This window comes from Tachysurus vachellii, chromosome 15 (genome assembly GCF_030014155.1).
Source record: "Tachysurus vachellii isolate PV-2020 chromosome 15, HZAU_Pvac_v1, whole genome shotgun sequence".
NCBI classification, from domain to species: domain Eukaryota; kingdom Metazoa; phylum Chordata; class Actinopteri; order Siluriformes; family Bagridae; genus Tachysurus; species Tachysurus vachellii.
Window position 1 is genome coordinate 24,220,530 of NC_083474.1, and position 72,089 is coordinate 24,292,618.

At 40.6% G+C, this 72,089-nt stretch overlaps 4 protein-coding genes across 7 annotated transcripts; 2 read left to right on the forward strand and 2 right to left on the reverse strand.

Annotated features, from left to right (window-relative positions):
• Positions 1-1,013: 1,013 nt before the first annotated feature.
• Positions 1,014-20,546, reverse strand: asph (aspartate beta-hydroxylase). 4 transcript variants are annotated; one of them, XM_060887864.1, is made up of 10 exons: positions 20,096-20,546; positions 14,087-14,239; positions 13,493-13,561; positions 6,488-6,541; positions 5,205-5,273; positions 3,633-4,718; positions 3,444-3,479; positions 3,242-3,280; positions 2,950-2,988; positions 1,014-2,700 (listed from the first exon to the last, which is right to left on the reverse strand). In XM_060887864.1, the coding sequence occupies exons 1-10, from the start codon at positions 20,133-20,135 to the stop codon at positions 2,693-2,695; spliced, it is 1,593 nt and encodes a 530-aa protein (XP_060743847.1). In that variant the 5' UTR covers positions 20,136-20,546; the 3' UTR covers positions 1,014-2,692. The 4 variants fall into 4 exon arrangements, with proteins under 4 accessions (XP_060743847.1, XP_060743845.1, XP_060743846.1 ...); XM_060887862.1 differs by lacking the exon at positions 20,096-20,546 and adding an exon at positions 16,748-16,928; XM_060887863.1 differs by lacking the exon at positions 20,096-20,546 and adding an exon at positions 16,748-16,925 and having other exon boundaries at positions 5,205-5,267.
• A 2,291-nt stretch (positions 20,547-22,837) lies between these two features.
• ttpa (tocopherol (alpha) transfer protein) lies at positions 22,838-28,714 on the reverse strand. The gene is made up of 5 exons (XM_060888705.1): positions 28,468-28,714; positions 25,901-26,054; positions 25,528-25,721; positions 25,241-25,351; positions 22,838-23,771 (listed from the first exon to the last, which is right to left on the reverse strand). Exons 1-5 carry the CDS (start codon positions 28,663-28,665, stop codon positions 23,577-23,579), a joined length of 852 nt encoding a protein of 283 aa, XP_060744688.1. The 5' UTR covers positions 28,666-28,714; the 3' UTR covers positions 22,838-23,576.
• Positions 28,715-33,256: 4,542 nt separating this feature from the next.
• On the forward strand, positions 33,257-46,447 carry u2surp (U2 snRNP-associated SURP domain containing). The gene is made up of 25 exons (XM_060887663.1): positions 33,257-33,372; positions 35,175-35,273; positions 35,722-35,833; positions 36,003-36,124; positions 36,212-36,279; positions 36,357-36,445; positions 37,980-38,062; positions 38,545-38,710; positions 39,470-39,681; positions 40,243-40,286; positions 41,880-41,984; positions 42,146-42,212; positions 42,301-42,467; positions 42,590-42,752; positions 42,939-43,018; positions 43,097-43,184; positions 43,280-43,411; positions 43,610-43,832; positions 44,123-44,200; positions 44,290-44,344; positions 44,445-44,601; positions 44,679-44,789; positions 45,159-45,280; positions 45,362-45,532; positions 46,016-46,447. Exons 1-25 carry the CDS (start codon positions 33,328-33,330, stop codon positions 46,152-46,154), a joined length of 2,898 nt encoding a protein of 965 aa, XP_060743646.1. The 5' UTR covers positions 33,257-33,327; the 3' UTR covers positions 46,155-46,447.
• Positions 46,448-47,376: 929 nt separating this feature from the next.
• On the forward strand, positions 47,377-52,606 carry tmem59 (transmembrane protein 59). The gene is made up of 8 exons (XM_060888483.1): positions 47,377-47,588; positions 47,794-47,899; positions 47,978-48,072; positions 48,384-48,536; positions 49,205-49,280; positions 49,510-49,636; positions 51,507-51,624; positions 51,941-52,606. The coding sequence occupies exons 1-8, from the start codon at positions 47,451-47,453 to the stop codon at positions 52,091-52,093; spliced, it is 966 nt and encodes a 321-aa protein (XP_060744466.1). The 5' UTR covers positions 47,377-47,450; the 3' UTR covers positions 52,094-52,606.
• The last annotated feature ends 19,483 nt before the right edge of the window (positions 52,607-72,089 follow it).

Sequence of the window (72,089 nt, forward strand, 5' to 3'; positions counted from 1 at the left end):
CTCACTCTTACATTCTGTCTCAATGTAACTTCCTGTCTCACTGTTACTTCCTATCTCACTCTTTCCTCCTGACTCACTCTTACTTACTGTATCACTGTTACCTCCTGTCTCACTCTTACTTCCTGTCTCACTGTTACCTCCTGCCTCACTCTTACTTCCTGTCTCACTGTTGCCTCTCTCACTGTTACTTCCTGTCTCACTCTTACCCCTGTCTCACTCTTACTTCCTGTCTCACTCTTACCCGTCTCACTTACTTACTGTATCACTGTTACCTCCTGTCTCACTGTTACTTTCTGCCTCACTGTAACTTCCTGTCTCATTCTTACTTCCTGTCTCACTGTTTCTTCCTGTCTCACTCTTACCTTCTGTCTCACTGTAACTTCCTGTCTCACTCTTACTTTCTGCCTCACTGTTTTATATATAATTGTACCTGCGCTGTATAGATGTAAATTATATATATAACAAATTCCGTCCCATTTACTGCTCATTGTTCCTTATTTTTATTTTATTTATTTTTAGTGTATCTACATTTCCTTTAATTATTCTGTAATAATTTCCTTTAATAATTTTTCTAAAATATTTCACTCCATAATTCTGTGTTTTTGTGACAAATAAAATATTAATGTTCCAAAGGATTACAGACTTTAATGTGAAACGGTTCATCATCTAACAAAGAGGATTTTAAAACCCCATTATACACACACACACACACACACACACACACACACGTGTTGAGTGGAGCTGATAAACTGTCCTGTCTGTATAAACAGTGTTTGTGTTAAAACGCCATCTAGTGGACACACGAGTTTTTCTCCTACACGACATTTAGCACTTTATAGTCCATATTTACAGAAGAATAATGATTTATAAACACACTATTTATTTAACTCACCCTGTCAACTCTAAAATTATATATATATATTATATTATATATATATATATTCTTTATAATTTTTATAAAGCGGTCTAACAATTTGTTTGATTTTGTGTGTGAACAATAACCAAAAATCAAACACTTTTGTCCCAAACTTTATTGCAGCAATCAAACCTAAAACTGTCATACAAAATTGTGACCCAAACGTCTCTAAAACTGCAATAAGTTAACGTGTGTTTGACCCATACAGCAGAATATCATGTAAACCTAATCAAAAATAAAAACCTGTTTAAACACAAATAGCAATTAAATTACTTGCAGAAAGATTTATTGCTGGTTTTTGTTTTTTTATCCTCCAAATCCCACGTCCCACTTATGGCTTAGGAACATAGCACAAAAAAGAAAGAAATTAACCCAAACATAACTCTACTTTAAAAGTTCACATTGACTCCAAGTGTTGTGTTTACGTATATATATATATATATATATATATATATATATATATATATATATATATATATATACACACACACACACACACACACACACATTTTAGGTGTGAAATATCAAAGCTAACCTGCAATCTCTTAGTGTGTGTTAAATCAGAATCACATCAATGATTGCATGTGTGTGATGTGAATCATTAGTGTTCTGTCTCTGTACAAACTCTTCACTGAAACTAAATGTGCGCTAAACAATGATTGTGAACACTTTAAATAAACACCATCAGTTTAACACTGAAGTCTCTTCTGTGAAACTTTATAATGCTTTATAGAAGCAGTGTGTCTAATGTCTGAGGCTGAAACCTGAACGGATCAGTGACAGTAAACGTGAAACATGCTGGTAAGAGTGGAACACAATCAGAATTATCTCATCATTAAAAAAAACATTTTGATGAAATGGTGATGTGATTATAAGTATTGGCACACACCTACTGCTAATTAGCTGTGTCACTGAAACTGAACTGATTAGACTGAGGCCAAATCTAAAATAACGATCAGACAGAAGGAGGTACGTGAGATGACATCAGGTGTTGGCTTTAACTGTCTCTGTCACATGTCTCATGAATTAGTGAAAAATATCTGAAAATCAAAGAGGATCACACACACAGAACACACCAAGAGGCTCTCTGTGTACAATTAAACTGATGACTTACAAATGACCGTACAATTAAACTGAAGAGTCATAAAGTGATTTGTGGCTCTGTAATAAAAAAAAAAAAAAACACGGCTCAAGGGACAGATGCAGATACACACACACACACACACACACACACACACACACACACACACACACACACACGTTAGCATTACAAAACATGCCTCTTTCTGTAACACTGAGGTGAAGTGAGGAGTGAAAGCCATTATACACATCAGTGCAGCTTTGTGTCATAACTTCACATTAACATCATGGCATGATTATATATCCACACACACACACACACACACACTCACACACTCACACACTCACACACTCACACACTCACACACACACACACACAGATCTCACACTTACGAAGCAGCTTCAATACACAGGAAGTTTCTGATTCTCAACAAACCCAACAGTGGTTTCACTTCTAATAGAAACTAAAGTGGGAAAAGGACAGAGCTGCTGTTTAGGAGGGAAAAGGAAAGGGAATAAGATAAAACCCAACTCAAACATGTACACGTGTGTGTTATCATTCAAAAATCTGAGTGTAATAAAATAAAAAAGATTAAAGGAGTTGATTTGGATGCTGGGGTTGTTCACTGTTAATCCACTGCAGCTGCCCAGTCATAGTGGGATGATCCTCTGTACCTCCACACAAGGTGCCAAAACTTAGGTTTCTGCAACATAACAATAAACAAAATGGAAAAATTCTGAAGCTTTGTGAAGAAACACAGAATAAATTCTATCCCTCATCCTCATTTAGGGGACAGTAAATGTGAATAATGTCCTTTCTATCACAGTTTGTAGTCCAGTGGATTTGAGGGTGTAAAAACTTTCCTGTCTTCATGAGGATCTTTAATAAAGTCCTGACTTTAACCACAAGAACATTCAGAAAGAGTTAAAGACTTTAAAGATGAAACTTTTACCCGTCTGCTCGTCTTCACTCTGTTCTTCTACAACATCCTCTGTTTAAACATCACAAACACATTAATAATGATGCTGATGAGAGACAGGTTAAAAATACAGGATTTAGTGCTTAATTACTGTTAATATTTTACTCAGATTCTATTCACAATTATTTGTGTAGCATTTTTAACGCAAAGCAGCTTTAGAGTTACAAAATATAAATAAAAACCCCATAAAAATATAAAGATACAGAATAAACATGTTTATTTCTCCCTGGATGTGTTCTGACTTCAGTGTGTTTTAGACACCAACCTGTGGATTCTTCTGGCTCTTCATCTTCACTTGCCTCCTCTAATATATAATGATATAAACACCATGTTAGAGACTCAGAGCTGATGATCTAATATTACAATTCATTTTAAAGACCTGTGTTTATTTTAAATTATGGTGAGAAAATGGATGAAATAAAATGGAGAAAAACTTTAAACTTGTTTCATTACTAAATAAACTTCACCTGTTTCTCCCATTGTTTCTGTTTGCTGTGTGTCTTCTGTTGAAACACACCACAGTTAATATGAACTTAACATCAGGCTTTAACATTATACAACTTTTATATTTACACTCAAACATCTGACACCAGACTAGTGTACAAACTGTGCTTCAGTTACCTGTTCAATACCCTAATGTAGTTTAGAACACTTACCCTGCTTTTCTGTTGCAACCTCAGGCTCTTCTAAGGCCTCGTCTGTCAGTTCCTCTGCAGGAGCCACCTCTTCCAGATCTTCTATTGTTTCTTCAGTAGGTGTTACTTCCTCAGCTCCCTCTTCCACTGTTGGAAGCTCCTCCACTTCTAACTCAACTGAAACTGCCTCCTCTACAGAAGCTTCCTCTTCAGGAACTGCTGCTTCTGAAGGAAATGCCTCTTTTACACCAACTTCAACAGAGGCAGATTCTTCTAGTGTTTCTTCCACTACTTCCTCAACTGAAGTTGCAACTTCTTTCTCTTCTACAGCAGCTGCTTCTTCTACAAGAACTGCTTTTTCAACAGGAATGCTTTCCTCGACTACTTCAACTGGTGCTGCCTCTTCTGTCTGCTCAAGAGAGAGGAACTCTTCTACAGTCTCTCCAACATGGGTAGCTTCTTCAAATACCTCCTCAACCAGAGCAGCTTCTTCCTCAGCTGGGATAATTTCCTCAACTGGCTCTTCAACAGCTTCCTCAGATATGCTACGTTCCTCTACTGGTTCTACAACAGCTTCTACCACTTGTGCAATTTCCTCACTTTCCACTTCAGCTGCTTCTTCAGCAGATGTAGGTTCCTCAAATGCCTCATTGTTAACCTCATTAACAAGCACAGCTTCTTCTATTGCTTCCATTTCCACCTCATTTATTATACTTGGCTCATCCTCAACTACATCAGGAACCTCTTCTTGTTCTTCAATCAGTGATTCTACATCTTCCTCCAAGGCCTCAGGCTCCTCTTCCTCCACGGCCTCCGGTTCCTCTTCCTCCACGGCCTCCAGTTCCTCTTCTTCCACGGCCTCCGGTTCCTCTTCCTCCACGGCCTCATTCTCCTCTTCCTCCACGGCCTCAGGCTCCTCTTCCTCCACGGCCTCAGGCTCCTCTTCCTCCACGGCCTCAGGCTCCTCTTCCTCCACGGCCTCAGGCTCCTCTTCCTCCACGGCCTCAGGCTCCTCTTCCTCCACGGCCTCAGGCTCCTCTTCCTCCACAGCCTCAGGCTCCTCTTCCTCCACGGCCTCAGGCTCCTCTTCCTCCACGGCCTCAGGCTCTGAGGAACACATTTTAATTGTATTAGTGTTGTGTTTATAGTTTTACTGATCATTCTCTCCCTCACACACATACAATATCTTGGCTGAAGTCCAGCATCAATTCTGCATTTGAGGACGGACCTGTTATGAATGGTGTAGAAATGTAAAAGCATGGCTACTATTTATTGCTATACGGATCTATACTAAGGCTAATGTTCAGAGGTACAGCCCCCCCCCCCCACTTAATGATCTAAAATATGATTTCAGTGAATTTACCAGGCAGTTTCTTGGTTGGTGTTTTGGTTATTTGAGTATTTCTCACAACATTCTCTAGAGTTTACACAGAATGGCGTAAAAAGCAAAAAAATAAATGTTTATATTTCTGCCCAAACCTACTGTATAAAATAAGTTAAACAGACACTAAAATTAAACTCTGTTTTCACAGCATCACCAGTGAACATCACACTGCTGTTAAATATCACCATAATATAAGTGATCATTTATACCTGGAGGAAGCTGAGCTGATTCATCACCATTAGCAGCGTGGATCTGTTCCTCTACATCAGGCTCTGGGACTGGAGATCAGACACATGAGCAGCTACAATCTCATCATTTTCACTGGTTAAATTTACTGATACTTTAATTCTCAGAACATTTTGTACTGTTTACTGATCTGAGTGCAGCTTTTGACACCATTGACCATTCTATACTACTTGATAGACTAGAACATGTTGTTGGTGTTAAAGCGACAGCTCTCTTCTGGCTCAGGTCTTATCTGACAGATGGATATCAGTTTGTAAATCTAAATGGTGAACACTCTAAATGGTGAACACTCTTTGGTGTTCCGCAAGGTTCTGTTTTAGGCCCATTGCTTTTCTCCCTATATTTGCTCCCCCTTGGTGCAATTATTCGTAAACATGGTATTGGCTTCCACTGTTACACTGATGACACACAGCTATATGTTTCAGCTCAGTCAGATGTGAGTCACCAGTTTAATAAGACTGAAGATGGTGTGAAGGACATCAGACAGTGGACGCTTACTAACTTCCTCCTGATTAACTCTGACACACAGAAGTTCTTGTACCAGGACCACAGACAGGCAGAAGTAAGCTTTCTGATTACAGAGTAACTCTGGATGGTCCTTCTATTACATCATTATTGTAATGCTTTACTGTCTGGATGTGATCTTATCCTCACTGCATTGGCTTCCAGTCAAGTTTCACATTGATTATAAAACACTATTATTAACCTATAAAGCACTTAATGGTCTCACACCACAGAACCTGAGAGATCTTTAGGTTTTATTATGATCCGTCACACCTACATCGATCAAAAGGTGCAGGATATTTGTTAGTACCTCAAGTACTACAGTCTCCAGCAGGGGGCAGAGCTTTTTCTCACAGAGCCTCACAGTTATGGAACAGACTTCTAATTAGTGTTCAGGACTCAGACACAGTCTCAGTGTTTAAGTCCAGGATAAAAACACATCTGTTTAGTTTAGATTTTTATGAATAGTTTTACATCCCAGGAAGCCCTCATGTCTGTGTCACCTTCTGACTCTAGACTTTTAGTTATGATGTCATAGCTAGTCTTGATGGAGTCCCTGTGTGCACTTTGCACATAATTTACATTGTCCATAACCTGAACACACACACACACACACACACACACACACACACACGTGTGCGCACACACACACTTCAAATGTTTCATCCCATGAACAATTAGAAATATTACACACGTTTTAATTAATAATGAACTCTAAACATTGTTCTTGTATGATTTCTACCTTCAGCAGGAGAAGATGGTCCAGAGGGCAGAACATCAGGCTTCTCCTTCAGTCCTAAGGAATTCACACGTGGATGTACAAACACCAAGCATGACGTCTTATAAACAAACACGACTCTCAATTATAATGCAAAAGAGATTCAGTTCAAATCAAATGACAAATCATATGATCATAATTATATATCAGTACCTCAGTATTCAAACTGAAAATAAAATCTTCTCATGGTCAGTTAATAAATAAAATCTTCTCATGGTCAGTTTGGCTTATTTTTGTTCCACACATTTTATTCATGGATACATGAAAGGAATTCAGATGATGAATTTAACAGGTATTCTACATAATAAAGAACTCCATCTGTCTTACAATAAGATCTTCATTTCATCAGCAGAAGTTATATCTGTTACAGTCTCTTTACTCAGTGAGGGTCAAAACCAGTTTATTAGCTTCATTACAGTTAAAGTCAGAGCTGGAGTCCATGTGCACGCTGTAACACACCCAGGAGAAACGAAACAAACAGACGATACAACTACAGTCTAAAACTCATGAATAAAGTGGATCTGTAGAGCGGCTGAATGACGTAACAAACATTTTGTTTGTAGTTTTTATTACGTATTAACTTTAGTATGTTCACAGATTCAGTTTCATGTTATTTTATGTAAAATTGTTGTTACTCTATAACACTGTTGGAGGACTGAGCGATCCATAACGGAGACAAGGCACACTTTAAATGTCTGTTTTCTCTTTATTTTTATTAAACATTAGACATCTTACTGCTTCTTTTTTGGCTTTTTAGCTTCTTTTCCATCTTTGTCAGGTTCTTGATCCCAGACATTGGCAGATTTATCAAGAGTTTTCTTCAATTTCTTTTCCTCTTGTTCTTGTGTTTTTACCTTCTCTGCCTTTCTCTCTCTCTCCTCTTTCTCTCTCCTGATCCTCTCCATGGCCTTTTCCACATCCTCTCTCTCTATCCGTTCTCCTTCCTCTCGGAGTCGAGCTTCAGCTCTCTCCCAGGCTTTAAGCTCAGATTCCTCTCTGATTCGCTCCAGGACCTTCTCCTCCTCCTCCTTGGCCAGGATGCTCCTCACCTCTGCCAGTGCCATCTTAGCGATCTTTCTGGCCTCCACTCTCTCATGGATGATGGTGAGCTGCTCTTTAAGAGCTTCTCTCAGTTTCAGACCAACATCTTTGGCATGAGGTTGTTCTACAGAGTGAGAGTCTTATGGATGTAATCATTACAGCTGAGTGTTTAACCACCACACAGCAGGCTGTTCATGCACAGAGTTTAGTCCAAATTCACACGAGCAGCTTGTTAATTGTTCAGTTCATTGATTTAAAGGCTTTATGACGAGTTTTTAGAGAAGACCTTTAATATGGAAGGTAACGTTAATGTTGAAAACAGAGACCTGACATTGTATTGGACATTTTTGATATTATAATATTTTTATGGCCTGTGAAATATTAAACAGTGCTTTAGTACGAAACTCCAGCTGCACTAATAAGACTAATGTCTACAACACTCCTGCATCTTCATACAGCACATTTATCCATTCAGAGCTTTTACTTTAGTAGCTTGGGAGCTTTAACCCTAACATCTGTCCTGTGTGTTCATCCTTTACCCAAACTAGATTTCAGTAACACTTCATGTACACTAGTTGTGTGTGAAATCCATGATGAAAGGCTGATTAAACTGGGTGATGATTATGGAGGATTTGTCCATGGTTTCAGACTGGGAATAAACAAAAAGGGGCGGGGCAACCAGAAAGGGGTGGGGTCTCTGTTAATTCGACTAGGAGGAACTTTAAACAGGTTACTTTTGTACATAATCTATGAAAAAAATATTTTGAGGGTTTAAATATAATTCCAGTATTTTTGCACATGTACTGTAGAATATACAGTATGTACACTGGTCAGTGCTGCTTCTGTGTAATGTCTGTGTACTGACTGTGTATAATGTCTTGTATTGTTTGTTTGTCTTTGTCCTGCACTGTCTTTTGTCCTGCACTGTCTTCTTGTCATTTGTCCTGCACTGTCTTTTGTCCTGCACAGTCTTCTTGTCTTTTGTCCTGCATGGTCTTCTTGTCTTGTGTCTCACACTGTCTTCTTGTCTTGTGTCTCACACTGTCTTCTTGTCTTGTGTCTCACACTGTCTTTTGTCCTGCACTGTCTTCTTGTCTTGTGTCTCACACTGTTTTTTGTCCTGCACTGTCTTTTGTCTCACACTGTCTTCTTGTCATTTGTCCTGCACTGTCTTCTTGTCATTTGTCCCGCACTGTCTTCTTGTCATTTGTCCTGCACTGTCTTTTGTCCTGCACGGTCTTCTCGTCTTGTGTCTCACACTGTCTTCTTGTCTTGTGTCTCACATTGTCTTCTTGTCTTGTGTCTCACACTGTCTTTTGTCCTGCACTGTCTTCTTGTCATTTGTCCTACACTGTCTTTTGTCCTGCATAGTGTTAATTTCGTCACCTATTTTTGTACTGACTTTGTATAATGTCTTGTATTGTTTGTCTTTGTCCTGCACCGTCTTCTTGTCTTTTGTCCTGCACTGTCTTCTTGTCTTTTGTCCTGCACTGTCTTCTTGTCTTGTGTCTCACACTGTCTTCTTGTCTTGTGTCTCACACGTCTTCTTGTCTTGTGTCTCACACGTCTTCTTGTCTTGTGTCTCACACCGTCTTCTTGTCCTGCACTGTCGTCTTGTCATTTGTCCTACACTGTCATTTGTCTCACACTGTCTTCTTGTCTTGTGTTTCACACTGTCTTCTTGTCTTGTGTCTCACACCGTCTTCTTGTCTTGTGTCTCACACCGTCTTCTTGTCTTGTGTCTCACACCGTCTTCTTGTCTTGTGTCTCACACCGTCTTCTTGTCTTGTGTCTCACACTCTGTACACCAGGTTGTGCAGATACACTTTATGTGTCTAGAACTTCAGTCCTTATCTCTGTGATGTTCTGTGTAGCTCCCTGGTCCTGGAGGAATGTTGTCTCATGTCACTGTGTACTGTGTCACATATATATGGTGTAAATGACAATAAAAGCTTCTTGACTTGAACATTTAGGTGAGCGCTGTGTTGGAGACCCCTGATTTATTCAAATTAAAGGCTCTGAAAGTGTCACATCAGGATCACTGCATAGTTTTTATTTTTACGTTTTCTGATCTAACCCTTTTGCCTAATTATTTGAATTGCCACAGACTGCGATGGTGAAGGATAAACATGAGATGCTAATGGTCCTGATCTGTACACCTCAACTTTACACACACCATGATTGGTTATTGCTTTACTGAGCACAGCAGAGCTCATGGAGAGCACAGCAGAGCTCATGGAGAGCACAGCAGAACTCATGGAGAGCACAACACAGCTCATGGAGAGCACAGCAGAGCTCATGGAGAGCACAGCAGAGCTCATGGAGAGCACAGCAGAGCTCATGGAGAGCACAGCAGAGCTCATGGAGAGCACAACACAGCTCATGGAGAGCACAGCAGAGCACAGCAGAGCTCATGGAGAGCACAGCAGAGCTCATGGAGAGCACAGCAGAGCTCATGGAGAGCACAGCAGAGCTCATGGAGAGCACAGCAGAGCTCATGGAGAGCACAGCAGAGCTCATGGAGAGCACAGCAGAGCTCATGGAGAGCACAGCAGAGCTCATGGAGAGCACAGCAGAACTCATGGAGAGCACAGCAGAACTCATGGAGAGCACAACACAGCTCATGGAGAGCACAGCAGAGCTCATGGAGAGCACAGCAGAGCTCATGGAGAGCACAGCAGAGCTCATGGAGAGCACAGCAGAGCTCATGGAGAGCACAGCAGAACTCATGGAGAGCACAACACAGCTCATGGAGAGCACAACACAGCTCATGGAGAGCACAACACAGCTCATGGAGAGCACAACACAGCTCATGGAGAGCACAACACAGCTCATGGAGAGCACAACACAGCTCATGGAGAGCACAACACAGCTCATGGAGAGCACAACACAGCTCATGGAGAGCACAACACAGCTCATGGAGAGCACAACACAGCTCATGGAGAGCACAACACAGCTCATGGAGAGCACAACACAGCTCATGGAGAGCACAACACAGCTCATGGAGAGCACAACACAGCTTGTAGGTCAGTATTTTGGTGTGATGACACCGCTAAGCGGCTTTACGGTACACACATTTTACCTCCGATATCGTATGGACTAAAACACGCACACAGGTTACTTTACTTCCTGAGATCAGATACAGAATCACAGCACAGTTCCAGTGAAACTGAACACAGGAAGTCTCAGATTCAGCACAGCGCTCACTTCCTGCTCCTCATCACCGTGCTGTTTCACACTAACGCCCACTTAATCAATTACACCTAGAATTAATTAAAACAATAAGAAACGAAGCACATTCTATCTGATGGTTAGAAAACCACTGACCTTCAGATCCATGACATTAAAGCAGATTCTTAAACTCACCACTTTCTCACAAGGCTGTTAATTAGCATCCAAACTCACACCCCAACATCACCATGCAACTTGCAAAACAAAACTCTTTCACACCAAATAAATACCTCTTTTCTTGGACAAATCTCCAGGTTTCTCCTCTGGTAGAAGAGTAAAAAAACACAGACATTAAGCCTAAAATATTACAGTGTTTATTTGGTGGCTGAATTCACCAGGTCATGAGTTCAGTTTTGTTTCTTTATCGATTTTCAAAACACTTTGTAAACTGCACAATACTGCGGTCACTGAAGCAGCAGTAATGTGTTACTAACATTCACATTTCTCATAGAAAAACAACAGATTAAAGAAAAGCATAAAGTCTGAAAGAGATTAAAAACATGTTTGAGAGAAAGTTAATCTTCATTAATAAATACTGCAGGCTGTAATTCACCTGAAAACTCCATTATTGCTCTGAAGCTCGTTAGTGATAAAGTGATTAAACGATCCACAAGAACAACACATTAAGTGTGTTAAACAGCAAAACCTGAATGCGTCAGTCATGTGTTTGGGTCTGAAGTTGGTTACAGAAGCAAAGTGAGGAGCAGAAAAACAGCAGAAGAAGAAATGTGTGAAATGTGGAGCTGTGAGAGAGTCCAGCGGAAAATAATCTACAGGTTCAACATGCATATCCTCAATGTGTGTGTGTGTGTGTGTGTGTGTGCATATGCAGGAGGTTCTGATGTTTCTGCTCCTTACTGACCAGAAGAGGAGCGATGAGAACATTTCAGTGTTTTTCTAGTGTTAAACGGCACCGCAGTGAGTTTGTGGAACTGATGAAGCTGAATTCTTTTCTGTGAGAATGTTCTATAAATAAAAACTCTAATATATAACTGTTAAATATCAGCACAGGTCTCATCTGCAGGTAAAAGCGATGTTTACATCATCATTAAATAGTTTTTATAAAAGTGCTGCAAAAGGAAAACTTTTGTGTTTTATACACAGATTATTTACAGCTGAAAAACATCTCAACATTTCCTCAAGTCCTTTGAAGTGACGGGTGGAAATAAAAAATATCTGAGTCTGAGAAGATCACCTCCAAAAGTGTGTGTGAGAGAGTGTAAGTGTGTGAGTGTAAGTGTGTGTGAGAGAATGAGTGTGTGTGTGTGAGTGAGTATGTGTGTGTTTTTAAAAAAAACTGTAAATTACTGGTTCTGAAGTCCTAAAATGACGTATGTCTTTTGACCCTGAACCCCTTCAGTCTGAGACGTGCTGGAAACGTCGTCTGTCACCGCTTCTGGTTCATCGTCCTCAACTGTTTCAAACGGACTCATAACCTCATACAGGAAGGTGAAGAAACCTTGAAACCAATCAGAACCTTCTTCAGCTAAAATATCGAGCACTTCCTCAAGGGACTCAGAACTGTCTGTACTGCCATCTCGAGTCAGTCCTATTCACATGTGGAACACAGAGAGAGAGAGAGAGAGAGAGAGAGAGAGAGAGAGAAGGAGAGAGAGAGAGAGAGAGAGAGAGAGAGAGAGAGAGAGAGAGAGAGAGGGAGAAATGGGAGACATGGTGGTGGAGCAGGAAATTGGAAAAACAGGGAAGTTAAAGTTAAGGTTAAATAGAGAGCTAAAGAAAACGATAAAGCAAAGACAAAGTGTGAGAAACGACGTAAGCTGTGGGTGAAAGCCTGGTTTATACTTCTGCAAGACTGTAAACACACATTAACGCACAGAAACGTGTCGGTAATCTGACATCCAGCCGTCTTCATTCTTCATACCAGTGTGTGTTCCTCTAGAAGAATAGACACTACAGCATGGACAGAACATTGTGCTGAACATTGTGGAGGACACAGAAATAATCCACATTATCGATTATAAACCAAAATGTTCTCAGATGTGTCCAGCAGTACTGAGTGTACTGAGTACTGAGTGTCCAGTGTCTCAGTGTTGACTGAGAAGGAGTTCATTACAAAGATAATAAAAAGTGTGAGTTTTCTCCTATAAAGAGGTTTTACTGCAGACTAACAACAGCTTAGATAAATTAGCACTGATTTATTAGGTACACGTGTTTAACACTACACTTAACACAGCTGGTGCTGCCATGCTGCTCCAGCCCCAACCTGCAACATGGAAACTTCTGAAGAACCATAAAGGAATTATTTTATTTAAAATTGTAAGATTGTGCCAATATATAAGTGCTACGTCAGCCAATCAGAGCTCACCGAAAGGCCAGGTGACACGAAGCACAGAGGTGGGGACACAATGCGCTGTGAGGACCACCTCTGTGCAGGTCATGTTACCCATAATCCCCCTCATCTCAATCACACAGCACAGAGCAGAAGGATAAAGCAGCCCTGAGAAATACTGCAAACGGAAATCTGATCAACTAAATCATCCACTTTACATTGTGGTAACACACACACACACACACACACACACACACACACACACACACACACATTCATGCACATGCAATTTGTATTTGCGGTGGAACAAAAATGAACCAATGTCTGCCATGCAACACAAACCAAATACTCTGTACTATGTCCTTTGTGTTAAATACTGTGTTAAGTTGAAGAAAGTTGTCACCCACCCAACAAGACCTTAGCATCCTCCACATCGAAGTCTCCATCGCCGTCAGCATCGTAGGATGAGAGTTTACCTGGTCAAAATGTTCAGAATTCATTCAGTGATTTTATTCAAAATAAAAATTCGATAAATGAAGCTGGTTACCACAAAGTTTTATAGATAAAGTTCCATTTTGATAAAAAGTGTTAATTGAAGATTTTGTGACACGAACACTGAACTATTTCTAACTTAACGTTGAGAGCTTGTGCTCAGCATGTGATGAAGCATGAGATCTTTTATGTATTTTATAGAATTTAAATTCATACCTTGTAAAATCTCTGAAATATTATAGCGCAAGTCCTTTGCATTGGCTGCGTGTAAAATTAAGACCAGAATATACACACACACACACACACGTGCTAATTAACATCACTTATAGTTCAGTTAAATAATGACAGGAATGTAATGTGACTTTCAGCACATAAGATTATTAATGTGGATGTTTATTAAATCCCTCAGATTTTAGACCACTGATGAAACATTTTAATAAGAAGTTTAATAAAAGGAGTTAAATAGTTACTCATAGTTAAATATCTGTGATTGAGGATGAAGGACTCACCGAGGACACCCTGATAATCCACCAGATCAAAATATACAACAGCGACAGAGGTCCAGACACCCAGAAGAGCCAGAACCATGAACCAGGTGAAGAACGACACGCTGCCTTTAGCTCCGCCCTTTTTCCCATTTTTATTCATTTGCAGTTTGGCGTCTAAAACAGAACACAAATGAGAAACAGGCAACAGAATTACAATAGAAAGGCATGTATTTGTGTGTGTGTGTGTGTGTGTGTCCGTGCGTGTGTGTGCGTGCGAGATACACACAAAGACTATTAATGATGTAATGCACAAAATAATTATTAGAGAATACAGAAATGTTTCATCCTTCAGTTAAAACATCTTGTGAATAAAGGGTTAGGATTAGCAGCTTATTTACACACTGAAGGTAAAATGATTTGGTCCCCTGCTGATTTTGTACATTTGCTCACTGACAAACAATCAGTCTATAATTTTAATGTTGGGTTTATTTTAATTTTGAGAGACAGAAACACATTTCAAAAAAGTTATACATTGATTTGGATTCTAATGAGTGAAGTAAATATTTGACCCCCGATCAATCAGCAAGATTTCTGGCTCCCAGGTGTCTTTTCTACAGGTAATGAGCTGAGATTAGGACGACTCTCTTAAAGGGAAATGTTTCTAATCTCAGCTCGTAACCTGAAGAAAAGACAAATGTCCACAGAAGCAATCAATCAGATTCCAACCTCTCCACCATTACAGCATTTAGTAGACTCCTTTATCCAGAGTGACTTACAATTTTTTTTATTTCAATTTATACAACTGAGGAATTGAGGGTTAAGGGCCTTGCTCAGGGGCCCAGAAGTGGCAGCTTGGTGGACCTGGGATTCAAACTCATGACCTTCCAATCGGTAGTCAAATACCTTAACCACTAGTCTACCACCATGTCCAAGACCAAGAGCTGTCCAAGAATGTAATGGACAAGATTGTAGACCTACACAAGGCTGGAATGGGCTTCAAGACCTTCGCCAAGCAGCTTGGTGAGAAGGTGATCACAGTTGGTGCGATTATTCACAAATGGAAGAAACATAAAATAACTGTCAGTCTAGCTCGGTCTGGGGCTCCATGCAAGATCTCCTGAGAATGGTGAGGAATTGACCCAGAACTACAGGAGGATCTTGTTAATGACCACAAAGCATCTGGGACCAAAGTCACCAAGAAAATAATTAGTAACATGAAGGACTGAACTCCTGCAGCACCAGTAAACATTTAAATGTTCACCAGTAAACATCTAAATGATTCAGAGGAAAGTGTTGGGGTCAGAATCCAGCTCTTTGGCATCAACTCCTACTTTCTGGATTTTTTGTTATCATGTCTCTCTGTTAATGAATTTTTACACACATAAACACACGTACACACACGTGCACGCACACACACACAAACGTGCACGCACACACACACACACACACGTGCACGCACACACACACACACACACACGTGAACGCACACACACACACACACGTGCACGCACACACACACGTGCACGCACACACACACACACACACGTGCACGCACACACACACACACACGTGCACGCACACACACACACGTGCACGCACACACACACACACGTGCACGCACACACACACACGTGCACGCACACACACACACGTGCACGCACACGCACACACGTGCACGCACACGCACACACGTGCACGCACACACGTGCACGCACACACGTGCACGCACACACACACACGTGCACGCACACACACACACACACACACACACACACACACGTGCACGCACACACACACACGTGCACGCACACACGCACACGTGCACGCATGCGCACACGCACACCCACACGTGCACGCATGCACACACACGTGCACGCACATCAGGAGACTTACTGCACTCTATACAATATAACTAAATAGCCTAATATGGTTATGATAAATGATGATAGAGATCATGTTACATGTCATGATTATGATGGTGATGATGATCACACTGGAGTGATGATAGAGATGACGACAGTTTATGCCAGAGTTCCAGCAAGAATTTAAATTACTCCTACTGAAAAGTTACAAATCTGGAAGGTTTGTGCTGTTACTATTCTTCAACGTGTGTGAAGTATAAACGGACTGATGATGTCTGCTCCTCGGTATGAACAGAAATAAACAAACAGAACAGCAGAAATAAAGGCTGAATGTGTGATGTGTTAAAGCTGAAGATCAGAGTGAAGCTGAAAAGGTTACTGATATAAATACACACACACACACACAGCTGAGGGAGAATGAACAGGTGCCGAGTCTACTCTGTTCTTTATGGTCACACACACTTACTACTGTGTGTGTATACATACACAAAAAAAGTCACTTTGATACGATATATAGTTTTCATAACTGAACAGTTAATATGATGCTCAAACCCATAAGTTGTGCATAAATGTACAGTTCCATGTGTTTACTAGAGTAATTACAGAGAAATTATTTATATCACACTGATTTGTGACATCATCCATCATTAAAATTTCTATACAAATAAAATTCAACTGAGCACAAATTAAAGTTGTTTGAAAATAAAGGTGTATATATATTTATATATTTAAGTATAAAAACACACAGTGGACATTAATTGAACTGATCTGAAAATAAGATCTCAGATTTTCTCTATAAACCCTCCTTTTTTCCCTTTACCTCCTTCTTGGTTCAGCACAGTAACCTCTGCCTTCGGCTCCCCCATTGCTCCACACGAGCAAGAACGTCTCTGAGCTCAGACTCGTCCCAAACCTCCAGCAGCTGCACAGCCTTTTGTTCCAAACAATTCAACATGGAACCCAGACAACCCCTGGGTTATTTATAGACCAGCAGTGAGCGACCAGCTCCTGATCAGGGTTGTGTCTCCTGGCCTGTTTACCCTTTAACTTTACTGAAGCTTTGGACATCATTATCATGATAGTCTTCTACATGCCGAGAGTTAAACAGCGCCCTCTCCTGGTAAACAGTGACTTCAGTCCTCAACTAGTAAATATGCATAGAAATGTAAATGTCAGTGTTCCATAAGGTTGTGCTTTAGGCCCACTGCTGTCTCCTTATATATGCCATCCCTCATTCATAAACAAGCACGCACACACACACACACACACACACACACCTAAAACATGCATGTGTTAGATACCAACACAAGTGCAAATTCATCATCCACACCCAGTTATTCGACACAAGCACACAAAATGCATGTGTACATAGACACCAGCATGCACACACGTCCAACAACACAAGCGGTTATTCAATAATATTGTGCAAATCAACACACAGGCACAATGACAGCTTAATACCTAGTCGTTAAATACATTTGCAGATCACCGCGCTCACACACACACACACACACACTCTCACACACACACACACTCTCACACACACACACACACACACTCTCTCACACACACACTCACACACACACACTCACACACACCCTTACACACACCCTTACACACCTGTAACACTCCCTTACATTCACATAAACATGTGTGCAATCAGTATCACACAGTTAAATAACACACAAGCCTGTAGCAGCACCTGTACACACCAGTGCGAGTACAAACCTGTACTCAGGGTATACACACTCGGATGAGTACACAGTAAAACACTCCCACAACCCGAACACCATGTGAAGTGTTCAGTGCCAGCAGATTTTATGTTATGAAGAAAAAATGGGTCATAAAAAAAAAAAAAATGGTTTACCATGTGTTCAGGCCTCAGAAAGTCACAGACTGAAAGGTGTAGGGACAACATTATATTACAACATTATATTACACACACGTACATGTACACACACGCGTACACACACACGCTAATACACGTACACACACACATACACACGTACGTACACACACACGTACACACGTTAAAGAACACAATAGTGTTAATTATAAAAGTACTACAAGATTACAGTCAACTCTTCACACCATGACTATTAGCCATAGATATAATTAAATTATTATTCCACTACGTAACTAATGTACACACACACACACACACACACACACACACACACACACACGTACACACACACGTACACACACACGTACACACACACACGTACACACACAGGCATACTGGTACACACCTACACACACACACACACACACATGCACACGCATATGTACATACACACACATACACCTGCACGTACACGCATGTACAAACACACTCATGTGTACACACACACGTACATACACATACACACACACACACACACACACACGCACACACACACACACGTACACACACTCTCACACACACGTACACACACGTACACACACACGTACACACACACGTACACACACACGTACACACACACACACACACACGTACACACACACACATACACACACAGGCATACTGGTACACACCTACACACACACACACACACACACACATACATGCACACGCATATGTACATACACACACATACACCTGCACGTACACGCATGTACAAACACACTCATGTGTACACACACACGTACATACACATACACACACACACACACACGTACACACACGCACACACACGCACACTCACGCACTCTCACACACTCTCACACACTCTCACACACTCTCACACACTCTCACACACTCTCACACACACACACACGTACACACACACGTACACACACACACGTACACACACACGTACACACACACACGTACACACACACACACGTACACACACACACACACACGTACACACACACACGTACACACACACTTTGATGTAATACATATGTCATAAATCCAACGTTCAGGGAATATTACTGAAAATTACTGACTACTAAATTCAACCATAAATCAGATCTAAGCAGTGATGATGGAGATAAAATATAATTAATGTCTGCATTAATAAACACAGGATTAAGCTGGATTAATAAACACTGCATTAATAAACAGGATTAATCTGCATTAATAAACACAGGATTAAGCTGGATTAATAAACACTGCATTAATAAACAGGATTAATCTGCATTAATAAACACAGGATTAAGTTGGATTAATAAACACTGCATTAATAAACAGGATTAATCTGCATTAATAAACACAGGATTAATCTGCATTAATAAACACAGGATTAATCTGCATTAATAAACACAGGATTAATCTGCATTAATAAACACAGGATTAATCTGCATTAATAAACACAGGATTAATCTGCATTAATAAACACTACATTAATAAACACAGCATTAATAAAGACTACATTAATAAACGCAGCATTAATAAACACAGGATTAATAAACACAGGATTAATCAACACAGCATTAATAAACACAGGAGTAATAAACACAGGAGTAATAAACACTACATTAATAAACACAGCATTAATAAACACAGCATTAATAAACACTACATTAATAAACACTACATTAATAAACACAGCATTAATAAACACAGGATTAATAAACACTACATTAATAAACGCAGCATTAATAAACACAGGATTAATAAACACAGCATTAATAAACACAGCATTAATAAACACAGCATTAATAAACACAGGATTAATAAACACTGCATTAATAAACAGGATTAATCTGCATTAATAAACACAGGATTAATAAACACAGCATTAATAAACACAGGATTAATAAACACAGGATTAATAAACACTACATTAATAAACGCAGCATTAATAAACACAGGATTAATAAACACAGCATTAATAAACACTACATTAATAAACACAGCATTAATAAACACAGCATTAATAAACACAGCATTAATAAACACTACATTAATAAACACTACATTAATAAACACAGCATTAATAAACACTACATTAATAAACACAGCATTAATAAACACTACATTAATAAACACAGCATTAATAAATACTACATTAATAAACACAGCATTAATAAACACTACATTAATAAACACAGCATTAATAAACACTACATTAATAAACACTACATTAATAAACACAGCATTAATAAATACTACATTAATAAACACACAACCCCAAACTTATGGGAATAGAACACACACCTTTCTTGCTTTGTCCTCGTGACGTTTTCTTCGTGGCCATTGTCTCTTGTCGGATGTTGATTGTGTCTCTTTTCTCTGTAATTAATCTGAGATTCACGCTGACATTTTAATCTTACAGAATTTTGTAGAGATCTAAATAATGAAACCCAGTAAAACCAAACCCTCCCTCTGCACCGACCACTGGGTTTGAGTGACTCAGCATTCGGCCAGTGATCAATGTGGAATGTGGCTGTAGGCGGGGCGTAAATAAAAATCCATCCAATCCCCATACAAAAGCTCTTGCCTTGATTCAATCGTGTGGATAGCCGCGGGTTAAACCCCGCCCACTGCATGCGCTGGAACGTGGCAAGATGGAAGACTCCAAGTCTCGCGATTTATCGCGAGGTTTCGCCCTGATTTGTTTACGCCTTAAAATATTAAAATTGAAGGATTATATAATTTGTATACGTTTATTTTAAGATTGCATAAAGGTGTGTGTGTGTGTGTGTGTGTGTAAGAGAGAGAGAGAGAGCGAGAGAGAGAGAGAAAGAGAAAGTGTGTGAGTGTGTGTGTAAAAAAGTGTACCCTGGAACATGTGGACTTTGCTGTATGTCCTACATAGTGAGCTGGGGTTCCTGACCATGGTGTCATCATGATCATCTGCACACATTTTAACTGCTGATTTAGTTTCTGTTACAGTTTTAAGGTTGCAGTGATTCTGTGTGATTCTGTGTGATTCTGTGTGATCCTGTGTGTCCTGTGTGATCCTGTGTGTCCTGTGTGATTCTGTGTGATCCTGTGTGTCCTGTGTGATCCTGTGTGTCCTGTGTGATTCTGTGTGATCCTGTGTGATTCTGTGTGATCCTGTGTGTCCTGTGTGATTCTGTGTGATCCTGTGTGATCCTGTGTGATCCTGTGTGATCCTGTGTGTCCTGTGTGATCCTGTGTGATTCTGTGTGATCCTGTGTGTCCTGTGTGATCCTGTGTGTCCTGTGTGATTCTGTGTGTCCTGTGTGTCCTGTGTGATTCTGTGTGATCCTGTGTGTCCTGTGTGATCCTGTGTGTCCTGTGTGATCCTGTGTGTCCTGTGTGATTCTGTGTGATCCTGTGTGTCCTGTGTGATCCTGTGTGATTCTGTGTGATCCTGTGTGATCCTGTGTGATTCTGTGTGATCCTGTGTGTCCTGTGTGATCCTGTGTGTCCTGTGTGATCCTGTGTGTCCTGTGTGATCCTGTGTGATCCTGTGTGTCCTGTGTGATCCTGTGTGATTCTGTGTGATCCTGTGTGTCCTGTGTGATCCTGTGTGTCCTGTGTGATCCTGTGTGTCCTGTGTGATTCTGTGTGATCCTGTGTGTCCTGTGTGATCCTGTGTGATCCTGTGTGTCCTGTGTGATCCTGTGTGATTCTGTGTGATCCTGTGTGTCCTGTGTGATCCTGTGTGTCCTGTGTGATCCTGTGTGTCCTGTCCTGTGTGTCCTGTGTGATCCTGTGTGTCCTGTGTGTGCGTGAGATCTTTTACTTTTATCACAACTTCAGAGTTTTAAGTTCTTATTTTTTGGCATCATAGAAGAAACCAGTTTGCGGCAGTTTGTTACCAGTTTGTGGCCATGTATTAATTTCTCATTTGTTAGTGTGATGTTAGATTTAACTTTTAGATCCGTGTCCTACATTAATTACTCTGAAGATTATCTGTTGCAGTCTTTTAGTATTTACACCAATGTGCAAATTACTTTAGTTCCTTTCACATTTACACAAATGATTCACCACTAACAGCACTGAGGACACAACACAAGCTGGACTGAAAAATTAGTTTATTATTGACAGACAACTGAAGGTGTGTTTATCCTTTAAATACAAGCACAAAGTTCACACACACACACACACACACATACACACACAAACTAATTACACACAAATTGCAGGGTTAATTTCCTGCAGTCTTTTAGCAGAAAGTCTCCAAGACCCAAAACCTAAACACGGATCTCCTGAAATTGTTACATTTTTAATTAAAAAAAAAATATTATAAACATGGTCTGGTGTTTATCAGCAATCAGGTCTGTGCTGAACTCAGAGTTTACGATGACCCATTAGTTCCTCAGGAGCTCTCGGCTGCACTATTATAAACTGTTGTAGAAAGGACATTATTTACATTTACACTATTTACTGTAGAGTGTCACCCAAATGAGGATGAGGTTCACTTCTGAGTCTGGTTCCTCTCAAGGTTTCTTCCTCTTATCATCTCAGGGACTTTTTCCTCACTGCCGTTACCTCAGGATTGATCATTAGGGATAAATGTTAGAGATAAATAGTATTTTAAATTTTAAATTAATATTTTTAAATTAATTTTAAACCTTTAAACCTTTTGTATACATTTATTTATTTTTCTTATTTTTTTCTTCTTATTATTATTATATATGTTTGTATTTTTTCTCTTCTGTTTTTATACTTCAGTAAAAGCTGCTTTGAGACAATGGGAATTAAAAGTGCTATACAAATACATTGAAATTGAAATATTAGCTTTCACTGTCAGATGAGTGTAACGGCTCCACCTGCTATCCCGCCACTAACCCGCTAGAGGGAGCTCTCCCCTCCCATCAGGTTTAGAGTATGTTTTCTGTTTTCTGGGCATCAGTGGTTTATATTTACATTTACATTTACAGCATTTAGCAGACACACTTATCCAGGGTGACTTACATTTTATTTCAATGTATACAACTGAGCAGTTGAGGGTTAAGAACCTTGCTGCAGACCTCTTCTTTCAAGACCTGCCTGATCCATCCTGATGCCCTACTTCTGGTTAGAGTCTCATTACTTGATGGTGCATGGACAAACACTTACCCATGGGATTGTTGTAGATAAAAACACTTGAAGACTAGCACACTGTCTTTGAACTACCATTGTGTTGGTCAGCTTTGTGCTCAGGTCTTCATCAGTGAACATTTGAAGACTTTGGCAGAAAAGAATTAGTCTGTAATGAGCTCAGAATTTATTCTGACCTATTAGTTCCTATTTGTTAGCTGTAAACTCTTGTAGAAAGGAAATTATTTACATTGACATTATTTACATATAAATGAGGATGAGGTTCACTTCACAGTCTGGTTCCTCTCAAGTGTTCTTCTTCATATCATCTTAGGGATGTTTTGTTTGTTTGTTTGTTTTTGTCACCGCTGTCTCAGGCTTGCTCAGTAGGATGAATGTTAGAAATAAATAGCATTTTATTATGTTTTACTTCTGTAAAGCTGCTTTGAGACAACATTGTTAATAGCGCTATACAAATAGAGTGAATTGAATTGAAATTTGGTACAAAAATTGAGTATAAATGATATTACTGGACAGTTTTCGTTGTTTAATTAAGGAGGAACCTGTGAAACTGTAAAAAACAAAATATATGTTGCTATAAATGAACTCAGTAAAATAGATGCAGTCATTTAGTAAATTCTCATTTCTGTAATATAGTAAAAGTGAGAAGTTTAGTCAGAACATCAGCAAGACAATGATGTCATCAGCTCTGAGATGAGTTGCCTCCTAACTCCATGCACAGACCCTGTAGGTAGTCCTCAGCCTGCAGGATGTTCTCAGTCCATTCCTCACACAGCTCGTCCACACTTGGCCCTGAGCCGCCCAGATCCAGCGGGAGAATGGACTGAGGGAAGAACTGTGCGAGGCTTGTCGTGTACTGGCTGCTGTGGAAATAAATCTACAGCACAAACATACTTATTATAAACATCTTTTCATTTACAATCACTCAACAGCTAAATATTAATATCATCAACACAGTGGTTTGGTAATTACCAGATTTGGGAGAAAAGTGCTTACAAGTTCTTTTATTAAACAGACAGTTATTAGTTAGTGTAATTGTGAAATTTTCCCAGGACAGACACACAAAACAGTAATAATGAAGCCTGTTCACACCTTCTAACCATGAGGGACAGTGAGACTCACCTGGACACCTTCAAATGTACAATGTCACATAGGTACTGTATGTATCTGATCTATAAATTCTTCTTTCAGTTTTCCAGTTTATGCAGATTTCACTATTAATTACAGTTAAAAATGCTATATAACTAGAACCAGACAGTTGAATAAATAAAACCATGTGAACAGATCTGGTGTTAGGGAGATGCCATCAGGGAGACACATCTAATGCTCTGCATACATTAAAAAAACACCAATCAACAGTAGATTAGCTGAAAGTTGAGTTTAAACCTAAATTCCTGTCCTTGTAATGAAAACCTGAATGAATGACCCTGTCTCAGGGCATTCCAAACAGAAGGATTGGATTAGCTAGAGCTAGCTATTAGCTAGAGATCATTACAACAGGCACTAATTCACTTTGTAACAGTGTTCTGCCTCAGAGCTGTGGGATGAGATCCACCATCTGGAATCGAGGGTTTTCTGTCTGGTCTTGAATTTCTTCTTGCCAGTTTTGAGACATCAAGCCATGTTTACCTTCAACAACGTTGTAATAGTCAGCTATATGAAACATCAGAGACGGATGAACAACTCTCACTCAGGCTCTTTGAGAGCAACATATTTGACATGGCTGTATGATTGTCTGGTAAATTGACTGTAAGTTGCTATGTATGTCCAGCACAATGGTGTCTACATGCAGAGGTGACGTCCTAGATCTAATAGAGATTTGGTGAGACAGGTGGACAAGTGCCAATCCAACAGTTTGCCATTTTCAGTTCTCTCTGAGAGATCTGGACAGTCATTTATTCTTATATATCTCTCCTACACCATGTCTTTAGTCATTCATTCATTCATCTTCTACCGCTTATCCGAACTACCTCGGGTCACGGGGAGCCTGTGCCTATCTCAGGCGTCATCGGGCATCAAGGCAGATACACCCTGGATGGAGTGCCAACCCATCACAGGGCACACACACACACTTTCATTCACTCACGCAATCACACACTACGGACAATTTTCCAGAGATGCCAATCAACCTACCATGCATGTCTTTGGACCGGGGGAGGAAACCGGAGTACCCGGAGGAAACCCCCAAGGCACGGGGAGAACATGCAAACTCCACACACACAAGGTGGAGGCAGGAATCGAACCCCGACCCTGGAGGTGTGAGGCGAACGTGCTAACCACTAAGCCACCGTGCCCCCGTCTTTAGTCATTATTAAAATAATGTCATTATTAAAGAAATTTACTGACCCTCTGTTTAATTTTGTCTGGCAGAAATGGTTTGATCATTGTAAACACGGGACGGAAGAATCGGGGCTCGTTTATGAAGTGGATCCCACGCACTTTTAACGGAAATGAGTCCTGACAAAAGGAGAAAGAAATTTATATGAGACGCCGTAAGAGGTTGTGTACAAGTGAGTGTAAATATATAATTAGGGAAAATTAATATTATAATATAATAATACCTATTTAACACCAATAAATAATGTATTAGCTTGTACATATTCTGGAGAAGTGAAATTTTAATAATATTTTACCGTGAGGATACAGGAAATCTTTTTTGCCAGTGAAGGTGTGATTTGGAAGGCGTGAGAGAAACACCAGCCCTGAAGGTCAAAAATAGCTTTGAGTCCATTTCTCTGAGTCTCACTCTCCTGTACAATCAGTTCAGATGTGATGAGACTGATTCGGAAAACTTCATACGCTGAAAATTCTTTCGTATTCCACCGACCTGAAAACAGACAGATGACAGGAATAAACATGGTTTGTTTTATATTTTTTCACAGGTTTTGTCACAGTTCCTCACAAAACTCTTACACATGTTTATGTTATGCTGATAATGTCATCATCGGCTCTTATAAGAGCTCAATGTTTAATCTGATGAATATTCTGAATATTCTGTATACTGACCAATCCTGTAAATTAACACTCTGCTCCCAGCAGCATCTCTGGATCTGAGAACCGCATGGTAGTTGTTTTTCAGAAGGCCAATGATGCAGGACGGTCGCAGATCAGCACTTATTTCAGGACACTCTTGTCTCCATTTATGATAATTAATCAATAACTGTGGAAAAACATCATAAACGTGTAATATAAAAATCAATACAATAAATGCATAAGCTTCTGTCATGATGGAAGCACCCGTTTCGTCCTCCGATCGCCAACAGAGGGAACTGTCCCCAGAGTATTAACACTTCCGGACTACATTTCCCATAAGCCACATGCCGGGGGCTGATTGCACCGCCACCTGCGGCCAATTACCCAGTGCCTATTTAAGGCAAACTTGAAGTCTTGATTTGTGACGGCTGTCATTCTGAGTGGTTTCTAGTTATTCTGGTTTTTGATCTGTTTCTGTATTTTGGCCCATGACTGTTTTCTGCCTGCCGTGACCTCTTGCTTGTTATTCTGACCACGTCTTTGCCTTACCTTACGCGGTCATGTTTACCGGTATCGAACTCTGCCTGTTGTTGACGAGATTGTCTATTAAAGCTGCAAATGGATCCTCAGTCTTACGACTCATCATCACAGCTTCTGAGGACACAGTCAGGTTTTCACTCAATGTTCTTTATTGTGCCTCAGAGTTAATGCACATTTAGCACTTCACAGATTCCTACATGACCTCAGTGGGGATAAAGACCTCGACCCCCACATCAGAATAGCTCCTGACTGGTTGTTATTCTGGACCGGAGTCTAATTATGCGGAGAGTAAGAACGATCTCAGAGAGATTTCTAACTAAGAATCTTATCTTCAGAGTGATTCAGGGCTCAGAGATACTCTTTACATTAAGAATATTCATGAGTACAAGCCCTAAAATGCAGTCTAAGTACCATAGTGTTTTGAAATTTGCCTGTTAATTCAATTCAATTCAATCAATTTCATTTATTGTATGGATCTTTTAACACTTCACATTGTCTCAAATCAGCTTTACAGAAGAATAGAAACCAAATAAAAATAAATAAATACATTAAAAGTTTAAAATTAATTTACTATATATCTCTAAAATCTAACCCTAATGAGCAAGCATTACTGTTACCGGTTCTTTTACATTCATATGACCAACATTCAGCAGATTGCTTTGTCCAGAGTGACTCACAGAAATGCTCTGAAGTCTTTATCAAGGAATAAATCCTGATACTGGGATCAGTGGAGCAAAGCTGGAGATCAGCGAGAGTGTGGTGCAATGCTGGGTATGATAAGTGCCCCAGTGTCAGAGGGTGCTGGTCCGTTTATGGCTTTGTAACAAAGCATAAGTGCTTAAATTCGATGCAACAGCTACAGGGAGCCAGTTGAAGGAGCACAGCAATGGGGTGGTGTAAGAGAACTTAGTTAGGTTAATGTATTGTCCTCATCTGTGTGACACCGGAGCATGTGATTATTTATAATGTCTTCTCTGCAGCTGTATATAGTCAAGTGGGCTTGTGCAACCAGGAGCTTTTGTGGAACTTATAAATAAATGTTATGGATTTAACACTAATTCCTTATTGCCGATGCCCTCAGACTTTTAATGATGGAGACCCGAGCACAAAACCGACCATGGCAACAGCAAGTGGTTCTATCTACTGCAGTCCCATGTATCTCCAGGCTCCATACAGATCCATCCCCAGCATCAGTGTGCACCACAAAGTGATGAGACTCCAACCAGAAGTAAGGCATAAGGATGGATTAGGTAGATCCAGACAGAAGCAGACAAGTGGACTCTCTTGAATGCAATTGGTACATGTTTTGGAGCCACTGATGGTAGTAGGGATGAAGTGCAGGAGGATGAGATGATCTGGAGCATTGAGGAAGGGATTGGATCCAGTGGGAAGGTGACAGGATACCAGGACAAGATAACTTGTGGAATCTCTTCTGTTGCTAGATTTAAAAAATGTGAACGTAAAGAGCCTGTGTAGTGAAGGTATGGCAGATATGGAAGGGCTTGGCTTCTAATCCCAACACCACCTTTCTGCTACTGCTTAGTTGTATAAATGAGATAAATGTAAGTTGTTCTGGATAAAAAGTGTCTGACAAATAGATTAAAGGGCCTGCTGTAGTGTCAGCATTTCACTAAATCATTGTGTCAGCTAGTTAAGTCTATAAATGAACAAAAACATTCTCAAATAACAAAACATTATTTAAACCAACATTTATTTACACTATTTATCCATCAGCTAAAAACCACAGTGTACTCGAATCTGCCATAACATCGTTAAATATGGAGTGTCAACCTTTTATGAACATTACATCACAGCAGAGCTACAGTGAAATGCCAAGTTCTACACAGAATGACACCTAAAACATACAGAGTGGCTCTTTGTCTTTAAGCTCTGGGTTGAAATATCAATCCTGTGTTGTGAATATTAATCTTTATTGTTTATTGATGAACTGAACCCAAAAATCCACTAAATCTCTTTAAATGTCAGAATTACACAGGAACTTTCTGATTATTTCCTTGTGAGAGTTTCTATATGATAAATAAATGTACAGATATTCTCACCTTCAGTGCCAGTTCCACATCAAAATCTCTTGCTCGAAGAAACCTGATCAGAAAGTTATCAGATAAATTCAGGAGAGGTTTAATGACAGGCTCCTTCTCTGCTCGGTGTCGCAGCTCCAGCAGATAGGGTTTAATCTGCTTTGCATCCAAAGGAAGGTCATTTAATTCTGTAACATTTCCAGGTTCTGAAGCCTTCATGACCGTCAGAGTTTCAGACAGGACACAAACTGTCTGGAACAAAAGTTTAGCTTTAAATACACAAACTGCTGGAGTTTTAGTAAAACATTTACACACACTGCCCTTACCCCTAATACACACACACACACACACACACACCTCATTGCACAACGCTTAACAAAACAGAGAAGTATAGATCCATATCCCGTGTGTGTGTTGTTTATTTGTTAGTTGTGTGTAGAGTGGTGTAAAGGGTCACTCTGGATGGTTGTCTGTAATGCACCAAACCTTCACACATTTCCTACTGGATGTTTTCCAAATGTCTCTCATGTGTCTCCAAATGTCTCTAGTTTTATAAAAGAACATATTTTAAAATCTGTTTTGAGTCTCAGTCTGAACACAAACACACACACACGCGCGCGCACAAATACACACACGCAGGCAGACATACACACACACACACACACACACACACACACACACACGCACGCGCACACACATTCCTGCACTGCAAAGGGTCATTTTGCCCCATGAGACTGATTTCTTAAAGCCACTGATTGAGTCACTGCGCTGTGTTTCAGGATCCACGGCGGGATATTTTTCTGTACCCGCTTCAGCCGGTCTGCATGATGACGTCACCACCGGTAGCCTCGCTCCCTCGTGCGGTTTCGGTTTAAACGCACAGCCTTGTTTTATTTCTCATTACTCTTATTTTCTCATTACATTTCATTCCTGTGTGTGTGTGTGTGTGTGTGTGTGTATGTATGTATGTGTGTACGTGTTTGTGTGTATGTATGTGTGTGTGTACGTGTTTGTGTGTATGTATGTGTGTATGTATGTGTGTACGTGTTTGTGTGTGTGTGTGTGTTCTTCATGTCAGGTAGGTGATTTTATTCAGCAGAAATCCTCCATGTGCAGCTGTCAGGGATTAAACACTGCATTTAAACACCATCGCCATTTTATTTATTAATGATGTCATTAAAAAGGTTTGTGTTTTTTATCCGTTTGATGTTTCAGATCAGAAAAGAATTGTGTTCTGTTTAATTCTGGGTTGTGGTCAGGATTTTAGACCAATTTGTTCTCTCTTTTTTGTCATAACATTAAAGTCTAGATTCTGTTTGTGTAAAATCAGAACATTGTGTGTGATTTCTTGTGTTTTTCGGACGTAAAGGATTATTATGTAATTCTATTAATATGAAATATTTAATTGTGTGTATTTCATGTTTAAATCTGAACAGCAGAATATCAGCAGTGTGTAAATGGTCTCTCAGTCTGATATTTGGGCTTAAAGTCTGATTCTGTACCATAGACTGATGAGAGATGTTAGAGATGTTAGATGTTGGTCTCCATCTCTGCGTGTTCGCAGCGCACCTTGATTTAATGTTTTAACAATTAAGGCACGCGGTGAATGCTAAGAGCGGAGCCTTCTGTTCTCCTCAAAAATGTCAATTAATACAGAAAATTCACACTTTCATAATATATTGTCATTATGTCTGTCTTCTACAACACTAACATTGTAATCTGTCTGAACTTCTGGATTCTGATTGTTCAGAAGGTGCTGATTAGTTTTCTCAACAATATGTACAGAGCATGTGCCACATCAACTGAGAAGAAGTATGGAGATTATTTATTATAATGTGCTGAAGGAGTCTCCAGTGTGAGGTGTGTGTGTGTGTGTGTATGATGTGCTGAAGGAGTCTCCAGTGTGAGGTGTGTGTGTGTATGATGTGCTGAAGGAGTCACCAGTGTGAGGTGTGTGTTTGTGTGTGTGTGTGTGTATGATGTGCTGAAGGAGTCTCCAGTGTGAGGTGTGTGTGTGTGTGTGTATGATGTGCTGAAGGAGTCTCCAGTGTGAAGTGTTTGTTTGTGTGTGTGTGTGTGTGTGTGATTTGGCTCCAGTGTGAGCTCTGTGTCTCAGTCAGAGGTGAAGTTCTCCACATCAGGACAGAGGAGTTTACACTTCTTTTTGTTTCTCAGTAACAAGATGAAATTTTTCTCTTATAACTTGAGAGAGAATAAAGAGAGAGAATAAAGAGAGAGAATAAAGAGGGACTGCTGAGTGTTTAGAGCTGGGAGAACTGAAGGGACAGGAACTTAAACATTAAACGTACCCATATTAAACAGTAACACACACAATGTTTGTTAATTACTTTCCTTATTCTGATTTGTTTAAATCACTTTTACCTGATGATGTAAAGTGAAATGTGTAACATGTATTTTGTTCTTGGCATTAAATAAAACAGACGTTTGCACAATATTTCTCTCTTTAAACTCTGTGAAAATATTTCTAATTATATTCATTTATTTTCTACCGCTTTATCCGAACTACCTCAGGTCACGGGGAGCCTGTGCCTATCTCAGGCGTCATCGGGCATCAAGGCAGGATACACCCTGGACGGAGTGCCAACCCATCACAGGGCACACACACACACACACTCATTCACTACAGACAATTTTCCAGAGATGCCAATCAACCTACCATGCATGTCTTTGGACCGGGGGAGGAAACCGGAGTACCCGGAGGAAACCCCCGAGGCACGGGGAGAACATGCAAACTCCACACACACAAGGTGGAGGTGGGAATCGAACCCCCAACCCTGGAGGTGTGAGGCAAACGTGCTAACCACTAAGCCACCGTGCCCTCATTAATTATATTAATTTATAGTTAAACTTGTGTTAGTTGAACTGCAGATGTAATAGAGTGTCAGTGAGCAGAAGACATTATAAACAGTGTATGTAGATTAAATGCTGACATTACAATAACATTTTTTACAACCGTGCTTTATTATTTGTAGTTCCTTTTTTTTCTTAAATTACTTAATTGAATTAAAACTATATTTTTATTATAATGTGATTTTCTTTGTCAGTTTAAGGCTTCTTTGATGCTGAAATTAAAATATAAAATTGTACAAGTTTGACAATTATGGGGTGGGGAGGGTGAGGTGGGGTTAACAACAGCTTTGTGGTGTTATCCCTGTGCAGTCTAAGTGCCTCGTAATAACAGAAGATAATATAAACTGCAAATTCTACCATAGGAGCAGAGAGTAAAGACACACACACGATCTACACTAGCTAACCTAATTAAAGTGCCACTGCACAGCTTTACAGATGACCAACACTCAACAAACTCCATTCACAACAATCCCTAAATACAATATCTATATACAAGTATATCTAACAGTGGGAGGATCGTGTGCTCTCACCACTACGGCCTGGGATTGATTCCGGGTCAGGGAACCAAACCAACAACTAAAGGGTTCATTCTCAGTGCTGGTCCCAGATCTGGATAAAATAGGAGGTTTTTTAGGAAGGGCATTGAGCATAAAACCTGTGTCAAATCAATAATCAATAATAAATCAACTAAATGAGTATTACAAAAATAAAAAAATTAATACACCCTGTGTCCTAATAGCTAGTGTTTCCCCCTTTGGCTGAAATAACATGTGAGACATTTCTTTAGTCATCTACCAGTTTCTGACATGGACTGGAAGAAAGTTTCCCCAGTCCTCAATACAGAATTCTTTCAGCTCTGTGATGTTTGTGGGGTTTCTTACATCCACAGTCTGTTTCAAATCACCACACAGGATCTCTGTAGGATTCAGATCTGGGCTTTGACTTGGTCACTCCAGAGTTTTTTACTGTTCAGCAAGTCCTTAGTTGATTTACTGGAATGTTTTTGTCATGTTTCAAGGTCCAGTTGCACGTCAGCTTAAATTTTTTGACAGAAGGTCTCACATGTTCCTCAAGCACCTTCTGTAGAATTCATAGTGGATTCTATGATGGTGATCTGACCAGGTCCTGCTGCAGCATAACATCTCCAAACCAAACACTTACACATCCATGTTTCCCAGTTGGTATGAGACGGTATGGTTATTTTGCTGAAATGCTGTATTTGGTTTACACCAAACAGTCCCTCTGTTATGGTCTTCAAATAATTCAGTCTTAGACTCATCTGTCCAAAGCACAAAGTAGGTCCTGTGATGATATTTTAGACGTCTTTAAGCATCTTGCCGTCTGCTCTTGGGGTGAATTTGCCTGGACGTCCTGACATGCCCATGTTGGCAGAACGATTTTCTGGACAGTGGAATGGCTGATTACAAATTCTTTTGAGATCTTTTCATATCCCTTATCAGACTCAGAAACGTCAACAATCTTCTTTCTAAAGTGTCCTGTTGAGTTGTAGGTTGTTCCTTCAGCTGCACTCAATAAAGCTGTCAATCACAGCTCTGTACTCCACCTAATGACCCTCACAGAGCCATCAGACCATCTATCTATATTAATGTACTGTGTGTGTTTGTTTGTGTAAACAATTATATTTTAAATGCACGATTAGTGTAGCGTATTATACTAATTATTATCTGTAAAATCACGACTTTAATACACGACTATATGTCTGGCTGTGTCCCAAATGGCCTGCGTGTACAAGTGCACTTCATCCCCTGATGTAGTGCCCTTCAGGGCCTGTGTGGGTGGTTTAGTCTTCACCCAGTAGGACCTAGTTAACGTTTCCTTTCTTGCCTGGACGCGCTTGTATGAGGTTAAATCCCAAATGCAAGCTCCCTACTTGTGAAAGTGCACTACATACATTGTGATGTCATGTCTTCTCTACCCAATATAGTGCACTACGGCTGCAACAGTCTGTAATTTGGGACGCGGCCCAGCGCTTTGCATTGCTGTGGGAAAATGGCGGACAAAACGCCAGGCGGGACACCGAAGGCCAGCTCAAAGGTACATTTGGAATCATTAAAAATAGTTAAACAATAATTGTGTTACAGTTGGGAATTGTGTTACATGTGTGGGATGTAAACAGATCTCATTATGGTGCATTGTTTCTTTTGAGCTGTAGCTAACACAGCATGCTAACACCACTTAGCCTGTTAGCTAAAGGATAAAAATGGCGTTGTTGTTTGCTAGGTGGCTAAAATACTATCTTCTAAACACACAGCATGTTGGTAATAAAACCCCACATTATAGTTTCTGGTAACATGAAAGTTATAGTATAACAATTAAAAGGGTATTATAAAGATCCGCTTTAACTACAAAGCTGCAGAGGAATTTAGCAGTTAGCATGTTAGCATCTTTCCCCGTACAGACATTCTGCTAAATGTTACTCACTTATTAACATTTATTTACTGAGCTTATGTTACATAAGATGGGTTTAATTGTGTGATTTATGTGCGTGATTTATTGAGATGCTACAATACAAAGTTTGTTATTTTCACATTACACGTGTTAGTGAACGGTGGCGTTTCTGTGCTAATTAGATGTGTAGCTTTGTACAAAATGTCACGTTCATGTAACTTTATATAAAGTAATAAACAGAACCGTGTTTAATGTAAGTGCAGCTCTGAACTGTAGCGTTAATGTTGATGTAGTGATGATCTGTATGTATCAGACTGCAGCAAATCTATTCTGTTTAAAATGTAATTCTCTCTCTCTCTCTCTCTCTCTCTCTCTCTCTCTCTCTCTCTCCCATCCCTTTCTCCTGTCTCTCCCATCCCTTCCCTCTCTCCCGTCCCGTCCTGTCCCTCTCTCTCTCGTCCCGTCCTGTCCCTCTCTCTCTCTCTCTCTCTCTCTCTCTCTCTCTCTCTCTCTCTCCCATCCCTTTCTCCTGTCTCTCCCATCCCTTCCCTCTCTCCCGTCCCGTCCTGTCCCTCTCTCTCTCGTCCCGTCCTGTCCCTCTCTCTCTCTCTCTCTCTCTCTCTCTCTCTCTCTCTCTCTCTCTCTCTCTCTCCCATCCCTTTCTCCTGTCTCTCCCATCCCTTCCCTCTCTCCCGTCCCGTCCTGTCCCTCTCTCTCTCTCTCGTCCCGTCCTGTCCCTCTCTCTCTCTCTCTCTCTCTCTCTCTCTCTCTCTCTCTCTCTCCCATCCCTTTCTCCTGTCTCTCCCATCCCTTCCCTCTCTCCTGTCCCGTCCTGTCCCTCTCTCTCTCTCTCTCTCTCTCTCTCTCTCTCTCTCTCTCTCTCTCCCCCCATCCCTCTCTCTCTCTCCCCCCCATCCCTCTCTCTCTCTCCCCCATCCCTCTCTCTCTCTCCCCCATCCCTCTCTCTCTCTCCCCCATCCCTCTCTCTCTCTCTCCCCATCCCTCTCTCTCTCTCTCTCCCCCATCCCTCTCTCTCTCTCCCCCATCCCTCCCTGCCGTCCGGTCCCTCTCTCCCATCCCTCTCTCCTGTCTCTCCCATCCTGTCCCTCACTCCCATCCCTTACCTCTCTCCCGTCCCGTCCTGTCCCTCTCTCTCTCTCTCCCATCCCTCTCTCTCTCTCCCATCCCTCTCTCTCTCTCCCATCCCTCCCTGCCGTCCTGTCCCTCACTCCCATCCCTTCCCTCTCTCCCGTCCCGTCCTGTCCCCCTCTCTCTCTCTCCCATCCCTCTCTCTCCCATCCCTCCCTGCCGTCCGGTCCCTCTCTCCCATCCCTCTCTCCTGTCTCTCCCATCCTGTCCCTCTCTCCCATCCCTTTCCTCTCTCCCATCCCTTCCTGTTCTGTCCCTCAATCTCATCTTTGTTACACTGTCTTGTTTTTGTCTCACAGGCTTTGTTAGAAAGTAAACTGAAGGCCTTCAGCATTGGGAAAATGGCTGTGGCTAAAAGAACTCTGAGTAAAAAGGAACAGGACGAGCTGAAGAAGAAGGTGTGTGTGTGTGTGTGTGTGTGTGTGTGTGTGTGTTTGTTTGTCTGGAAGTCTGTGCTCCTCTTTACACCTGTCTCAGGTGTAAATAAGCAAAGAGGATGTCTCAAGATTACATCACTTTCCACATGACTTTTAAGACACGTCATCATGTTACATGTTGTGTCCCTAAAACACTTTTCTGAATCTGGTCTAAAGTGTTTGTGCATTTACTTTAATCAGAATTATATTTATTAATTCTGTGTTTTTAATGTGTATACAGACACGTGCACACACACAAGCTTTGTTATCTGTGTGTGTGTGAGTTAGTGAAGTGTACATGCAGTGTGGTGTATTATTAACTCTAATTTTATGATATTTAGATTTTGTTTGCATGGAATAATTATAATTTAAATTAATTTTTAGTTTTTTTTTATTTTTAAATGAAGTGCTGTGTGTTTCTGCTGAACAGGAGGATGAGAAAGCAGCTGCAGAAATCTATGAGGAGTTTCTTGCTGCCTTTGAGGGGGGTGAAGGCAGAGTGAAGACGTTTGTCCGAGGAGGAATCACCAATGCTTCTAAAGGTGATTAAAAACACCACCACATTGTAAAATGTACTCTACAGAGGCTCTCAACATTAACACAGCTCTCATCATACTGTGTGTGTCTGGACGCTTAGACACAAGGTAAAAGTGCATTAATTGTGTGTGTGTAAGTGACAGAGCACGTTGTGTAATGAGTGTTTTGTTACAGAGGATGCTGCAGCTGATGACAAGAGAGGAAAACTTTATAAACCCAAATCCAAAATTCTGGAAGCTAAAACGTTCTTGCCGCTGGAAACTCCTCCACAGTTTCTTGCTTATGACAAACGCAATGTGAGCACAGTTTCAGCTTTTTCTGCTTTTCACTTCATCTCATTCAAATTGGAAAAATGTTAATAATGTTGCTGAAATTTTCTCAAGGCATTAAAGAAAGCAGAAAAAGAGAAGAAAAAGAGCAACCTGGAGCTTTTCAAGGAAGAGCTGAAACAGTAAGTGTGTGTGTTTTACCTTCTCTGTCTGTGTGTATGACACTAAATGTACTTTTGCTAAACGTGTGTGTGTTTAGGATCCAGGAGGAGCGAGATGAACGACACAGGATGAAGGGGCGAGTCAGTCGATTTGAGCCACTTCCCAACGTAGAAGGAAGACGATCCTGTAAGTTGTGTAGGTTTGCACGTGTGTAGGTGTGCGTGGGGGTGTGTACACGTACATGTATGTGTTGTGGGTGTGTACGTGTGTGTGGGAGGGTGTGTACACGTGTACATGTATGTGTGTGGATGTGTACGTGTGTGGGTGTGTTTGTATGTGTGTGTATTAGGGGTGTGCCCTATCATACCTTCCGTGATAACACCATGATCATTTTTTACACTTTTTATAAAAAAGTGTCATCTCGCAATGTCAGTGATATAGTGAAGGTACGTGAGGAGTAAAAGTAAACAAATGACCCCACCGAGCATCGCTGGTGCGCTCGCTAGTTACGCTCCATATGACAGGAAGAGTAAATGGTGGATGGAAATTACTGATGCGGTTACATATTGTTTGGCCAAGAACATGTTGTCAATCCAAACGGTGGAAAAGGGCGGATTTAAACAACTGGTTCAAAAGCTCAACCCAAGGCACAACATCCCAGGTAGAAAATATTTTTCCAAAGACATTCCTGCCTGCGATGTATGAAGTACGCCGCGACAAATTAGCCACTACGCTATCGCTATTTTGTGCCTCAACCACGGATGCAGCAACAGAAAAGACGGTCGTGTTAGAGAGAGAAAATCAGCTGAATTACAGCTACTCAAACTGTCCACCAGCAGGCAGCGAGACTGATCCCCTCATGAGGTGAACCTGCCCCCAGCACTGCCTCCGAGAGGCTATTCAGCACTGGGGGACTATAGTAACTTGTCAATGATCAGCTCTTAAGCCAACGTCAGTGAATATGCTGGTGTTCTTCTCTAAAGCTCTGACTGTCATGTGTCTGCCACATGGAAGGCTAGTAAACTCTTAGTGTTTATCTGTGCACTTCCAGCACTGACATTCTTACCTGACTTCCATTTTATGTTTGCACACAGAATTGGAGGCAATGCAACGGTTTCAGCGCTGAAATTCTACCTCATTTAATTTAACTGTTAAATTTTGATAGCATTTTATTTTTATAGGCAGTTTTATATTTTAAGGGTTTGTTGCATTGTTACTGTTTGTTTACATTTGTACTTAAAATTTTAGGTCAGTTTTATTAGATGCCAATATTGTGCAGGCTCCTGATATGTTAAAGGTTAAATGACTTGTTACTGTTAACTAAAGTGTGAAGGAGTTATGATGTATAGGGAAACATACCGACTCGTACCATGGATACGTTTGTACTGTTTACATTAGACTCGTGCTGTGTGACTGTCACTACTATTGCACTATACTGCTGCTGCTGCTGCCGCCACTTTGACAATAGATGTACACTTCAGATTAGGTGTTTGTCATCAATCATGGCTCATTGGATGGGAAATGCACTTCATTTTGTTTGCACCACTAAATGCTCCTGCTTGCCAGCTGGAATTGCCAAGAAAATGTTGCCATATTTTTTTCTATACTGTCATAAATTTCATTATTGCAAATATTCTTGAAATATCATGATGTAATTTTGAGGCTGTATCACAAACCCATAGTGTGTATCAACATGTGTAATGTGTTTGTGCCTAAACAGTTTTAGATGAATCTGCTCCAGGCTCACATGATGTTGGAGATCCTACAACCACAAACCTGTATCTAGGCAACATAAATCCTCAGGTGAGTTACAGTCACTAATATTCTTACAGAACTTTGTCACTTTACATTTATGGCCTTTTGGCACACACCTTTATTTAAAGCCCTAGCACTGCCGTCGTTGGGCCCTTCTGCAGAACCCGTAACCCTGTCTGCTCCAGAGGGTGCTGTATCACATCATAATAAGCTGGAAAACTATGGCTGTGCTTTAATGTATATACAACAAATAAAGCTTTCTTCTTTTACTGGACACAGTGTTGTAGTGACCAAACGACAAACACATGATTATTGTAATAAACTGTGTGAAAGCTGCTGTAATGGAGATTATTCAGATTCTACCACCAGATAGCACTCTGCCCATTGCACCAGACCGAATGACTGACACACGTTCTTACATTTCACTAAATGTTGGGAAAATTGTGTGTAAATGATAAGCTGTTGAGCTTGGTCATGCCAATCATACTGTTTTTGGTTGTTCATTAGTGTGTTATGTTGGTATGCTGTAGATGAATGAGGAGATGTTGTGTCAGGAGTTTGGACGTTATGGCCCCTTGGCAAGTGTGAAGATCATGTGGCCCAGGACTGATGAGGAGAGAGCCCGAGAGAGGAACTGTGGGTTTGTTGCCTTCATGACGAGGAGAGATGCAGAACGGGCACTTAAACACTTAAACGGTACACATGTTTATACAGCAGTTTGTCACTCCACTTCCCATCTCACGTCTTCTCTCTCACCTCAGCGCATCACATCACACATAGCTTTGCTGTTTGTCGTGCTGCTCCTCATGTCATCAGATTTACACCAGATCTGTTCTGTGGTGTTTGACTGATGATCTGAAATGAAGAATTGTTTTTTTAAAAAGAAACTAAATGAGGCCTTCCTTAAAAATATTTTGGTTTGCATTAACAGTAAAAAAAAAAAAAAGGGTCGGTAGGTAGGTCTGTATTTTTTTTTTCAAGTTTCAATGTAAAAAAAGTACAATTTTGGTGGTGGTGATTACGTAGGTATGATTTTAAACAAATTAGCATATCGTGACATCACTGACTGAGTCTTAAACCCGTGCCTACGGGAGCATCATTGCTAACCTCATTTTGATGCTGGACAGTTTTTCCAGAACTTCGTGCCAAGTGGTGTCGAGCTGTTTTACTGAATTTTTTTAGATGTATTATGGTGCCCGAACCCGTTTATTATTTTATTGCTTTTGTATTAGTTGTTTGAAGAGTAAAAAAAAAAAATTGGTCGGTCTTAACGCAAATTTACGACCGGCAGGATGGCCTGACTGTTAGCTTGTGTACTGACATGCTGTTGTGTTCTTCATGCCTGAGTCTTCTCCGTTACAGCACACTGTGGGTTTTCTTATTGTCTTTACAAACTAAACTGCTCTTCAGCTCTCCTGCAGTGTTGAACATATACTTATGATTTTGCTCTTCCAGGAAAAATGATAATGAACTTTGAAATGAAGCTGGGATGGGGCAAAGGTGTGCCAATTCCCCCCCACCCCATCTACATCCCTCCCTCAATGATGGAGCACACGCTCCCTCCTCCACCCTCTGGTCTGCCCTTCAACGCTCAACCCAAAGAGAGGTTGAAGAACCCCAATGCCCCCATGCCACCTCCTCCCAAGAACAAAGATGAGTTTGAGAAGGTAACTCACTGATGCCACACAACCATAAAGCTGTTATTAGCTCTGTCACAGTTAGTTATGACAAAAAGGGTTTATAATAAATACTGTGGTGAATTCCTCACAGTGTCCTCACTAAAGTCTGATCTCTGTGATTTATCTTAATTAATACTAAGCACCTAAATATGATCAGAAATCCAATAAAAGCATGTTGTCTAATCACAATGTGTGGTGGGATTGATGAGTGTACTGTGAGGAATAAAACCCTGTGTAAGTGTAAAGTAGAATAAACACTATTCAGTGACGCAGGTAAGTCATTTAGAATAAAACTTCTCTTCTTGTTATCTGTAGGTTTGATGTTATACAGAGCACCATGTTGTTTGTTTTGTTGTTAGAGATGTAACTGAGATGCTTGTAGACAGTGTGGTGTAAAAGTGTCAGTAGCTCAGTTATAAAGTTTTAAAACTGACCAGCATAGACGTTTTGTTGTTGTAGGTTAATGTTGCATATAGTTTTATGCTTGTTTCCTTTTAACAATACTCACGTCTATTCTATGTTTATTATCTGATGTGACTTCATATCCAGACTCTGTCGCAAGCCATAGTCAAAGTGGTTATCCCAACAGAAAGGTACATGTTTCTCTTCTTCTCCAAATTCTTATCACATGTAGACAAAATCTCTGTAGTGTCTAAACCATTGGACATGAGGGCACTACACAGGCAGTTCATCTGAGCAACAGTTGAGGCTGTGCCTGAACACCCACACACACACACACACACACACATACACACGCACACACGCACGCACACACGCACGCATGCACACACACACATACACGCGCACACAGACACATGCGTGCGCACACGCGCACACACGCATGCACGCATACACACACGCGCATACATACACACATGCGCGTACATACACACATGCACATACAAACATACGCATACATACACGCACGCATACACACACGCACGCATACACACACACACATACATACACAAATGCACATACACACACACGCATACACACATACACACAAGCACACACACGCATACCTACACACATGCACATACACACACGCATACATATGCACATACACATGCACGCACGCACGCACACATACACACACATACACACATGCATACACACGCATACGCACACACATGAACACACACATGCACACGCACATACACACGCGCGCACATACACGTACATGCACACACACGCGTGTACTTGTTAGTTTAGATCATCACCAGTTCTAAAGTGTATTAAACCTGTGTGTAGTCTTGTCTGTGTGTAATAAACCTACGCTTGCTGTAAGTCTATAAATGATGAGACTCAGAGTTAAAGAATGTTCTCATGATGGTGCTGGTGTTATAATGGGACCTACAATGATGTTATGAGGTTTACATACACATGGGTGTTAAATACTGACTAGTGTTTAAACACATCTCTTTATTGCACTAGTGATAGCACACATTGTAGAGAAAAGCACACTGAGGCACCCTCAGTAAGAGCACAGCTCAGTATGACTGTAAACACACACACACACACACACGCCTCTGGCTGATGCTCACCTGAACCGCCACAGTAGTGTGGGTCAAAAGCGCAGCACCCAATCCCCTGTAGTGTCAGTGACCTTTGACCTTGGCCTTGGTGAGCAGCACCAGTTGAACTGCAGCAGCGAGGGACCAGGAAAACGTCACAGGACTGAGGATTGGGGAAAGTATACAGAATGACATCGGTATGATCGGCTCCAATGCTTTGTGACTGTGATTTTTCTACATTCTGACCCAAAGCAATAAATCATCTTTACATGATGTAGCAGATTTACTGTCCTGTCCCTTCCGCCTGGTAACTAAAGCTTTAGTATAAACAGGTGACATTAAAGGCAATGTGCAGTGAGGGAGCAGTGCTGTTAGCATATTGCCATTGTCCTCATACTCAGAGTGTGTGTGTTGTTACACTGCCAGTCAGTTTTAAACCTTACACACTGCACTGTTCACTATTCACTCACAACTCAATGTACACTTCTCTGTGTGTGTGTGAGAGAGCGAGAGATTCTCAGATAATGATGTAATGTGTGTAAAAGGCAGAGAACGATAGAGAGAATGCAGTAGGGTAGGAGTGTGTGGCTGTGTGTTCAGTATGTCTGTGTGTGTGTGTGTGTTTTGGTGATGGCTCTGAATCCATGCCTAACTCTGTTGCTTTTGTAGGAATTTGCTCTGTCTAATCCACCGGATGATCGAGTTTGTGGTGCGTGAAGGTCCTATGTTTGAAGCCATGATCATGAACAGAGAGATTAACAATCCCTTGTACAGGTGAGATGTTTAGTCTGTGTCCTGTTCAAGACTTTCTATACGTCTGGATTGTACAGTTTACCATGAAGACAATTAAGTGAATCAAAATAAGACAATCTTTCATGAATTGTTTATAAATAATAAAGACTGAAATAAAATTGTGTGTGTGTGTGTGTGTGTAGGTTTTTATTTGAGAATCAGAGCCCAGCTCACGTGTATTATCGTTGGAAGTTATACTCCATCCTGCAGGCAAGTTTCAGCGCACACACACACACACACACCGTCATGTTAATGAGTGTGAGCTGAGACTGAACTCGGTCTGAAATGTAACACACAGGGAGATTCTCCAACTAAATGGAGGACTGAGGATTTCAGGTTATTTAAGAACGGCTCGTTGTGGCGACCGCCTCCTCTGAACCCATACCTTCACGGTACACCTCAGGAGGAGGAGAACGATGAAGATGAGGAGGAAGAAGGAATTAAGAAAGGATCACTGAAAGACGAGTATGTCAGCTAGTACACATGATGGCTGAAAACAACAAAATGAAGGATCCTTCTGTTTATAATTTAACACGCAGGCAGATCAAACGTGTTAAAGCTGATTTACACCGTGTGTGTGTTTACAGTGAAAGAGATAAATTAGAGGAGATTCTGCGAGGTCTGTCCCCCAGGAGGAGTGATGTAGCTGAGGCCATGCTGTTCTGTCTCACTCATGCTGATGCTGCAGAGGAGATTGTTGAGTGCATCACAGAGTCTCTGTCCATTCTGAAAACACCACTACCTAAAAAGGTCTGAACACAAACATGGTGTTGATTATTGTGTCTTACTGCTTTTGTACTTTAAATTAAAAAGTTTACTCTGCTCTTCTGTATGAAACATAACAAAGGGGTTTTAAAGAAAGAAACAAGACCAGAGGAAGTGAAGATATTTGTTGATGCTCCTGTTTTAATGACTAACCCTTTATTTTCTTCACAGATTGCGAGGTTGTATTTGGTGTCTGATGTGTTGTATAACTCCTCTGCTAAAGTCTCTAATGCCTCCTATTATCGGAAATTGTAAGTTCAAGTTGCTATTTTTAGATCTCAATTTGTAAGCAGTATGATGTCATAATCTGCCTCTCCTTTTTTTACTAGCTTTGAGATTAAACTGTGTCAGATATTCTCTCATCTCAACACCACCTTTAAGACGATACAGGGCCACTTACAGTCGGAACATTTTAAGGTACACACTCATGTTATATTTGTGTGTGTGTGACCTGTCAGAATCTCACACTGAAATAGAAATTGTTTAAATGATGTTTGTCTTGATCTCCTCAGCAAAGAGTGATGTCTTGTTTCCGAGCGTGGGAGGACTGGGCCTTGTATCCTGATCCGTTTCTCATCAAACTGCAGAACATTTTCCTGGGACTTGTCAGTCTCGACCCGGAAAAGGAGGCAGAAGTGTCAGAGGTGAGCATTTAACACCATAGAGACCTTTCACTTCTGTTCACAATGAGCCATCGTCCACTTTCCACTGTTCATCTTCACTGGACTGAAGTGTGATTAAATCTTTAGTAGGTCTTGATGAATGAAGAATCTGCTAGCTATATAAAAATAGTGTATCACATTCAGTCTGTGTGTGTGTGTGTGTGTGTGTGTGTGTGTCAGCCCCATCCCCAGCCCCAGCTCCAGCCACAGCTCCAGCCCCAGCCCACTGAACAGGCTGAGGATTTGGATGGTGCTCCCATTGTGGAAGAGGAGTTAGATGGAGCTCCTTTAGAGGATGTTGATGGCACACCAATCGATGGAGCTCCACTAGATGGTGCTGTGCTGGACGACCTGGATGGTGTTCCGATAAAAGGATCTGAGGAAGAACTGGACGGCCTTCCTTGTGAGTCAGTTACACCTACACACACACATTACACACATACAGGGTGAGAATGTCGGCTCATTTCTACTGAAATCACAAAGTAACTCCACCCATTACACCATGTCAGGAATGTTTGCTAATCATTTTATTCAGGTGTTTAAAAAGGCGGGCTTTAAACCCTGATAAACAGGCTGAAGTTAATAACATACAGGAGAAGAGGAACGTTTTAGTCTCAGCATTTTCAACACAAGAGGAATGTTGTAGATAAACTGAGATGGACTGTGATTCTGATCTGAACTGTACTTGTGCAGTGGACGGGCCAAAACCTGGGTTTAAAATGGCTCCATCTAAGTGGGAGGAAGTGGACGGAACTGCTCTGGAGGCTCAGGGTATGTATGAAGATTTTTCTGGAGGTCTTCCTCAGTTCCCTTGTGTTTCTGTGTGTCTTAATGATATTGTACTGATGTTTAATTTACAGCTGTAACTACGTCAAAGTGGGAAGTCTTTGAGGAGGCTGAGAAAAGTGGTGATAGGTAAAAAAAAAAAATCTAGTCATATTTTATTTTTATTTATTTTAGGATGTTATGACTTGTTGCTTGTGAGTGTAAGTAACAAAAGCAGTTTACATAACAGGAAAACACATGAGACAGATCTGAAGGACACGGTGAAGAGTTCCTCATCAGAACCACAGTTTCACACCCAGCCAGCAAGAGAGGAACATCAGGACTCTAAATCAGCCAAACTGTCAGAGATGAGTGAGGAGAAACGTGCTAAACTGCGGGAGATTGAGGTGAATTTACTCGTCACACCCTGCTCTGTGTCCAGCCTGGAGGTCTGTTAGATGGTTAATAACACTTCTTTTTATAGCTCAAGGTGATGAAGTTTCAGGATGAGCTGGAGTCCGGAAAACGATCCAAAAAATCTGGCCAGAGCATTCAGGAGCAGGTGGAGCTGTACAGGGATAAACTTCTGCAGAGGGTCAGTCCCATTGCTTATACACGTGCAGGGGTATGTGGGTGGGGTGAGGTGGGGTGGGGTCACACATGGGGTACTTTGTGTGAATTTGCCATTACTGACACTTTTAGCTATACACTGATTAATTTTATACTGTAGCTTAATTTCTATACAGAGCATGTCACCACACACACACACACACACACACTGTGTAATATAAACATTTATGTGTCCTGGCTGAGCTGCTGTAAATCACGTGTTCTGTGGAATTCATTCAGGTTGTGTGAGTCAATCATTCTCTGAATCTTTATTGACCAATCAGCACTTGGCATTGTAAGCTCCGCCCACAGTCAGTCAACATCTGCAACAAAATTTTCTGTTTATAACTTTTAGGAAAAGGAAAAAGAAGTGGAGAAAGATAAAGAGAAGGAAAAAGAGAAAAAGGACAAAGAGAAATCTGACATAACACATAAAGAGAAGGAAAAAGACGACTCGTCATCCAACAGAAAAGAGAAGTAAGTCACACACACCAGTGTTGAGCTGAATCAGTGTTTAATGCTGAAAAGTGATTAAATCCCTGTGTTGTGATTGGTTAGGAAGCGCAGACACAGTCTGTCTCCCAGTCCAAGTCGCAGCAGCAGCAGCACCCGGCGTGTCCGATCTCCATCACCACGCTCAGAGCGGTCTGATCGCTCTCACACCAAGGACAGCTCACGCTCCACCTACAGAGATTCACCCAGAGACAGCAGCCGAAAATCCTCCAAACGGTCAGCTTCATCTCCACCTGTCTGTATCTGTTTGTTTCTCTCTGCAGCTACCTCTCTGCCTCCACCCTTCTCTTTCTCTACTCCTTCATCTTCACTTTCTGTCCATTTACTTATTGCTTTTTATTGTTATTCTCATTTTTACATCTATCTGCCCCTTTCTTTTTCTCTCCCTTTGCTCTACCTGTACTTTCTCTCTCTCAGTGGGCTGGGTGTTCAGGACACATCGACACTTAGTTACATGACATCACTCTTTTTTAGAAACTTCATACACTTTGAGAAAAACATCAGCTTTTATAGACAGATGACCTACACAAGTGCAGCAGACTGAACATACAGCATCCACTAACAATGTACAACAGTATGTTAAATGTAATGGTGCTTTCTCTAGCCGATTATCAGCATCAATCATTATCAGATTATCAGTGTGTGTAATTCTGACAAATATGTTCAAGTAATCTTGTCTTGTGTGTGTGCTTTTTACAGATCACCCTCTCCCTCTGCCACCCCCAAGCGCTCCCGCAGGTCCAGATCACGAACACCCAAAAAGTCTTCTAAGAAATCTCGGTCCCGTTCCCGCTCACCACACCGGTCACACAAAAAATCCAAAAAAAGCAAACACTGAGAAACATCTTCATCTCTTCTGTGCCTCAGTTTCATCTCATCAGTGTGTGTAGGAAGCGTCCAAGTTTCTCTTATTCCTCCATGAGGTTCAATTCCACCTGCACGCCTGCGGTTCCATGTGATAAGGGTTCATCCCTGAGGTTTTTACCAGCCAGTTCTACTCACTTGCTCTCAGAACAATGTTGTATTTTTGCTCGTGGTTTTTAGGTCCCTGCAAAAATGACGTAAATTAAATAGTGTATGTTTCAGTTGTATAGATGTTTTGATTTTCAATAAAGACACAGCGTATGTGAACTTTTTCTGAGACTTATGTTTTTGTTTTAATGAAATGTTTGGAGAGGTTTTTTTTCTCTCATATCTGATCACACAGCTGCAGTGTTAGTTACAGTGGACACTAAACCCTAACACTAAAATGGGTTCCTTTATAGTCAGGATGTTTGAAAGGTTAACAACCCTGTTGTGATTTATTTACATTGAATGAAACATTTTGCCCAACATTTAATGTGTCCTAGTGAGCCACGGTTCGGTGCATGATGCTGCACTGGTGGCTATAAGCACATATGACCTGTTAGAAAAGTTACTGCGTAGCTCCAGTGCACACTTAATCATGTGACCTTCTCACACTGAACACACTGCAGCTGAAGTAAAGACTGTCTTTAGGCTCTGGGGCTTTTTAATCATTAATAGTGTGATTTTTATAGTGAAAACTCCTCTGAATAGTTTTTAAGATTGTTTTTTGTGTAACTGCAAAAAACAAACAGATGATTAATGTTTTAATGAGAGATTGTTTTATAAAAGCAACATTTCCCCCAGTTTTGAGCCGATATATTTTTTTTGTTTAATAAAACTGAAAAGTTTAAGCTGCTTTTTATTTTCTCCCATTTGACTTGCAGAAACCCGACAGATGAACTTTTGTTTTAAGATTTTGTTAACCCAAAGTGTTAAGTGTTTAATATGTGAACTCTAGGCTGATGTGGAGTTACATGTGTTGATGTTTGTGTGAAGGACCAAAGTTATAGCTGATTAGTTTGTAGGGTTTAATATCATCCTGTTTGTGTCATGGGGTCAAAGGGCTCTTATGTACTGATGTTAGTATTATAATCACTACATGTTCGTATCTGTATCGTGTATCAGCTGAACATTGGGGTGGACACACGGTGTGTTAGTTACCTGCTGAACATCTGTTATGTCTCTCACTCTGGTCCCGGAAGTCGCGCGTTTTCTCGCGATATTTCAGCACAACAACAGGAAGTGGAGCGGTGTTTGTTTTGCTCGTTAGTTGGAGCAGAAACTGAAGATGAAGTCTTTGTCGTTATGTCTGAGTTTCTCCGTGTTTCTGTGCTGTTCTGCTTCGGCTTTCGATGGAGCTTTAGGCAGCACAGCGTCCTGTCACTCAACCTGCCGAATGACTTACAGCCTGCACACGTACCCGCGGGTGACTGGCGTTAGCATCAGTGCTAGTTAGCATGTAGCTAACAGGGGGATTAGCACAGCTGTGCGCATTATTAAACACTTATAACTGCTGTTATTTATGTCACGTTCTGTTGATATAACACTATATAACCCTGATATAAACCAGCCCAGTTTCCCTGTTACACGTGTGGGTTTATCCACATGATTAATCCTTGTTGTGTGTTTAGGAAGCCGAACTGTTCGCCTGTCAGAGAGGATGCAGACTTTTCTCCATCTGCCAGTTTGTCGGTGACACCGAACATCTGAATCAGACGAAATCCGAGTGTGATTCTGGTACAGATGAGTATTAATGCTGTTATAATGAGCTCCAGCTGTCCGTGTGAACACATTATAAACCCTTTTTGTCTCCAGCTTGTAATGAAGCTTATGATGGAGCAGATGAACAGTTCGCCTGCTGTCTCGGCTGTCAGGGTCAACTTCCCTTCGCCCAGCACAGACAGGAGCAGGTTAGAGACATAAAGTCATAAACACATCTATTACTGCAACACAACACAGTCTGACAAGAGTACAACTCAACCCTGTGTGTGTGTGTGTGTGTGATGTGTGTGGGGGAATAAGTGACTTTCATGTACAGATAAGGGGTTAATATAATAATAATAATAAACAGAGTAGGATTTATCTCAACACCGTGAGGAACTAAAACTTCATGTCTCTGTGTAATAATAATTATAAATATGTTTAGTTGTCTAACATCACACTTTAAACCTTGATCACGTTGTCACAAGATTGTTGACTTTTTGGAGCTTTTTCTTTCAAGCTGTTGGCCATGATGCCACGAATCCACCTACTTTACCCCCTGACACTGGTGAGGGGATTCTGGGAGGACATGATGAACCAAGCCCATGAATTCATTACCTCGTCATGGACGTTTTACCTGCAAGCAGATGACGGGAAAGTTGTTGTTTTCCAGGTTCATTTTTATTCCATACTAAATCAGTCACTATTAATCATCACACACACATACACACACACACACACACACAAAGAGAAACAGGAAGTGTTATGTAGACTGTACAGTGAATAAACGATAAAAGATTTAGACACTAATGTAAAACAACTTAAAAATACATGTTTATCCCCCTGTATTTATTTGCATTCTACAGCATTCTAACACTTTGTAAGACACTAAAAATCCCAAATGAGCTTATTTGAAATGAACATTGTTGGAGCATCCACACAGGCTCCATGGTATCAGTGGTGTGTTGTTGCTTTCATTTTCAAATGGTTTTCTAGACAGAATTTCCAGCCTTAAGCACTGATTCACCTCCTAACCAGTTGGAGCTGAAGAGTATAATCACGCATGACTGAAATTATAGACATGTAAACTTATGTAACGTTTACACAACAAAACTTATTATATATAAGTACACAGAATAAAGGAGTGTTTTATACGTTAAAGTTCAGAATGTTAACTGTATTAAATCTAGAGTGAACATTGTTATTGTTAATGTGTTAAATCCTTTACAGTGTATTCATACAGCCACATTAATTAAACATTAAACTTTTTGCTTTATATAAAGGTAATATCAGTGAGATTCTTTGTCTTTATTAATGAAATATATTTGTGTTGTTTTACAGACAGGGCCACAGGTTCAATTTGTGTCTCAGTTTGACCTGCAGAGGGAGGAGCTTAAGAAGGAGCCTCAGAGTTCAGGTACAAATATGTGGTCATAAACAGCTTAATTTAATGTTTCACCTGCATGTAGATTCAATTCCGTCAGACTTTATAAAAATGTTCACATGCCTGAGAATATAACTGTTTAAATACATTACACTGTGTCTGAAGCTGTACCCTGTTCCTGAGTTTACAGTCAAATTTAATACCATTTTAAAAAGCACTAATAAGACAAACATTTAAGCTGCAGGTTGTTTCACTGCTACAGATTTTGAGATGAATGAGCCGGTTTACAGTGAATACAGTAGGAGCTCCTTCCAGGAGAGACTTGATGTCATGGATCACGATCAGATCTTCTCCCAAGATGACTACAACTTCCTCGGCTGTCTCTCCAGGTGTGTGTTTCACATCAGGTGTCTGTAGGACACACCATATTTCTATAAATATGGATAAAATACTTTCAGCATAAGACTCATTTAGGGAGCATGGCATAAAGTCTGAAAGCAGAGATTTATTATTATTATTTGTGCAAATGTTGGGACAAAATTTCTTTAACCTCTTTATTTCTGGGCCTATTTTTGAGCCTCTTGATTGAAAACAACATTCTCAAATTAAAATGAGTACAACACAAAAACTACAAGGTGTATTTAAAAAGTTCTATTAATAATATATTTGTAAGTCTGAGTTAAACAGTACAGACAGAGTCAGGCTTTCTGGTGGCTGGACTTCTGGGCCTCAGCTTGTAGTAATACCTAGTCAAAGGAAGGAGATCAGGTGACCCAAAGACATGGTATTGTACACCCAAGTCTCACTGTGTGTGTGGAGAGTGAAGGCTAGCCGTCTGGTCCGATCCCACAGAAGAGCTGCTGTAGCACAAACTGATGAAGACGTGACTAGTGGATCTGAAAGAAAGGAGTCAGATCACACAGAGTATCACAACTCACTGCGTATGGAGATGTGTATCTGCAGAGCTTTAGAGTGACCATGCTGACTCCTGGACACCACCCAAAGCTCTTACACTGGACACGTGAACATCAGAACTGGACCATGGAGCAGTGGAAGAAGGAGGCCTGGTCTGATCAGTCACATTTTCTTTTACATCACATGGAGGCCATGTGTCTGTCTGTCTGTCTCTCGTACCTGGGGAAGAGATTTTACCAGAATGCACTATGGGAAGAAGGTGAGCTGATCAAAGCAATGTGATGAGTTCATGAGGATGTTACTTTGACACGTACCACCTACCTAAACACTGCTGCAGATCAGCTAGACCCCTTTATGTTCCCTGACGTCAGTGTCCTGTTTCAGCAGGATGATGTTCTCTGACACACTGCAGGAACTGTTCAGGAATGAGTTCATAGTCCCCAGATCTTAGTCCAGTTGTGTATCAGTGAGATGTACAAAGTCTGGGCAAAGAAATCTGATCCATTGGGGATCCACTTTACAGCTTTCTACACATAAAGGATCTGCTGCTAACGTCTTGGTGCCTGATACACAGCTCACCTTCAGAGGTTTTGTGGAGTCTAGGCCGTGACACCTTAGAGCTGTTTTGGCACAAGGAGGAACTACATAATGTTAAACAGGTGTTTTTATTGTTATGGCTGATCAGTGTGTCAAAAAATACTTATAGACATGGTGCAAAATTGGGTGTAATTGTGTGGAACAGTCCTGAAATGACTGATGCATGATGGGATCAATTGTTGGGACAATTTGTTTCAGTTTGTTTTCTCTCATTAGTCTACAGAATTACATAACATATAGTTACGCTTATGAGACTCACATACACAGCAGATATGAATTGTTTGGAGAAATTGAGAAAAAATCTTAACTTAATTGGTGATCAAACAATTAGAGCACAGCTTGTAGCCAGGACTCTAAAATCTAAAGTAAAGACCAAAATCTTGGCAATCACTTAGATTCAGATATCATCACCTTCACTAAGCAAATCACAACAATCATGAATTAATTATCTTATATATATATATATATATAGCAACAAACAGGTCTAACTTCATCCTGAGAATCTCATCATCATCACTTTAACCTACAGTAAAGTAGAATCTGGGCCTAATGTTTAACTAGAGTTCTCATAAAGAACATGAACCAGGTATAAAGCTTGAACCTGGACAGGGAGAACGGAGCCCATCACTGCAGCTCTAGGCTGAATTTTATTACATTTCTTTATTGATTGATTTCTGAATTTTATTTTATTTCATTTTTTTACATATAATAAAAACCAATACTATTTAAACCTGTCTGTGTGTTTAGGAGCCCCTGGTTGCCTGGCTGGATTTTGATCACTACTCTGCTTCTGTCAGTTCTGGTTCTTATTTGGATCTGCTGTGCTACACTGGCCACTGCTGCAGATCAGTTTGTCCCTGCTGAGGTACAGAAACATAACATAATCTCCTAACACCTCGACTTTAATCCCTAACCAGTCCATATAGACAAGTTTAACCTCAATCATAAACCAGGGCGTAAATAAACATTCATTTCATCAATGTTACACAGGGTCACATATCAAGTCAATCAAATAAATAACACTGATCATGAACAATATCACACACACATTATAGAGCTCACAGTGAAGACTGGAGACAAGATGCCCCAGTATACTACATCATCATTAATACAACTTCATTAATACTGAACCTCAGCAGGGTTGAGATGACTTTGTGTGTGTGTGTGTGTTATCCATACAGAAGCTGAGCATTTATGGAGACCAGGAGTACATGAATGAAAAGACCCTGAAGCGATACCCACAATCCTCTCTGCTGATTGTCAGCTCTTTGGTGAAGGAGGATGAGGCTGAAGCACTTCCATCTAAACTAAACATGGATCTGACCAAAGTGTAAATGTTTAGGGTTTGGAGAGAGTGTAGTAAAGGTGGTGTTCTTCATGTCTTCATTTTACAACTTCAGTCAATGGAAACTCTTTCCTCAGCACATAATGCTTTTATTAGTGTATTTGGGGGGTGGTTTGTAGGGGTGGTGGTGGATGTGTGGTGATATGTAAATGGTCATGGGGTCATACACTATTGTAAGTTTTGTGATTGCATTTTTTTCCCTGATGATGTTTAGTTCACGCTCACAGAGGTGTGGGTTTTACAGCTCATAGATTCAGGTTCAACATTAGTTTCTCTTCTCCACTGACACGGATCTGCTGAAGTGATTAAAAGGACACTGTGTGTTTATGGGTGTGTGATTGTAACCATAGCAACAGTTTTGTCTGACACCAGAGAGTCTGTGGGAAAGTGATGTTGTTTATTACAATCCATACAGGTTGCTGGATAGATTCAATATAATCACAATGAGTTATCATTTGAAAAAACTAAAACATGCAATAAAGCTTTTTGTCTGTTGTTGTAATCTGTGTGTGTGTCCATAAGATTAACACTTGGAGGTTGAGGGCTGAAAGTTCATATGTCCTCCTCACAGCCAAAGATATTTAGGTTATGGAGCTGTTTAAACAGAATACATTTTACTGCATATTTATTCATTTATAAGTTCTTTGGTGTAATTTTGGAGTGTGTATATGGTTAGGTTAGAGTTGTGGTAAACATTTAGGGTCTACCAAAGTTACGGTTTGGGTTCATGAACCTCCAGAAATCCTACACGACCACCTAAGGAAATTGGTAATGGTTAGGTTAAGGGCTGAAGTAAGGGATAGGGTTAGGGTTAGGGATAGGGTTAGGGTTAGGGGTGTAGCGTTATTAGCGCGCGAAGCAAGGTTAGGTAAGTAATTATAACGTGTTTGGAATTAATGTTACACTTATTTGGTCTGTTTGTCCGCTGAACCGACCATGTAATCTTTATTAATTCTATGAAGGCGGTATCTTCCCGGCCGAGAAAGATGCACTTCCTTTTACTTTATACCGTAATTTAAATTAAATTAACTTAATTCTCACTGAGGGCTAAAACACCTAAAGATGAAACCCTAGAACCGCCCCTGCAAAAAAGTAACTAGTTCTCTGAGTAGTTTTTATAAAGAGTCATTTGTACTTTTACTTAAGTACTTTTTTTAATCACTTTTACTTTTTACTTGATTTTCAGTACTCTTTCCACCAATGTTTATTAAGACCCTCATTAAGAAACCTAATTTAGATCCTAACGAACTATCAAATCCCATTTCAAACCTGTTTATGTAAAATACTAGAACATGTTGTCTCTGTTCAACTGAGCTCCTTCTTGCAGGAGAACAATATCTTTGAAGAGTTTCAGTCAGGTTTCAGACCCCATCATCACACAGAACCTGTTAACTTGTTACAAATGACTTGTTCTTACCTTCGGACCAACACTGTATGTCACCATCAAGTAGAACTAATAGTTTTAGGACTTCTTCTTTTCTCGATATACATGCTTCCATTAGGGAACATCATTAGAAGGCATGGGATTGGTTTCCACTGTTATGCTGACGACACACAGTTATACATCTAGATAAATATCTAAATGGTCTAAATTAACTGAGTGTGTTAAAGAGATAAAAGATTAGATGTCCTGTAATTTTCTGTTGTTAAACTCTGATAAGACAGGAATACTACTTAACTGTCCAAAAACCAGTACACAGAAACTCTCACAATTTAACTTCCAGAGTTAACTTCCACAGATCACCCACAGATGTGCATACGTGAACCAGCCTCAAATCCCGCCCTGTACACGCCCATTTTTAACCATAAATAGTCAATGCAAATCACTGCGCGGGCACGAGAGTGGACCTCGTTATAATGAGATTCCTCTGGGCTCTGCGGGTTTAAAAATGGGGTGAGGAGTCAGCGTCTCAGGGGGTAGTCACTGTCGCCTGCAGATTATAATTATATTAAAAACAACATTGTTATAATTATATTAAAAATAAAATTGTTACAGTTTCTACTTTTTAATATTGTTAAACTCACCAAGAAGCCAGCCATCATGTACTGCACCTACATTTAGTCTGTTCCCTACACTGTTATGTGTCAAGATAAAGGAATCATGTGTTAAACCAGGTCAGCGTGCCACAATGTTTGTGAGGGTCATGTTGGAGTCACATATGATTTGCACATTAATAGAATGCACATGCTTTCTATTAACATAAGCAAATTCATTTTCAGATGTGAACTTATAGCAACATGAGCGCAGTCAATTGCACCGATTACATTTGGGAAACCAGACATTGCTGCAAATTGCATTTTAATTTCGTCCAGTTCTCGCACAGTGTAGGGGAACCTGATGTATCGACTACCCATATTAAGTATACCATAACGACAGATATTATGGCACTCAGGGATGGCTGTGATATACCAGACCCATAAGGTGAGATGATAGATTCCAATAGAATTATTTCATATACAAAAAGGTCTTAGACACAAAGTTGAGGAATACTTAGTTTTTTTTTATATAAATAATTTACCTGTCTGCCAATTCCCGCTGGAAACAGCCGGTTGCCAAGAACCCCAGAGTGGTGAGGACTTGTATTTGGACTGGGATGGCATGTTTCTGGCGTGTTGTCCTCTCTAATACTGGACCCAATTCAGCACATAGATCCAAGAGCACAGCTCTAGGGAATCTAAATCGGCTTATTAGCCAGTCATCATAATGGGCCAGGAAATCATAGTCCCTGAAAACTCGTTCTCTCCTTATTCTGCCATTGGCGTAATCCTCCAACAGTGCCAGCAGTGCCATCATGAAGCATTACATACCCGGGTCACCGGAGGATTTATATGTTTCTATCAATTAGACTGATCGTTAACACCTTGACAAAATCACAGAATTAATTTGTGGGCGAAAATTTAAGACGAAAATGTTATAGTGAACACATGCTTCTTCATGACGGTTTTGTAATGAACACCGTAATAGTTAGGACCGATGATGAGTAGTGATTGTGCTTCATGACTGTATTTGCAGACTTTGACATTTTATGATATTTGTACATTAAGGAAAATATTTCGTTTTTACACTGTGTTCTGCAGTTCTCTAATAAAAGGGTATTTCATGCTATTCTGTATCACATGTAGTCGCGCCATCTCCTCCTGCGCTCCTGTTGTGGACAATGTGACTGTAAGGCAGCGCTGATTATTCATTCATTCATTCATTCATCTTCTACCGCTTATCCGAACTACTCGGGTCACGGGGAGCCTGTGCCTATCCTCAGGCGTCATTGGGCATCAAGACAGGATACACCCTGGACGGAGTAGCGCTGATTATTATTATTATTATTATTTTATTTTTAATACATTTTGAATTACGTTTGGATTTTACTAGATGTATATAGCCTAAAACAATCGGCACAAATAACACAAATGTTGGATTTAATCTTCATGATAATGTGGATATAACGTATGAAATGGAGTGAAAATTAAATGTCATTAATTCTTAGAATCGTTCTTCTCACATGTATTTTCTACAATCTAACTTCAGTTCACGACCTCACCATCTGTGTCGCCAATTCCCTTTGTCTCCAGAATGTGCGTACGCACGTCTCAAAGTTTGCTTAAAGGTGCGCACATTTTCCCGTCAAGTTTGTTTTTTATAGATCACAACCTTTGCGCGAAAACTGGTGTACACACGTTTCCAGCCCCGTTTTGTGCGTACGCACGCTTTATAAATGAGACCCCTGGTGTTTATTAGACAGTAACTTGTCTTTAAAATCATATCACCATATTACAAACTCAGCCTTCTTCACCTTAGAAATATTGCCACGCTGAAGCCCTGGTTTTAATATTATGGCTAATTAGAGTACAGCCTGTGTGTGTGTGTTTGTTTGTTTTTGTCTCTGTGCGTGTGTGTGTGTGTGTTTGTTTGTTTTTGTCTCTGTGCATGTGTGTGTATGTGTGTATATGTTTGTGTGTTTGTGTTTGTGTACAATCTCAGGTACAGACTGTGTGTATATATATATATATATATATATATATATATATATATGTATCAGTATGTGTGTGTATGTTTGTATGTTTTTGTCCTGTACGTGTGTGTATGTGTGTATATGTGTGTTTGTTTGTTTTTGTCTCTGTGCGTGTGTGTATGTGTGTATGTGTGTGTATATATATGTGTTTGTTTGTGTATATATCTGTGTTTATGTGTGTTTGTGTATATATATGTGGGTGTCTGTGTGTATATATGTGTGTGTATGTGTGTGTGTTTGTGTGTATATGTGTATGTACCCTGCTGAAAAGTCCAGCATATACCAGCATGAATTCCATGCTGGTCCAGGCTGGTTTTTACTGGTTCATGCTGGAATAGTACTGGTATAATGCTGGTCAGTGCTGGTATAGCTGGGTGGCCAGCATAGTCATGGTGTTATCAAGAAAAACGAGGCTGGTGTCGCTGGTTAACCAGTATGATCTTTCTGGAATGAGCTTTATGGGAACAACCTTTATTTTTGCTTGTGTATGTTTCTATGTAACACATTAATCACATTAACAATATATTGGAATATATTTAATTATAAGTGTGTTATTTCTTTTGCTCCCTCTTTTGAATAAAGAACTGAAATAACAAAGCTCAAAAGGTTTGAATAACAAAGAATAAAAACATTTAAAAATCGTTCGTTAGGGATTAAAGTGTCCCACAAATTAAATATAGTGATACCAACAAATGTTGACCTCCCGGGCTCCATGAGGGAAGCAGCATATAAATCATACAGAATGATGGTTTTTGATATATATATATATATATATATATATATATATATATATATATATATATATATATGTATATGACTCATATATGAGTCATCTTGCCCTTCTGGAAACGTAAGGGCGACAGGCTAGTCTGCGGCAACCATAGAGGCATTACCCTTCTCTCCATCCCCGGCAAGCTCTTTACCAGGATCTTGCTTACTCGTGCTCTCCCAGCCATTAGAAGCAGCCGCCGTCCCCAGCAGGCCGGCTTCATGCCTAATCGCTCTACAATAGACCAAATCTCCGCCGTTCGTTTGTTGATAGAGAAGACCTATGAATTCCGTAAAGATCGTCATCTTTACATTGGATTCATAGATCTGAAGGCTGCCTTTGATACCGTTTGCCACACTTCACTGTGGAGTATCCTACACGCCCTTGGAGTACCACCCAAGATCGTTGCCCTGTTCAAGCTGCTTTATAGCAACGCTCAGAGCTGTGTCCGCATCAACGGCAGAGACTCAGACTGGTTTCCCATCTCCAGTGGCGTTCGCCAGGGCTGCGTGGCTGCACCTGACCTCTTCAACTGCATTATTGACCATCTGATGTCCAGGGATTGGGAGCGGGTCCCCGGAGTGTCCTTCGGCAGTTACCATCTGACTGACCTGGAGTACGCTGATGACACCATCCTGCTCAGCATGTCCTACAGCCAGCTGAGAGATGCTCTGGCCATATACAGTGAAGAGGCGGAGAAGCTCGGCCTCCAGGTGAGCTGGACGAAAACCAAGTTCATGTATGTCGGTGACAGACCACATCCACCTTCCCTGCAGCTCGGCAATGACATTGTGGAACTTGTCAAGAACTTTGTGTATCTGGGATCCATAGTGACAGACAATGGGGACATAAAACCAGAGATTACACGCAGAAGAGCCCTGGCGGCGTCAGCTCTGCAGTCTCTCTGGAAACCACTCTGGCGGCACCAGACTATCTCACGCAAGACGAAGCTCCAGATTTACAACTCAGCAGTACTCCCCATCCTGCTATATGGTTCGGAGACTTGGCCCTTAAACAAGACACTGGCTACAAGATTAGATGGCTTTGATAGCAGGGCTCTCAGAACCATCGAGAACATCAGGTGGCCCCAGCGGGTTTCCAATCAAATGCTTAGAGCCCGCACGTGCCAGCCCAGAGCATCCTCCCTGGCCGCACAACGTCGCACCCGCTGGCTTGGCCATGTCCTCCGCCTCCCTTCTGACCATCCGACGAGAGCTATTCTCCAGTTTGATCCGAGGGCTGCAGGCTGGAGACGACCACGAGGTAAACCCCTTACCCGATGGCTTGACGTCCTTGCGGACGACCTTCAACAACAACGAGTTGCTATTGAGGATGCAGAGCAGCAGGCACAAGACCGTCAGTGTTGGAAACAACTAGTTCATCTGGTCGGCTCAACGCACAGGGATGGGACACCCCCCTACCCATCGCAGGAGCCAAATTGATTGATTGATTGATATATATATATATAATCCATTTGTCTCAATTAAGAGGTAGTTAAGTTGTTTTTTTTTTTAGTAAAGCGGTAATGTGAACAGATATTACCCAGCATCAGCATTTCTATGCATTCGACTACATTATATACCTTACAGTGTTTATCAAAATTAGTATAAGTGCACGTGTTCCAGATCATCTTGTTATTCTCCGTAATTAGGATTTTATTTTGGGGTAAATAAAAAGCTTCTGCTTCTACACGACGAATCTGCTGATCACTGGGAATCAGAATGTTGGCATACGTGAGGTACCTGGATGACTGCTGCATGGCAGTTGTTTCAACTAGCGAAATTAAGGACTTTAACTATGACATGTTTGACCAAACTCAGGTTTATTTTGTACGATGAAAGCAAGACTTCTTCAAGGCACAAATACTGATGCTTAAAGGTATGTAACTTAAGCAGTAGCTGTTTTATCGTAACTCGTTCACTGCACAATATAAACAAATGAGTGATATATAGTTTTGTTTCTTATTTTGTTTCTATAATTTTTCTGAGAATAAAGAAGATATAGAGCAGGAGTTGTCTAAAGGCAAACGACTCCGGGTAGCACCTCTTAAAAAAATATGGTCATCGCCACCACATACTACTTGTTACTCGCTAAAAGAGAACAGAAGCTAAGACCAAAAATGTGTGAATGTGTGTTGTAAAGGTTATATTGTGTAACGTTATTTGTGCAAGTGTGATGGCAAATGTCATTGTCCAATAAATATTTTAAACAAACTATATATATATATATATATATATATATATATATATATATATATAAAAAAGAAAGCCATGTAAATGATAGGAATATCCAGAATGTTTTTCTTTATTAAAAAGTGAATTACAATTCTCTAGAAAATTGTCTTGGTCTTTATTTAACTATGAATATTCACTAAGAAATGTGATATGTAACAAATGTTGTGGTCTTGCTGGTATTATTCTAGCATCCAAAAGACAACATATGTTGACCAGCACACCAGCATCCCAGGCTGGTCGGCCAGCACACCAGCACCTAATGCTGGACCAGCATACCACCATCCCAAGCTGGTACCAGCATGCAAAACATACCTTATGCTGGACCAGCAATGCTGTTTTTTTTTTAGCAGGGTATATGTGTTTTTTTATTGATGTTTGTGTGCGTGTGTGTACAATCTCAGGTGTAAATTGCACTTACAGAAGACTTCAGCCTAAAGGAGGAAGAGACTGTGTTCAGTGGAGGTGTGATATGAACAGGGTACGAGACTGAGGTGAGGATCATATTAGAGAAATTGTTGCTGTTTAAATTAAATAGAAATAAAATTATATGTAGGTTATTTAAATCTGTCCTTTCTACAGTATTTGCTGCGCATTTTCGACAGGTTCTGCAGCAAGGATGGACGGACATCAGAATTCCACAGAGCTAAAAATATTGGTAAATAATGTGGAAAAAACGAATAGGTTTTTCTTCTTTTACTGTGTAGTCAGGTGAAAAGTATTGGCCTTATTAAAGGAAATAAATGGATTAGTGTCCTTGTAACTGACTGTGTCAGACATCAGCTTTTATAAGTGTATATGGTCACAATCTTCATAATGAAATCTGAATTCTGTTACAAACTCAAATGTTCTAAGGGTTATTGAGAACAAACAAGTAAAATAAATAAATGAGAACTTTCCTTTGCCCTTATCCCAGCTCTTCTCACTTTTTAAATTGGTACTACACAAAAAAGGTTCACACAAATCCCCTCTTTGTTAACACCATAATTGAAAAGAACACTACACCAAAGAAAATACTCATTTTCTTTATTGTCCAGGGCATAACAAAAACCAATGAATACAAACTATAAATAAGCCTAAACAACCCAAAGTGTCAGGAGAGAGCAAAGGCCAAAACAACAAACAAAAACTTACTTAAAAGTAACCAAGTAACTTCCCTGCCCAAAATAACAAAATTAAAGACAATATTCTTACCCCTCTCCCTGACTAACGAAAAACAGGTGAAAAATAGAGAAGGGGTATATAAACCCAAACAAATCGGCACCCATCTCCGTACAGCGGGAGACAAAGGCAGACTCACACATTAACACTTTGTTTACATTTGACCACTTGATTAATAGCAGCCACAACCACCACGGTGCTGGGATAGCGGATAAGGAAAGCCTCTCCTGTGCGCTGTGTCTCTCCTGTTTTATCTCTCCGGCACGCCGTATAGCAATTAAGCCACACTGCTGCTAATTGGCCTCAGCTGCTGATGATTTGGAAGCGCTGCTTAGCAGAGAGAAAAAGAGAGAGAGAAAAACAAAACAAGGGGGAACACCACAACAACATCCCAAAACCTACACATTATGTAATGAAACGTAACAATTCTATTGATGACACACAATCATACAGGATACCACATGCAGTGAGCTGCTATTTACAAGTGTCTGTGTTATAAAAGATATAATCCTATAAGAATAGGGTCAAAATAGGGGGATTTAGAAATATGAAATACAACAAAACAAAGAAGAATAGATTAAAAAATCGATTGTAAACTAAAATAAACTAAAGTGGTTGTTGCGAAAGTGTTGTAGTGAAAGTGGTGTCTCAGATAACAGCTTCTGATCGGATCAGCACATCTGGCAGAAATATCATCATGGATGACTGCTCATCAGTTAAAGCTCAATCCTAACAAAACTGAACTGCTGTTCATCAAGTGATTCATCCCCAGGTCATGACCTTGTTATATCCCTACACAACGATCTGATCTCCCCTTCAGTCACAGCTCACAACCTTGGGGTAACCATGGACACTCAACTGTCCTTTTCTTCTCATGTTGCTAATGTGACTCGCTCATGTCGGTTTCTTCTCTACAACATTAGAAGGATTCGGCCATTTTTGTCCACACAGGCTGCTCAGGTACTTGTTCAGTCTCTTGTCATTTCTAGACTGGATTACTGTAACACACTGCTGGCAGGTCTACATATGAACGCAATCCGTCCTCTGCAAATGATCCAAAATGCAGCTGCACGGCTTGTTTTAAACCTGCCAAAGTTCTCCACACCACCACACTGCTGCGATCCCTCCACTGGCTCCTGGTAGCTGAACACATCAGATTCAAAACACTGATGCTGGCCTACAAAGCCAAAAACAGAGCAGCTCCCTCTTACCTCAAAGCCCTCATCACTCCTCACACTGCACCTCACACCCTCGGACCTACAGCACTGCTCCACTGGTCCCACCATCTCTCAGGGTAAGAGGGAAGTTTACTACAAGACTCTTCTCTGTACTGCACCAAGGTGGTGGAATGAACTTCCCCTAGAGGTCCGGACAGCTGAGTCACTGGATATTTTCAAGCGGCGGTTGAAGACCTACTTATTCAGGAAACACTTCAACTAGCACTTCTTTCCTTATCTTTTGCATTAAAAAAAAAAAACCTTTGACACTTTTTCATTGTAACTCTGAACAAATGTTTTAAACTCATGGTATCTTAAGTATGTAACTTAGTGATCCAGCATTAATGTATTCAATGTTAGAGATTTAAGCACTTATGTACGTCGCTCTGGATAAGGGGGTCTGTCACATGCTGTAAATGTAACTGTAAATGTGTCTGAGCTGATCTTTACTCTCCTGATAGCTGACTGTAGTAATGCCAATATGACAAAGAATAAAAAACCAGCATGAGGAGGAAAGAAACCTAAAAAATTCACTTCATTTGATAATCAGTTCACTTCAATCAGATAATCCTGAGATTTACACAGATATATAGACTGTGATTAAAGCATGAAGACACCAATGTGAATATATTTTAGTACAAACAGACCGAGGCCTCTTGGAGCTGAGATGCTCATATCTTAAAATACGTCAGGTTGTGTTGAATAGAATAAAATGATTGTCATGTTGTGTTGTGGTTGTGAAGATAAACATATGGATTTATATGTTAGTAGTGTAGTGTGTAACACTGAAGGATGCTGTAGGATGAGTCCTGTGTGTCAGGGTCGCGGGGATAAAAGACCCAAATGCAGGACAGCTAAATAAACGGCATTTAAAAAAAACAAACGAAACATAGACACAGACTTGAGACAGGACGACAACAACAGGACAAAACAGAGGATTCCGTGCTGCTCAAGGCAACGCGGCTCAACTAAACACTAATAACAATCAGACACATAAGGAACAGGTGTGCAGAGACAGGGAGGAAGAGACAAGGGCGGGGCAGACACGTGACACCAAACATAAACAAAAACACGTGGCCAAAGTCCGGGCTGAGTCCTGATACTGTGATGTCATAGAGGATCCGGAACACAATGACATCTCATCACCGTTTACATTTAAATTGTTGACATTCGAATTCAAACACAGTGAGAGAACGTCACTGAGTGAGCAACTATTTAGAGACTTTTATTATTCACGATTTACACAGCATACCTTATTATTTTTACACAACACACCACACTTTTTACACAGCAAACTTTCATTTGCACAAATTTGACTTTTCAAACGAGGCGCCATCAAGTTTGGAAAATGGTAAGTTTCGTGATGACTTTGTTGATTAGTAAATTTTGAATAAATATTTACATTTAAATATATCTAATATTAATCTTGAGTTCTGTATTATAATTAATCTTTATATTAACCTTTTGTTTTATGATTATGTTCTTTAACCCTCCTGCAGACCTCGTCTGCATTCCTATGCAAATTAGGAGCGCTGAGTCAACTTGACCTTGTCTGTTTTGACTGCTTATAAAAAATTAAGTATATATGATAGCCTTTTTTTTTTTATACCTTTTCGGACCAACATAATTATATATTTTGCAAAAATGTTTGTAATATTTGGTATAATAAACCTCATTAATATACAAAAATGCCTAATTTTTTAGTAAAAAAAAGAAATTTTTAATTATTTTCACTACAGAGGCACAAAAGTTGATGCACAATTACAGGCTGGTATATTTCAAAGCCAGGAGATTGTTTTGAAACCATTTTGACCATTTTTAATGTCAGCAAATAATAAAACTTGTGTTTTTCCAGGTCAAATTGACTTGAATGCTCATAAAGTGTGTGTGGTGTGTGAGTGTGTGTTTTGGGTGCGTGTGTTAGTGGACATTTTATGTGTGCATTTTTGTGTATGTATGTATGTTCATTGTGCTGAAAAGGGCAAAAGTGTGACCTATTGCCCAACTAAATGTGGCCGAGTCAAAATGACTCGGGAAGACTTGAAGAGGAAAGTATTAATTTTACGAACACATAATTCAAGGAAAATAGACAAAATTAATTTTGCAAAGTTCATAATTTGGAACAATCCTGGTAAATTTCAGGCAAATATGTGGAAGAAAACCAAAGTTATGACATAATGGAATGTGTCAGTGGGCCATAATGGGGCCATAATGGAATGTGTCAGTGCTGCTGTGGGGGCTGTGGATGCCAGTCACAGAGAGGTCGTTCACCTGAGAGACAGTGGGTCAAACACAGCGACAAGTATAGGTCAGGTACGGATTATGGTGATATTAATGACTCGTACTCTACACGGTACCCTCCTAGGTCCAAGTCCTAGTCCACGCAGACGGAACAGCTATGAGGATGATTCAAGAAAGCGCGGAGTACGTTTTATGTCTCCAAGTGCAGGGGTGCGACATAATGCGCCGGGAAACGGACTGATGTTATGGCCCGAACACCAGCTATGTTGATTAAGGGCTCTCAAATTGACAATACTACTGGCAGTAACTCTATTTTCAAAGTCTCTGATGAAGCCACTAACACTGACCTAGGCATGATGGTGTCATATGTAAGGGGAGTAATTGAAGGTGTGGAGGTTAAAATTTTAGTGGACTCTGGTACCAGCGTGTCTCTCATTAGTGCTGATTTTCGCAGGTCCATCCCAGCACTGCGCAGTCACCCACTGAAGAAGGATTATGTGGCAGCTCGTGCCATGAATGGACAGATGCTGGATATGTTGGGCATTATAACAACTGGTAACAGAGTCATAGCAACACGTATTTCATGTGGTGAGAGAAACCACTCAGACGGTGCTGTTGGGGTGGGACTTTCTGTTGAAGAATCATGCCTTACTGGACCTTAACTGGGCAAAGTTACAATTGTGGGGCATTTCTGTTCCTCTTCTTACCAGCAAAGACTTTGTTCCTTATGCTGCAATGTGTCCCTGGCAACCACAATTTCCTTACCTCCCCTCAGTGAGTCAGTTGTACCTGTTCGAGTTTCTTCACCTTATGTGGCTCAAATGTTTAAGGACTTTGATGGCTATTTGGAGCATAATGTGGCAGATTCATGCAATTAGGTGGTGGCCCATACAGTAACCACAGTTAAAAATGGACTAACGAAAGCTCGGATTTTAAATCCTATGTTTCCTATACGGTGACTTAGTGGTTAGCACGTTCGCCTCACACCTCCAGGGTCGGGGTTCGATTCCCACCTCCGCCTTGTGTGTGTGGAGTTTGCATGTTCTCCCCGTACCTCAGGGGTTTCCTCCGGGTACTCCGGTTTCCTCCCCCGGTCCAAAGACATGCATCGTCACCCGGTAACACCCAACCAGGTAGGCGCAGAGTCCAATAATAATGGGATGTCAGAAGTCAATGTGGTGAGTTCAGGTCAACCAAGTAGTGACAATACATGTCCCTTCAAAGTTGTTAATTCTGCAAAGGAAGGTACTGCTGCACACCTATCTGACATTCCAGATTTAGATACGGTTTCCATGAACGCTCTATCTTTCAATACATGGGACATTAGGGCCTCGCAACAGGCCGATCCTGACATCAGAACTGTTTTGGATTGGGTGGAGCAGTCACAAAGGCCTTCTAGGAGACAGTTACAAGGTGTCTGTCAGTGCTTGAAAAAACTTTGGACTGAGTTCACTCGCCTCTCAATTATTGATGGACTGTTGTGCCGCACTGTCATCTGTTCACTCACTGGTGATCCTATATTACAAATTGTTGTACCCACCGCTATGATTCCTGATATTCTTTTACAGCTGCATGGGGCCCCAGGCTCCGCCCACTTCTCTTCTGAGCATGTGTGGGAACAGGCAAGAAAATTCTGTTACTGGCCTTCCATGTACAGGGACATCAGAGCATGTTGTGAACAGTGCAGAGCATGTCAAACGGTCGAGGTCCTTTTCCATCCCACCGAGCACCTATGGGAGGTTCCCAGACTGTCCGTCCTTTTGAGAGAGTGGCTATGGATATTCTAGAGCTGCCAGTGACCACTAAAGGCAATTGGTATGTGTTAGTTGTTGAGGACTATTTCACGAAATTTGTCAATTTGTATGCATTACCTAACCAGACAGCACAAACTGTTGCACACTGCCTCTTTGAGGACTACATTTTGATGCATGGTGTTCATGAGACTTTGCATTCAGATCAGGGCCACCAGTTTGAGGCAGAGATAATCCAGAGCCACCGGCAGAGGTCAGACCATTCTCCACCATGGGATGAGTAGGTGAAACATGTTGCTTTCGCTTACAATACGTCACCTCACTCCAGCACTCATTTTACACCGTACTTTTTGACCCATGGTCGGGAGGCATGGGTGCCTGCTGATGTACTGTTACCGACTCGTGCATTTGCCCCCAATATGACAGGATCCCATACTGATTTTGTTCATTCATTGCGAAAAAAACTGGACTCTGCCTTCAGCAGTGCATGCATGCATAGTGAGGCTCATGAGCGACAGAAAATGTATCATGATGAAGGAGTGCATCACCAGCCTTATACTGTGGGTGACTTGGTGTGGCTTAACAACCCTGTTGAGAGTCGCATGAAGCTGGCACCACATTGGAAGGGACCTTTTAAAATTGTTCAGGTCATGGGTTCATGTGGTGAACTGGGCTTGACTTACAGTATCAGATTGTCAATCCTCTGGACTCTGATGAGAATGTGCAGGTCGTGCATCACGATAGGATATGGCCTTATACATTGCCTATTCTTTCTCTGTCACGGAACCAGACATGGCCTAATGTGTTTGATTCTTTCCCAACATCCTCCTCCCTGGAGGTGGATATGCCAGGTAGACAAGAGTGTGTTCTCCCTCAGAGTGACCTGAGTGCTCTGCCTGAGGAGCACTGTTTGGAAAGAAGACCAGAACCAAATGTGAGCAGAACAGGGAGGGTTTTGGAACCTCTGGGTCATTTAAAGCATTTTGTTATGTATTAATATCACTGTTAGTCCTGTTGGGTATTGTGGTGCTATGCTCCTGGTTTACAATTATTTGGGGTTTGTTCAATGCACTATACTGTTTAAAAGAGTGTTTGAAAGTGATGCAAAGTTAACGTATGGAAAAGTGCTTTACGATATACTCCTATTGCACTTTATGCAGCTGGGTATGGTTCATTTAAGGTGTTTTGTTTATGTATACTGCTCATATGTTTATAGGGTTTATTGTTCATTTATGTAAATGGGGACGTTTATTTTGTCAGGGGGGGACGTATGTAACAGACTTAATCTGTGAGTTGGAGTGCATGTTGATGTTATACTGAGCATTGTGATTTGTGTGCAATATATTTTCCCCATGGGGCTCGCCGTAGCTGGAGTGTGGGTTTGCGCACAGGAGGGCAGTGTTCTCTGGAAGTTTGGTGTTGAGCACCACGTTGGTGCGCCACCAGAAATAATAATTAAAAGAGTTGATGACCAAACGATAAGCCTCCGTTTCTTATTTTTATTTACATTTCAGTTTAAGTGAACCCAATGTTAAATGCTCGGTTACACTATAGAGTCAGTTATGTTGTGACGGTGTGTAACACTGGGAGCAGTTAATAAACGGGACACTCGGTGTGTAAGTCTCATCAATACATGGTACCAGGATAAATGATTAAAAATGATGAATTCCATCCATTTGCCGGACGAATTAAAGTTGACAGGAAATATAAATGAAAACAGGAAGGCTTTCAAGCAAAGTTTAGAACTTTATGCCCTCGCCATTGGGTTGGATGGAACCGAACTAAGGAGGTTAACATTGCTGCTAACAGCGACTGGACCTGGTGCACTGGATGTGTATAAAACATTTGTCTTCACGGAAGAAGAAGAAAAACACAAGTATGATGCACTGATTGAAAAATATGAGCAATATTGTACACTGAGGAAAAATGAGACATATGAAAGGTTTGTCTTCAGAAACAGACTAGTGTCAGAATCCATCGAACAGTATGTCACGGATTTAAGATTGAACATTGTGTGACTCCATGAAACATGATCAAATAGTCATTGGAGTACATGATAAAAGAGTGAAGATGCAATTATTAAAAGAGACAGACCTCACTGTAGAAAGGCCAATACAAATTTGCCAGGCCTCAGAAAGCACAAGGACTCAGTTAAAGACTTTTAGTGAGGACAGCAGAAGTGGATATAGTTCGACGTGCTAAAGACAAATGAGTAATATAAAATAAAGAGTAATGTCCAAGAAAAAATGCACGAAAGCAAAGGTTGCGGAAAGTGTGGAAATAAACATGCACTGAGAAAATGGCCAGCTTTTGGAAAAGACTGCAGAAATTGTGGAGGAAAAAATCACTTCACAAAATGCTGCTATTCAAAGAAAAATATACAGCTAGTAGAAAAGAGGAGTGACAAAGAAGATGATGAAGCAACAATCTTACTCCAGGAGGAGTAAGGAATTAGGAACAAATTACTCCAGGAGGAGAGAGGATAGCTCACATGGGTGTAAACGCCACTGATATCACATTAAAATTGGACACAGGGGCACAAGCAGGGGCGTCACTAGGCCTCTGCCCAGCCCCCCTAAAAAATTATTTGATTAATTATTTTTTGATCGCTTCAGTCCCCTTTAAAAACGCATTTGAAGCTGCGTCATGTTTCGGCTCCTCCCCTGAACCGAGTCTGCGTGGATTCAGCGCGTTTTTCAATCCGCAGGGACGCCGAGTAGAGCGACCATCAGAGAGTACAAGGTGTGTGTGCTTTTATTGATGGATCGCTATGATATGACATCTGCATCTGTGCAGTTCTTGTAATTGCAGTTTACTGGACCAATACACAGTTCGGTTTGTCATCCAATGCGTCACAGTGTGATAGTTGTTTTTTCTTCCAACAAAAATGAAGCAATTAACACCCATGAAAACACACTTTAGAAAACGACCATGATTTATTTTAATTGACCTTTTAAAATGTAAAACATATTATTGTGTATTTCGGCATTACAAATATGCAGCCATGCACAGAAATGATTAAAGACACACATCATTATATTGTCTGAAAGCACTAAATGGCACAGAGAGAGAAACATCATGTGGAGTTATTTTGTTTTGTTAAACATTAAACATAATTTTAATTATATATATGAATCATTAGTGTATCATACATACATATATTAGAGTAAGAGTAAAGGGGATTTCTGATTTTTTTAAGTAATTGATTTACAGAAGTGGCAAATTGATAATTCATGTTGTTATTTTTAATAAATAGAAATAAATATAGAACATATTAAACATATTGCCAATAGACAATTACATTAATACAGGTTTTGTCTATATTCTTAATGAATATTATCTGTTTAGTTAAATGATTTGAAATGAAATAAATTTTCACGGGGTGACTTGATGTATAACCAATCGTATTGTTGATTATAAAGGCTAAAAAGCTAAAAAAAAATTATATTTCATTGTAGATGGATATACGACATTTTTTCTTGTTGTGCAGGAGTAGGTCTGCAAATGAGCAACAGTCAGGTGAGAATAGAACGTAGACAGCCTCTCACACACACAATACCACTGTGTTCCAAAGATTCATTGCAGTCATTGAACATTGAACTTATGTTGTTTTAATTGTCTGCCAATTTCCATGTAAATTTCATAAGAAAAAGCAGTGGTATCATCAAAGGATAAACATGAATGTCCTGACACTATTGATACGCAACAAGAAATTATTAATTGTCTTTCAGTCAACTGAACTGAAATACTTTTTTTGGTTTCTCAGAAACGTCAGTGCAAAAAGAGAATGAGGTGGAGGCAGAGCAGATTGAAGAAATCACAACAGAGAAAGGGCAAGATCTTGATTCAGGTGAGAAAGTGAACAGAGTTGTTTTGGATAATGTGTCTGGTCAGTTAATAATTACAAATGAAGTTAAGATTTCTTTAGTTACCAAACTCGTGTTTGCGTGTGATTGTCACAGTACAGGGACAGAGAGAGCATGAAGAAAAGGAAGACATGAGTCAGGAGAGAGAGGACAGACATACAGTACAGAGAAAGAAATGTCAGATGAAGCGCAGACAGCAGCTGCACCTTTAGATCAGTTTGACTTAGGTGAAAAGGACACAGGCCCAAAACAGGCAAAATTACACTATTATCACCAGGAGAACTTTGGCTTACAAAAAAGATCATTCCAGCCAAACTGGTTTCAAACTTTTGCTTGGCTTGAGTACTCAGAAGACAGATTCTGCCTACTGCTTTGCTTGCCGTGTCTTTGGTAAAAACTTGAAGCATGATGTATTTGTGAGTAGTGGATACAAAAACTGGAAAAAGGCACTCAAAGCATTTCACAAACATGAGGGGACTCAGTCACACAAGGATTGTATTGTCTCTTGGAAAAGTTACAAGGCTAGTGCATTACAGGGAAATGTTATACAGCAGATTGAAGCAGCAAATGCTGATGAAATTAGACAAAGAAGGGAGTATTTGCGACGTGTTGTGGCTGTGACCTGTATGTTGGGGAAGCAAGGGCTACCATTTAGGGGTCATGATGAAACAGCAGAAAGTCACAATAAGGGCAACTTCTTGGAATGCATGGGGCTTTTGCAAAAGTTTGATCCTTTCTTGCAGCATTACACACCCCCATCAAACAGCACCTACCTCTCCCCTCTCAGTCAGAATGAAATGATAGAGTGCTGCTCGAAAGAGGTGACAGCAACTTTTATCAAAGAAATGCATGAGTCAAAAATGTTTGCCATTATGGCAGACGAGGCCAGAGATGGACACACTGAACAGCTAGCAATTTGTGTGAGGTATGTTACTGAGGGAACAATTAAAGAGAGATTCCTGTCCCTGACAGAGCTGAGAAGTTTCGACGCAAAGTCGAAGACGGAATTGAAAGAAAGAAGGAATTGCTCAATTGAAGTGTGTTGCTCAGACATACAGTACTGTATGATGGAGCAGCAGTTATGAGGTGTTCAGTCTCTTTTCACGGAGAGGCACCCTGAGGCTATATATGTTCACTGTTATGCCCATGAGTTGAATCTCGTGCCACACCTGCAGAGGGATTACTGAGGCTGCAGAGTTCTTTAGCCTGCTGGGAAGTCTGTATTCATTTTTTAGTGTTTCGCTGGTCAGCCACCACAAGTTTAAAGAAGCTCAAACAAAATTAGGATTGTAACCATGTGAACTGGTGCAGCTGTCCAACACACGGTGGGTGTGGCAGCTTCACTCAGTGAATGCTGTGCTTGAAAATTTGCCTGCCATCATTGATTGCCTCTCTGACATCTATACAGCTACTGCAGTGGGGTTGAAGAAAAAAATCTGCAAATTCTCATTTGTATATTTGTTGATTCTTTTCAAGGATCTCCTATCTGTAGTGGCAGGCTTGCACAAATATCTCCAAAAAGAGACCATTGACCTTCCCCAAGCAGTGGCATACAAAGATGCTGTGTGTGACTCCTTAAAGCAGAAACACAGTGATCCCACTGCTGCAGAAATATATGCTAGAGCAAAGGCAGTGTGTGAAGATAATCACATTGTAGTTGAGGAGCAACTTTCTGGCCAGAGACAGAAGAAAAAAAGGATGGAGGATTTTGTTGTTGAAACAACTTATGGTGCACATACAGTAGGAGAATAAGCACGGATGCCGAACGAGTCAAAACAAAGTTACTATATCCATGTCTGGATAGAATGATAACTGAACTGGAGAACCGTTTTTCTGCTGTAAATGCTGCATTGCTTCAAGGTATTCAAGCATGTAGTCCAGTGTCTGAAAACTTCCTGTCTGAACCACATTTAGAAGAACTTGCACATCACTACAACATTGATTTAAAGACAGAAGAAGTCATGGTAGCAAGGCACTTTTTGACACGTAAAAAGCAAACTGGTGCAGCTCCACAGGACATGGTTTCACTTTATAACCTGCTGGATTCTGAAATGTTTCCATCACTGAAATCTGTCATCCAGGTTGCCCTCACTGTACCTGTTAGCAGCTGTTCGTGCGAAAGGTCCTTCAGTGCTCTTCGTCGTCTCCGCAACTGGCTAAGGAGAACAACGGGTCAGAGCAGGCTCCATCAACTGGCAGTTATGGCCATCGAGAAAGATGTCGTTGAGCAATTGGACCATGATAAAATTATCAACAGGTTTGCTACTCTTAAGGAGAGAAGACACAGGTTGATGGTCCCAATGAAAGACCAGTAACTGGGCTGCAAAAACTTTGTCCCTGCTTCTCACAAGCTGCTTCATTTTCGCTTGTTTTTTATTCCTTCTGATAGTTAACCACAATCCATTGTCCAGCCTCATACATGTTTTGTTTATATTGCTGATATGCATAGTCAAAGTTTATGGCTTTTATGTTATTTTCTGGTTAAAAGTTGGTTAAAAGTTTATTTTATTTTGTCAAAAAAGTTCCTTATCTAAGGGGGTTTTTACACCTGGTCACTTCATGCGTTTTCTGTGATCCGATATCTATCCGATCGTAAAAAGACCAGGTCTAAATGCCCTCAGAAACGTTTTGGAGACGGATATAAATCCGCTCGCTCAAACCCCTTCAGGAGGTGGTCTGGGACGCGTTTCAGATGAAACTGGACAGGTGTAAATGCATGTGGTTGTTCAAGCCACATAC

Coding starts and splice junctions, on each gene's coding strand:
- tmem59 (XM_060888483.1), top strand. CDS start 47,451: ATGAAGTCTTTGTCGTTATGTCTGAGTTTCTCCGTGTTTCTGTGCTGT. Junction 49,281..49,509: donor GAAGGAGCCTCAGAGTTCAG/GTACAAATATGT, acceptor TCACTGCTACAG/ATTTTGAGATGAATGAGCCG. Junction 49,637..51,506: donor TTCCTCGGCTGTCTCTCCAG/GTGTGTGTTTCA, acceptor CTGTGTGTTTAG/GAGCCCCTGGTTGCCTGGCT.
- asph (XM_060887862.1), bottom strand. CDS start 16,793: ATGGGGGAGCCGAAGGCAGAGGTTACTGTGCTGAACCAAGAAGGAG. Junction 13,562..14,086: donor GGATTATCAGGGTGTCCTCG/GTGAGTCCTTCA, acceptor CATTTTGACCAG/GTAAACTCTCATCCTACGAT. Junction 5,274..6,487: donor ACCATCTTCTCCTGCTGAAG/GTAGAAATCATA, acceptor TCTGATCTCCAG/TCCCAGAGCCTGATGTAGAG.
- ttpa (XM_060888705.1), bottom strand. CDS start 28,665: ATGAAGGCTTCAGAACCTGGAAATGTTACAGAATTAAATGACCTTCCT. Junction 26,055..28,467: donor ATGTGGAACTGGCACTGAAG/GTGAGAATATCT, acceptor GTTTTTCCACAG/TTATTGATTAATTATCATAA. Junction 23,772..25,240: donor CAGACAAAATTAAACAGAGG/GTCAGTAAATTT, acceptor TTTGTGCTGTAG/ATTTATTTCCACAGCAGCCA.
- u2surp (XM_060887663.1), top strand. CDS start 33,328: ATGGCGGACAAAACGCCAGGCGGGACACCGAAGGCCAGCTCAAAG. Junction 43,019..43,096: donor GCCTCCTATTATCGGAAATT/GTAAGTTCAAGT, acceptor TTTTTTTACTAG/CTTTGAGATTAAACTGTGTC. Junction 44,345..44,444: donor GCTGAGAAAAGTGGTGATAG/GTAAAAAAAAAA, acceptor TTTACATAACAG/GAAAACACATGAGACAGATC.